General features: G+C 41.5%; 3 protein-coding genes across 6 annotated transcripts in view; 2 read left to right on the forward strand and 1 right to left on the reverse strand.

Moving 5' to 3' along the window:
• Window positions 1-3,325, reverse strand: part of LOC128972005 (tropomodulin-3) — a 26,158-nt gene extending 22,833 nt beyond the window's left edge. Inside the window, exon 1 of the mRNA XM_054387766.1 lies at window positions 3,285-3,325. The gene's annotated coding sequence lies outside the window, so the exon portion shown is untranslated. The remainder of the gene's footprint in view (window positions 1-3,284) is intronic.
• Window positions 3,326-21,536: 18,211 nt separating this feature from the next.
• LOC128972039 (tropomodulin-2) lies at window positions 21,537-44,325 on the forward strand. Of its 2 annotated transcripts, XM_054387828.1 has the most exons (9): window positions 21,537-21,662; window positions 23,377-23,533; window positions 34,771-34,893; window positions 37,098-37,184; window positions 39,867-39,997; window positions 40,618-40,725; window positions 40,976-41,119; window positions 41,616-41,760; window positions 44,291-44,325. In XM_054387828.1, the coding sequence occupies exons 1-9, from the start codon at window positions 21,537-21,539 to the stop codon at window positions 44,323-44,325; spliced, it is 1,056 nt and encodes a 351-aa protein (XP_054243803.1). The 2 variants fall into 2 exon arrangements, with proteins under 2 accessions (XP_054243803.1, XP_054243804.1); XM_054387829.1 differs by lacking the exon at window positions 40,618-40,725.
• Window positions 44,326-67,234: 22,909 nt separating this feature from the next.
• LYSMD2 (LysM domain containing 2) overlaps window positions 67,235-72,089 on the forward strand; it is a 12,340-nt gene continuing 7,485 nt past the window's right edge. For all 3 annotated transcript variants that reach the window (XM_054388030.1, XM_054388029.1, XM_054388031.1), the window contains exon 1: window positions 67,235-67,432. In XM_054388030.1, coding sequence (XP_054244005.1) covers window positions 67,235-67,432 — 198 coding nt within the window. The remainder of the gene's footprint in view (window positions 67,433-72,089) is intronic.

Here is a 72,089-nt window from a genome sequence, read left to right on the forward strand (position 1 = left end):
AAACCATCACTTCCAATCAATCAATTTTCAGTTCTCTCTTGGTTAAACAGAAGAGAATCTGAAAAAACAAACAAATAAAATCAGAAATAAAGACATTCCGAAGACATCAGAGACAAAAATCTTGCCATTATTCCTTCACCTGAGAAATCAGTGAACAGCTAAAGAAATTAGAAGATAGCAGCAACTTTACTTTAGGCCATTTTATGATATTTACCTGAATCATACCCTAGAAGACTGTGAAGCAGCTTTCACACACCTTTTATCTACAAGTTAAAATATCCCCCCCCCCCCTTTTTTTTTTTTTCCTTTTTCCTCCTCTCTGAGAGCATATTTTTAAACCCCAAAAGATTCTAAAAATAGCTAGCTTCCAACTTTCTTTCGAAAATTCACCCCTCGGAAATTTCCACTGTACTTAAGATGGTAGTTTCTTGGGACTCTAAGAGGCATAAGTCTTTAGAAATATCTTGCCCATAGGAAACAAGAGTCACATTAAAGACCACTGTAAGTGGTTTCAGTAACTTGGATTTTAAAATAGAAGTGACATCATGAAAAACAAACCAAGCCGGTTTTGGCCAGCACGTTCACAGAGTTCAATTTAATCTCATTCGTTCCTTCAGAGCCTCCTTCCACCCAGCCTCTGGGTGAACCCAACCCGGAGCAGGGGGGGTCTGGAGCAGAGGAGTCCAGAGGGCTGTCAACATTCCTGCACCAGTCAGGGCCCCTGACTGTCCCAGTTGCTTGGAGGAGCCTAATCTAGGCGTTTCCCCAGAGAACCCCTATGAAGGCAACAATTTTGTCTTCCAGCATGTGAGATTAAACAGAATTGCTTAATGAAGAATGTGCTGCGGTTGAAAGAGCTGTCCTTATTTTTTTTCCTAGTTTTGGTAAATGAGTAAATATAAACATTACCATAATCCCAACAGGCTCCTTAGGATGTTTTTATGATGCCTTGTAACAACCGCTGAACAGCCCCACGCCACCTTTCTTCACAGAAGGCTGTCAAAAACCCACTCAACCCTTCTGAATCTCCAGCCTGGAGTGGGGTACCTTAACCAGGTTCTGCCACCCAGGGAGCCAGCAGACATTCCTTGGTCCAAAGCCTTCCGAAGCCAGCAGGTGGCAGCTCGTCTTTGCCTACGCTTTTTGTCAGGGTAAAACTCTCTTTTCCAGGCAGTGAGGAACACCTATTCTGGGCCGTTTTCCTACAAAAGCAAGCCCAAAGCTTCATTCACTTCAAAGAAACAATACACTAAGCTTTATGCGTGGCAAACTGAGCTTCCCTATCTTCTCATTTGTCCATACAGTAACCTGGGAGGAGGAAGGGGACAGACAGCTACTACACAGGAATCACACAGACCATGAAGACTCTTCCATGATTAAGGAAATCAGAAGGCACATGTATTTTCATTTCCTGTCAGCTCCTCCTCTGTATCAGACAGCACCTGCAAGCAGACAAAGCCCACTTCGCTCTTTTATGTCCTGTGTGCAACTACACAGAACTAGGGGCACAGCTGTCTTGCCAGCAGAGCGTTCCAAGGGATGGCTAAAGCTACCAAGCTGACACTGTCCCATAAAAACTCCTGTAAGTGCATGTTCTTGAAAACCAGTCACACACACTGCAGGGCTGTATGGATGTAGCATCCAGCCTGGGCAAGAGGAGCCCCAAGGCGTGCATTCAGCAAGACGCAAAGGGCATGGAAGCAGCAGCCTTGACAGCACAAGAGGCAGTGTTCCAGCACACTTATCTCCAAAACACTTCCAGGCATGCTCATCAAACCAGCTTCAGGGCAGGTGTTATGATCTCAAATAAACACAACGTTGGGATAAGCTACAAATCCTAAGTACTACAGGTACTGCCCACCTTGAGAAGCTAGTCTGCAGAAATTGCCACTACAACTATCTGTTCCCTCTCCCAACACACAGGGCAGCACTGCTGTACTGGGACTTACTGATCAGATGAGATGAGGGATGTTTTGGTATCTGTTTTTTCCAGGCAATACCTGGATTTTCTTTAACAGAGATGCACTGCTCATGGCCAGTGATACACAGTATCTCCTCCTGGAGGAAATGTCTACAGGGTTTGAGTCATAAAGAAATATCAGCTGCAAACATAACTTTTCTGTAATAGATACAAACATCTGAATATTTATAGAAACATTCAGATATTTGTATTCATCACAGAAAAGTGGTGAAACGTACAAGCTTAGAATTAGACAGCATTAGAAATTAACTTTATTCCCATTATGTTGCTTGCAGAAAACTTCAGAGTACTATCCACTTTCACATCTGCCCTTACATCCCAGGCTGTCTTTCGAGCTCTGTACACTTGACACAGTAGCAAAGCATTCGTCTTGAGGATACATTCAATGTATTATAGCAAATTTGAAGCATACAGCAACCTCTCTAGAGCAGTATTTACTTTCAACACAACTTATGCCTACCTGCAAAGAAACAGGTGGATAGCTTTCAGAAGCTTATACTGAGACCTGATGTGCAAAATTCTCAGGAGGTACTAAAAGCTGGCTGTGTAGGGGGGGCAGGAGGACCTCTTTGGGCCCTGGCCAATCCTAAGGTCCGCTGCCTGCCCGGTACAGCCCCACCGGGAGCTCCAGCAGCCAGGGCCTGCTGCCGGGGCTGCAGGACAAACCCTCCACCGGCCCGGTGCACCGGGAAGCGTTCTTCCGGAATTAAGTGTCATTAACTTGTGCGCTTTAAACTTGTAGAAAACACACACAGCCAGTTGGAAGAATTGTGCTAAGCAGATCTACAGGCAGAGTTCATAAAGCAACAGTTTTCGGGTTTCACAGCAAAGTTTGGTGGTGGCTGAAAAATCAACCAACACCCTCTATCTCAGCGACCACCAGCAGACCTTCACCCGACCCCTCTCGGCCCCGAAGCCCACAGAACCCTTTCAGATGGCAGCGGCAGGCAAACCTCACCGCCAGAGAGCCCATTTCCCGGCGCCAACACGTAAACCCTGCCTTGCACTCTTCAGCTTCTAACAAAGACTTGATCTTCCCACTCAGGAAAACCAACAGAAGTTTTAGGCACCCCCCGCCCGGTAAACGCTGGGGTCCGAGGCGGGCGGGCCCGACCCAGCCCGTTCTTCTTCCTCCTCTCGCAGCAGCGGCCCCTCCCGCCGGGCTCCCTCAGCGCTATGGCAGCGGGCGGAGGAGTTAGTCCGCCGTTTAGCCCACCCATACCTTGCCTCGCACCCCCCACAAGGGCTGCGCAGCACAGCGCGCCCACCGTCCGGCCCCGGCCCGCTGCCGCTCCCCACTTACCCAGGCGGCAACAACGACCCAGCTCCTCAAGCCCAAGCAGCAGCCCCGCGCTTGCGCGCCACCCCCAAGCCTACCGGGAGCTGCAGTCCGGCCCTTTAGGCGTAGCGCCTGCGCCGTGAGGCCGGCTGGAGAGGAGTTGCTGGGCTGCGGGAGTTGGACGGGCTGGTTCCTGCCAGCTCCTGAAGCACAGCGCGGCCCTGAGGGACCCAAACGCAGCCCTGTAGGGGGTGAAGCGCGTCCCCAGGCAGCGGTCTGCATCTCTGCTTCCCGCCTGGCCCCGCTCCTCAGCTGCCACAGCCAGAGGTGGGCTTCGGGCTGGAATGCCTCAAAGGCTCCCGGCCTCATGGATCCTGCCCCTCAGAACCCCCGCAGTTGTGTCTAGTTGGTAGAGAGCTGGCACACGTTAACAGTGCCTCTTTAGGAGCCACGGTGGATGCTGGACAGGGTGGGGGAGTTGGCAGGTCCCAGCTGGTGTCGATTTCTACAATTACCTGAAAACAGGTTGTACTGAGGTGGGGGTCAGTCTGTTCTCCCAAGTAACAAATGATAGAACAAGAAGAAATGGCTTCAAATTGTAACAGGGAAGATTTAGGTTGGATATTGTGAGAACTTTCTTTGCAAAATGGTTGTCAAGCTTTGGAACAGGCTGCCCAGGGGAGCGGTGGAGTCACCATCCCTGAAGGGATTTGAAAGACCTGTAGATGCGCTGAGGGACATGGTTTAGTGATGACCTTACAGCGCTGAGTTAGCAGCTGGACTTGATGATCTTAAAGGTCTCTTTCAACCAAAACAATTCAGTGTAAGATATGAATGCAGTGAAAGAAGAGGATTTGCACTTAGGCTGAGAAGTGTGTGTGCTAGCTCCTCCTCAACAGGTATAGTGTCAGCAGGGTCAAAGTGGCTGGGTCATCTTGCTAGACCAGGAGTGTCCATGAAATTCCTCTGTGCCTTTACAGCTCTCCGTCTCCTTGCAGATCTCTCTGATAGCTTCTTCCTTCTTTCCAGGCTCCTCACCTTCACCTCTGCCTACATTGTGTTTCTTCTCTATTTGAAACATGCAGTTTCCTCCTCTGAGTTGTGGGACAGGGCGCTAGGGAGATGAGTCTTTTGTGGCTGAATTCGATGCTTCATCTCTCCCTGACTCTCTCCCTTTGGCATGAGGCAGTAGGAGTTCAAACACCAATGTGCCCTGTTAAGGGCTGGCTGGTGCTTCATGAGCATAAATTTTTTGGTTTTTCAACTACCAAATGTCATGTGCTAGTAAATGCTGTGTGTTAGTAAACATTAGCTATGTTTAGAAGCCCTATGCACATAGAGCTTCTAAAGCCTTATGTGAAAGCACTCTGGACAGATTGTTTTGAAAACAGAGAAAGATCTTAGCTGACTTAATCTATGCTCTATCCAATATCAGTGTACATGAAATCTGGGGCTGCTCAAAGACAGCAGTATTAAGAGATTTGTTTTTTTTTTTCATCCTGAGTTTACTTTGTTGTTGTCTTGATGCTGGAAACAAACTTCCTACACCTCAAAGTAAAAAATCAACAATTAAAGGTAAGGCAGTTGTCTGTCATGTGCCATTTGGATGGCAAAGTTCTTGCAGCACAGAATAATGGAAAATAGGGGTTTACAATGGAAACAACAGAGTAACCATTCCTACCTTCAGTGTAAGGCTTCTGTAGCATGAAAATAATAACCAATAATCATCAGTATAGCTCCAGCAGTTTGATCCTGCATTTGCCAGGTATCAAGGGCCCTACAATACTGCTGTGACCTGGAGAAATGATTCTCAGGCTTACACAGTAGATAATGCTGAGACACTGGTTTGTGCAGAGTCACTGAAATTCTTGGCAGATTTGGAAAAAGAAAATGGGGGTGAAATGTTTAACCCACTGGTGACAGTGTGAGTTCTGCCATCTGCTTTGGTAGTGACAAGATTTCATTTCCATATATACAGTGTAAAGTATCTTACATAATCCATTTTATTTAATATGGAGTTTATTTAAAATACCCTAGAACCTTATGACTGATACATTAAAGGTAATTTTTCAAAGTCCTGACTGTGTTGAAGTCATGAATGAGGCTCTTACTAAATTTATCAGATTAATTTCTATCTCTATTAAACTCTACTAAAATCACAGTTGTGCAAACTTAAAATGGAACAGTCCAAAATGTTGGGCTGAACCATCTCAGAACACTTTGCTTCAAAGAAAAAAGTTCCTAGTGCATGAAAAGGAGGAGGCTGGGAGCAGTCAGTGGGTGATGGAGCTGGGCTTTTGACTGTTGTGAGATCCTCCCTTGTGCAGCGCTAGAGACAAGAGACCTACAAAGCCGCACTGAGGGTGTGGGTGAACGAAGAAACACTTTTGTAACCACAAGAGCATTTCTGCAAACACTCAGCAATAGATTCATAATCTTTCAGGCTGGTGTTTTCCAACCTGACAGACCAATGCATGTGTCAGAAGGCAAATGTAATGTGCCAGAAGGATTAGTAGAGAGATTTTTTTTTTCAAAGGCTATGGTGTAGTTTAAGACAATAATACATGGGTGAGGGAAGTGTTGCAAATACAAAACCTCAAAGGACATAGAACACCTGGACAGCAGTGGAGCTTCCACTAGTGCTGAGGTGAAGCACGTACAAAGCAAGAGCATACACAGCATGATGCAATCTCAATGCTGTTCGCTGAGCTCACAAGGCAGGAAAGGAAGATCCAAAGCCTCAAACATAATCCTGACTTTATAAATCATAATCTGTTTACTTTCTACGATGCTGGTGTGGTACAAATGAAGAACATGGGTTCAAAGTATTTGGCCCAAGATGGAAATATCTTCTGGCCTGGGGAATTCACACAGGATCACAGAATCACAGAATAGTCAGGGTTGGAAGGGATCTCAAGGATCATCTAGTTCCAACCCCCCTGCCATGCGCATGTGGACAGGATGTAGACAGGAAGGATATTGTCAGTAAACTAAATGATAATAAAAAGTGATGCCTGGACTCCCTGTCCTCTATCCTTTTTTGTGATAGAGGTCAAACTCAGACTGAACAAATTATGAGTGAAGACATCATATTCCTTCCAGTGTCAGCAAAGAAGGACATGGTTCAGTCCTGGTTCTCTTGAGGCAAAACCCTAATGCTTCAGTATTTTTGTGGTCTGACACAAAGGGTTAAGATGAGCACAATCCCATGAGCAGGCTTGCATAGCCTTTGGTGGGAGGCCACAGGGGTGGTTACCTATAAATGTTTTGGAAATTTTCCCTCTTTTTGAAGATGGCTGCCTTGTGGCCAGCCCAGGGCCAGCCCGCCAAGGTGTGTCTGGAGACAAGCTCAAGCATCAACCATCAGACTCACAGCTTTCTAAGCCCTACCTGCAGAAGCCTACATGCTGTCTAACATGCTCTCTACCCAGGCATCTGGGAACACAACGCATGGGGTTTTGTTTCTTGAGTGCACCATTTAGACAGGTTAGGCATATCCAAAATGGTCCAATTCACTGTGATCCAGATGTGTAAAAGAAACACATATCAACAGAAACATCCCCAGTGCATACTGGTCAGCTGCAGAGAGCCTTGGTCTGACCTTGGGCCTCAGGCTTTTTAGGTAAAGGAAGAGATCCAACACTGAACAAGCTATCCTGCAGATCCATTCATGGAGAAAGAGGTGGAGTAGAAAGACCTTCACCATTACAACACTCTGTAAAGAGAAGAGGACAGTATCTTTAAGATCCTGCTCCCTTCTGAGGAGCAAATTACTTTAAATGGGACAGTTTAAAGCAGGAGGAAAGTACCTCCAAAGCCTGCTCCTTCTCATACCAACATAGACAGCTGAACTGGGGTGGGTGAAGAGTCAACTGTATCGCAGCGGATAGAGCAAAAGTCATGTTGCCTGTACTCAGGGGTGGCACCAGGGAAGTGTGAGTAAGTCCAGGTATGCTTTTGGACATCCTGCCCGGAGCAGAGTGGTGCCACCTGGCTCTGTAAGTGGGGTGTAGAAGATGGTGAGCTGACTGAGTATGGTCCCAGGGTCAGCAATGGTCTTATGTTCTTGTTCAGTTCCTTCCATCTTTTAGCCTTGTGGAGGCCTGCATTTCTGCCTCTGATGGCATGCCCACTGAGTGGGCTCCAGACCCATGTGTTCTGTGTCTTTTCCAAACCTGCAAAAGGTAAGTGGTGTTTCAGTTTGAGATCTACTGCTGCAAATTAGTAGGTACAGATAAGGTATTTATTATTGCTGTTACTGCCCTGGCAAGTGCAGTATCCAAATCTAAATGCATTTCTTCAGGATCTGGAGTTCTATGGATGTAGAAGATTTCACAGAATTCCAGTTTGGGTGAAATAAAACATGACTTAGGGTAGCCTTATTTAATCTATTACTGTACTCTGCCTCATAAAGCAGTCAAAAAAAGTCCTTTTAGCTGTCAAACCAATGCAATTTAAAAAATTCAATGTAAATATACTTGGGGTCTGACCACTTGAGATGCTGATGGCCAGCATTTTAAGGCTCGAACCATAAGGCTTTTATGCACTGGGGCTGACTACCTTGGTTCTCTTTCAAAAACTTTTCAGCAAATGTCACCAAACTCAGTAATACTACATGGGAACTAGAGTAAAATTTTATCTCTACTCCTGGTCTGAGATTTGCTGATCAGGCATTGAACCAAGAGGTTTTATATACAGGTCACTGAATTTGATCAACAGCTGGTCTTTAAGGGAACAGATCAAAACATGCACAACACAATAATCAAGACCAGATGTTTGTCTCAAAGACAATCTCCAGCTCAAGCAGGAATTAATTAAAGAGAGTCTTATAAGCTCTGCTCTAAGGAAAACAGATGAAAAGATCACAACAGCTCCTCTGCTTCTTTTATTAAATATATCTATATATAACAAACAATTTAAAACTACTGACTGTATTTTGGCTACAACTAGTTCAGTGAAAAAAACCCTTGCTTTTGGATGCGTCAGTTAAAGATTTACTGGTGCAGCCTGCTGACAGTAAGCTCTATTTGGGCAGTGCTGGAAAACTGCCAAACCTCTACTCTACTTTCACCAGGCAGTGGTTCCAAACCAAGCTCTCACTGGTGAGAGGGATGGCAGAGCCAGGAAATCCTTTGTTTTGGGATCCACAGAACCACTTGCTCTTGAAGTTGCCCCTCAGAGGTGAGCAACATTTCTTCTAGAGTAAATGTCCCCATGTATATTGTATCCTTAGGGCAGTAACTCCACCCCTGCACTTCTTTTGACAAGTCAGCTTAAATACATAAATACATCAAAAGCCTAGAGGGGCAAAATGTTCTGCAAGACTCCTGTCAGAGAAAAAGGGCTGGTTCGGAGCCTTACCCTACACCTTTAGTTCTGCACAGGTGTTGTCTGTGAAGTCTCCAACACTGGAAGAAAGAAACCTGAAAACATAACTCAAGAAGAGAAGAACCTTGACTTCTGTCAAAACCTGCTCTCCTGCAGAGGTCTCAGATTGCTCCATTTCTAGCAGAAACTAATATGAAGTGAGTTTATCACCAGATACAAGGCAACTGCAAATGGAAAAGTCAGCCTGGGAGGGGTACTTCCCATTCATATCAATTGAGAAAGAGTTTCAACTTAACAAATATATTTTAAGGTGTGACAGGAAAATCTGAATGAAAAACATGCAGAAGTTTATCAAAGACTAAACATGCCAGAGGTAACTTTCAGTCTTTGTTGACTTTGTACATTTCCCTTTCCCCAGTATTTGTACAATTATAATTTTAGCAGCTTGTTCAACCCCTGATTGTACAGACCGAGATAAAACACTAGTAGAGGGTTTAATCCATGTTAAGATTTAAATCCACATTTCTCCATTTTATGTCTGAATTAGCCCTGCTTGCAGTGAAGGTTCAACCCCAACCCCAAACCAACAGATTCATCTTCAGCCTGAGCTACCAAGTTGCTGAGCAACAGATTTCAAAGCAATTCAGTTTAGCTTCCTTGACACTTCAGGTACTGAACAAGCGAAGCCATGGATACAAACCCTGTTTTCTCTGAACATGTCAAGGCAGAGGGAGATATTGTGGAATAAACAGATCTATTTCTTTTCCGCTCCTATTGATCTGATAACATTTTGGATGTTTGGCAAAAGCTTTGTTAACTTATGGCTGAATATCCCATTTCATAATAAGTTTGAGGCATGGAGGCTTCAAGCAGATGACTGCAACTTTGGAGCATCTTTAGGCACTCTGCACATTCCTGTGGATACAGGTGTATTCCTGTGGATACAGGTGTTTTCCTGAGTAGCAGTGGCAAAGATTATATTGGTCTGAGTTTTCTGCTGTTAGTCTTGCTACCGAAATCTGAGCTGTTTGGCAGGGTATGGAGCGACGCTGAAGGCATTGTGTTTCCTAGCTGTACTTTTTTTTTTTCACCCCTATGAAAATTCATCTTTGGTGCAGCATCTGCTTCTTAACACAGCAGTATCTTGTTTTCCTGCCAACACGTCATGAAATATAAAGACATTTTAATCACAGGAATAGCTTTTCTGCTGCTAGTGACTCATCAGAGTTCAGAACCAAGGCCCTCAGTTCAGCTGAAACACAGTGAAGGCTATCTGAGAAACCCAGTTACAGACACACTTCATTACATGGGCATGTTCGAACCTTACTACATCTGACACACAATCTCAACCAGCAGTGAACTTCAGTGTAGAATAAAAACACAAATATAAATGGAATTGCTAAAACTAATCAAAAGAAGGGAGGAAAAACATTAAAACTATCTCAGAGGCCAGCACCCTCCACTCCAGACACATCTGGGTCCAGGGTGAGGGCTGTCAGTCTTCCACTGTGGGACATGCTTGGCTGGTTCTGTTTGCAGAGCTGGGTGAGAGGAGCAGACCATGTTCTTCAGGGTCAGCTGCCTACATGTGTGCACTCAACTGCTTGGACATGTGCATAGGGCAGGGGCAATGGCTGCAGGAACAGAGCATCGAGGGTACAGCAAGTCCACTTTCATGGCTTCCATATAGAAAAGCTATGCAGGGTACGGACAAGGCTGAGACTATTTCATGCCAAGTCAAAAGCGAGGGGAAATAAATGTGGTCTGAGTGTGGGTTAGGGTTAGGTGAGACTTCACCTGCAGGCATGGGACAGAAAGAAAAGGAAACGGGTGAAGAAGGTCAGAGGGACGCAGGGGTGGCCCGGTGGGGTGAGAGCGGGAGGGTTGCGGCTAGCGCTGGCTGGTGGCTGGCTGGTGACTGGCTGGTGGCTGGGTGGGTCTGACAGGGCGGCCGGCCGCTGATGCCGGTGCCCATGTCCCCAGCGTTGGCTGCTGGCGGCTGCAAGACTACGAGTCCCAGCGTGCCCGGCAGGACAGGGGCCGCGGTGCGCAGCCGCCGCGCCGGGCACCCACCTGCCGCTGCCGGCGCTGGGCTTGGGGCGCGGAGGGGCGCGCAGCCGGTGAGCAGCGCTGGGCTCGGGGCGCGGAGGCGGCTGGCGGCGAGGGCCAGCCCTACGGCGGGGTAAGGCGGCGGACCAGAGCCCGGGCTGTGGCTGTGGCTGGGCGGGCCGCTGGGGCGTCGCCCGCGGGCCCCGGGCGGGCGGCGGTTCCTCGGTGTTCCGCGCACTGCGGTGAGGTGCGGTGCGGAGCGGGGCGGGAGGCGCGGTGGAGTGTAGCAGAGCATCCCCGATAAGGGGCGCGGGCGCCGGCTAGCTCCCAGCCTATCACACCCCATCCATCACACCCCACCCATTGCATCTCACCCCGGGTGAGAGCCGCGACGAGCCGTCCTCGGCCTGTGAAGGCGGCGGGGCTCGCCCCAGCGGCCACGGGCGGTCCGAGGCTCCGCGGTGTGCGGAGCGCCTTGCCCCTCGCTGCCGCTCTCTTTGCAGTAGCGCGGCTTGCAAGGGAAGGCGCAGGTACTGGTTCCGATGTGCTCCGTCCTTGATGTCAGGCGTTAAATGACAAAAATTACATGGAGCCATTTATATATGTGACGGGAAGGTATTTTTGTACACGAAGATGAGCTGGCTCTCCTTACAGATCGCCTGCCTTTTGTACGGTAGAAAGACAGCAGGACTGATGGAAGGTGGTGTTGCTCCGCTATCGTGGAGCAGCTCGGAATAAGCGTACCAGTGACAGGTTCAGGAGCAGGATATAGTAACATTTAGTACCATTTCCAAGCTCTCAATGAGCAAAATGTGCCCTGGAAACCTGCCCATTTGCATTACGTATAACGCGTGCCCTTTTTTGTCACTTTCCACTTGCAAAATTGTCAGAGTGTCCCTCTGCTAATTCAAAGGATTTTGCTCTGATGGAAGCTTTGGGGGAATTTCTTTGACAGAGTAAAAATCCACAGTTGATGAATGAGAAACAAGTAGGGAAATCTGAGCATTGTAACACCAAAAATCAATAAAAACTGGGTAGATTCATGTGACCACATTGATCTTAAGAGTAACAGGAATTTAAGAAAGAAACATTGTAACATCAGTAATAAAACAAATTCAGAAATGTGTCAATATCGAACCAACAATTTAAAAATAACTGGAGGAAGGGATCACGTTTTACTATTGTGAATGATACACTGTGTAGTTTAGTAGACTCTTCACTAAGTTATTAAGTTGTGTATTTGTAGTAAATACGTGAAATTTTCAATTTCTCATATGAAAGCTTTTCTTAACTGATTATTCTCAGAAATTGTCCTTGGACTTCCTCTGTTCTGCCCTCCATTTCTGGAGATCAGAACATGTAATGGGAAAGAAACACCTGGGACCAACTGGCCTAATACTGCAGGCACTGCAACCTGCACAGGATACAGGTGTGAAAAAAATAAAGAACTCAAACTCAGGGGTGTGTGTAGGTGTCTCACTAAATTACACTAGTGATATTACCATCTTTTCAGCATTATTCTGCACCCATTTAATATTCAACAGACTCTTTGCTGTGCTCCTGTATGCTATGAAGCTATTAACTGGCTTTATATATATATAAAAATGTATGCGTGTGTATATATATATATATATATACATATATATATATATATTAAAATGTATGTATATATGCATTTAAATTTTTATAACTATGTAAAAATGAGGATGGTAAAGTCTGTCATTTTAGTAACTTGGCCAACCTAAATTTCATATGTATCTTTTCTTCCATTCTTCTAGCTTGGTTGGATTTGCCTGAACTTAGGCAGTAGCCTCTTTCATCTTGACAATCTATATTGTGTTCAGAATTGTGCACTTTGTTCTCCCATTGCATAACTTTTCTTCCTTCCCCACAGTATTATTTCCAGTATTTTACAACTTCTGGCAAGCAATGTTGATGCATTTCTCCTGCTCCTGGGTTTGGATTTTTTTTTTGTAGCATTCCTAAGTTATTGAATCTCAGAGTCTGATGTCTTCCTGTGGCAGAGTATCCTTCTGACCAAGACTGTGGTCACTCTGCTCTGCAGGGTTTTGCATTGCAAGGCACCAGGTAGCACTTGCACACGGTCAATTAATTCTGGGGTGAACGCATGTGTTCTGTTTCCTGACCACAGCACACAAGTGCAGCAGTGGCTTCTGTGAAACAGCGATGTTTGGTCATCATTGTTTGGTGCCATGAGCCAGAAGTGTGTTCTTGTGGTGTAAAAGTCCAATGATATCCTGGTCTACACTAAAAAGAGTGAGACCAGCATGCTGGTCAAGGGAGGTTATCTTCCTTTCTCTACTATGCCCTAGTGAGGCCACATCTGGAGTACTGGGTCCAGTTCTGTGCTCACCAGTTCAAGAGAAACCAGGAACTACTGGAGGGAGTCCAGTGGAGGCTATAAAGATGGTGAGGCAACTGGAACATCTCTCTAACAAGGAGAGACTGAGACACTTGGAGCTGTTTAGCCTGGAGAAGACTGAGAGGGGATCTTATCAATGCTTATCAATATCTAAAGGGTGGGGGTCAAGAGGATGTGGCCAGTCTCTTTTCAGTGGTTGGACCACTCTGTCCAGTGATTGGACAATGGGCAGTTGGCACAATCTGGAACCCAGGAAGTTCCACCTATACTTAGGGAAAAACATATTTCCTTTGAGGGTGCTGGAGCACTGGAACAGGCTTCCCAGAGAGGTTGAGGAGTCTCTTTCTCTGGAGAGAGTCAAAACTTGCCTGCGTGTGATCCTGTGCATCCTGCTCTAAATGAACTTGCTTTAGCACAGAGGGTGGACTAGGTGCTCTCCCGAGGTACCTTTCCAACCTGTATCAGTCTGTGATTTTGTGCCACAGAATTATGTACACTTATTTTAAAAATCTTTCTTTATTAGGATTATCTCAAGGAACAGCTGGGTCTGTGCTGTTCTGAAACAGAAATCTGAGAAGAGTAGTGACAAAAAGGTAGCACAGCATTTGCTATCTGTTGGCAACAGAGATGGAACAAAGCTTTTGTTAGTATTACCCAGTGTCCTTTTTCCTAGTGATGTTTTCAACATGTGAAAAACAAGCACTAGTGTTGTCTCTTCTGAGGCTAGTCTGATCTCTTTTTGTTGTAAAAATAAAAAGTCTGTTTCCTTCTCTTATTTATGATTTCATCTATTAGGATATGCATATCATGGATGGTTTCTAGCTTTGGTTTAGAGCTAAAATGCAGAAAACAGAGGTAGCTATGATATCTCTATACATTTTCAGGAGAAAAAAAAACACCTTAGGAAATATGCAAAAAGAAAGGGTATTTTTAGAAGTTATCTAACAACAATCACTATTAAGGATCATAGTTCCACAATCAGTAATGTGTGTTCTTAACTCGGCTTTTGGTTCTCTCTCTACTGTGGTTTCAATGGGAGTACATTGTTCATTTAAAATTCACTTAAATGAACGAGACTGTCCATGGAAGGAGGGACCCATAGCCAAAGGATGAGCTGTCCAACACTTGATACTTGGAAAAAATTCCTTGTGTTGCTACATACTTTTGCTTTGGCCTTAGACTAAGCATTTTTTTCCACTGACAAAACAGTGAAGTGGAGAGGTTCTTGTGTGGCTGATGGTCTTTAAGGCACCATGACAACTGGTTCTGTGTAAATGTGATCGATGGATGCGAATATCAGAATCTGACCGTCGGCTTTCTGGGGATAGTCTTTTGCAAAGCTGCAGATAATCCATACCTCAATGTATGCTTTGATTTGCATTCATGGTAGATGTGCTGATGACAAGACCTACAATCCTTTACAAAGCACAAAATCTGGGAGACTGACCTGGACAAAGATATCATCTTGTAAATGTCACAGCTATTATTGTAATGTGCACCATATAGGAACTGGTTCATCCATGTTCATCTGAGGACCATGGAGCTGCTGTGTACCTATCTACTCCAGAATCAAACCTGCAGTGTCTGCTAGCTATCAAACAAGGTCAAAATACCATTGGTGCCCCACAGAATGTAGTGAGGCTGTTTTCTCCCATTTGCTATCAAACGGGCACTTACACTGTCGCTTGTAACACTGCTCAGCACTGTTACTGATAGCCTCAGTCAGTCTTACTGCAAGGACTGTCAGCCAGCCACCACTGGTACAGCTCAGCAGCAGGGTGTTTCTGCTGAGGGAGCTGAGGCTTACAGATGACGAATTGTGGGTGGAGTTGCCATTTCATAGTCTATTTTGTCTGTATAAAAAGACTTTGCACTCCAAGATTTCTAGCCTAGCACTTCACACCTCCTTCAGCTTTAGACAGTAACTAGGTTATGTTTTTATTTTAGAAAAGCTAATTAACCTTGCATGGATTTGCAAATAATCACTGAAGTTCTAAAAATGGAAGAAGTATACTTCCCAGTTCCACAAGGTTTCTAGTCGCAGTGAGCAGAAATATGGTTGCTTCATTATTTGATAACTAAACTTTACCCCTCTGAAAGCAAAGGGGAATCTCTCCCTGTGGGAGGCAGACGGACAGCTCTTTCTGGTCTTTTCCATTTCCCATACTTGACACATCACTGGAGTGTCAGAGCACCATACACAATCCCATTAATATCTGTATCACTTAGGTTTGTTCTGTCATCCTTTTCCTGTAGGATTTATTTAAAGGTTGTTTCTTGAAAGTAAAAATCATCATATAGTCACTGTATTTTTGTATGGGATGTCATAATTTTTGTATGGAAACAATTGTAGTGGTTGTGATCTAAAAATATGGTGATACCCAGAAACAGGCTGTATTTTCATCAGGCATTGTAAAGAAATCTACTTCTTTCCAAGAACTTAGTTTCATGTTTTGAATGGTTATGAATATACCACTAATGTTATTTTAGAAACCACCAGAAATTAGTTATATAATACCTTTATTCTGCATCTGTGCAAGCAGCATTAGTTTCATCTTTCTTTAATCACCAGCAAAAACCTTTCATGTTATCTGAATCAAAGGGATTACATCCCTTTATATCTTCTATAAATAATGGTACATTCATATGGATAATTTTGCAATGTACATGATAGTTATTTTCTTATAAAGGGCATGATTGAAATCCCATTAAAGTGAATTGATGTCTTGCATTTTATTTGCATAGGAGTTGTCAATTCCTCAGTAAATAAGCCAAATGTAATGTAAATTACAGAGTGGCATAAATATTATCAAGGTTCAGTAAGGCTCATCTAATTATGGAGTGGAGTTTCTGATCACTGGATGATTGTCCTAAAGGTCTAATATTAGGACAACATAATTGTTAATTATTTACCAGTTTCTGTGTGGGACCAAGCCAGTTGATAGGAACAGAACATGAAATAACTCTACATTAGCCCTGGGGAAAAACAGCATTTTAAATATACAAGGATCTTTAGGGTTTGTTTGCTACAGTATGATAAAAGATGGCAGACTGGGCGGGGAATAGATGAGGTTCCATTACTTGCCCACAGCCAGCCCTGAGCCCAGTGCCATGTGCAGCTTGATTGGGCTCCCCTGCCAGCCCCAGAGATGTGCTCACATGGGACCCACTTCTGCAAATCCTTAAACTTTGATCCACCAAGTGATCATGGTGTGTCCTGGATGGGAAGGGTTAGAAAAGATGACTAAACTGGAGTGGTTCAATGCTCCATATGTCCTGAATTCTTCAGAATATTTTTTTGGGGATGAGGTTCCATTACTTGCCCACAGCCAGCCCTGAGCCCAGTGCCATGTGCAGCTTGATTGGGCTCCCCTGCCAGCCCCAGAGATGTGCTCACATGGGACCCACTTCTGCAAATCCTTAAACTTTGATCCACCAAGTGATCATGGTGTGTCCTGGATGGGAAGGGTTAGAAAAGATGACTAAACTGGAGTGGTTCAATGCTCCATATGTCCTGAATTCTTCAGAATATTTTTTTGGGGGGAAACAGGCAGAAAGGTTGGGGGATTCTAGAAGACCAAATCCTTTTCTACACGTCTTCCATTTTCTGCTTGTGTGAGTTTCTTTCACATCTACTGTCTCTGCCTGCATCAGAACCTGTAGCTAATGCCACTATCATCATACACACACAAAAATTAAGTTTCCTAATGCTTCACTCTATGTTCCTGTCATACTTCTGTGCTGCCCCTAATCCATCCTTTCTAGTTTTTCTGAGATTTATGAACCTTCTAGTTCAAAACCAGAAGAAATTTTGTACTGGAAAGCATGATCTCTGAGTACATTCATGGTTAGAAAGTACACAACTGGTCTTTGTTTTTAAGTAGAAAAAGAATAATAAAAAGGAAACCCTATTTAAATTTCTTTTTTTTTTTTTTTTCCCACATGTTGAGCTTTCAACAGCCCAGTGTTATTTTTCATATCAATTCCTGGACAGTGCAGAGGTCTCCTTTCTGTCATTAGATTAAATATATTGGTGGGAGTGCTCCTTTGCTTGGACGGTGTGGGACAATCACCCTCCTACTGAGCATCTGCTTGTGTTGCACAAACACTGCTCTTAATCATAATGGCCCCAATCCTATTTATTTGGTCCAGTATCAATTTAACTTGGTATTTATTCCTCCTGATTTTTACTTTTATGTTTAGCTACTGAGACTACTTAAAGAAAGGGATAAACATTTCACATTTATAGATCAGTTTCACAACTTTTTCAAAACACCAGTGTTTTCAAATACCCACCGCTGTGGATATGGAGATAGTTTAAAACAGATGGTGCATCAAGATTTCCTTTCTAAATACCAGTTGCCATGATTTGGAAAAGTGAGAACAATGTCTCAAATCTGATGGTAAAAAAAAAAAATATCTGCCCCCCTCCCCCTTATAAAAATGCAAAGAACTCCATTGGAGTATTTCCCATTCAGCACTTTTTTTTTTTTTTTAATAACATAAACACACATTGTTATACAGCTTCATTCTTAGCTTGTGCACCCTATCAGAAGATAGAAATTCACAGTATTCTCATCTTTACAGGACTTCAGAGTTTCTCTAGGTTTCCAGTCGATGTTTCACACAGTATGAGTGACCTGATGTGCCTTTGCAGCTGCTGGTCCATAGAAGGTTCCATAGTTCAGGTTATTTCAGCAAGCAAATGGATCCAAGCAAATGGATCCTCTGACATCTAATGTTAACTCATCAGAGGACTGATTCCATCTCAAAAAGAGATATCTCTATCAGCAGTAGAAAATTACAACAGTACTATGGTATTAGGAATAACTACAGCCTGTCTACTCTAGGAAATGCTTTCTCAGTAGTGTATAAGGATTGTAACCAAAAAGCAAATACAGCAAAGTACAGAGGAGTTAAATCACAGCAGATATTGACTGCATAGAGCAATAATGATTTTATGCAGGCTGACTAATGATGTCTTTTTTGTCTTTGAAAACATATTTTCAATCCTCATGTTGACAGGCACGGGTGAAAAAGCTGCCCCAAATACAACAGAAGCATGTATTTCTTTCTTTAGAAGGAATCTAAGAGAAAAATATAGCAATGGAGTCTTTGAGGTGCACTGCAAAAAATTTGAGCTCCACAAAGATTTAAAAGTAGCATGTGGTTAGCAGAAATGCTGTTTCTTACAGTTCTGCACTGCCCTGAATCAGCACTCATGTCACCTGTTGGGCTTCTAAACGCACACTTTGGTATTTAACAGTGCGCATTGGAGCCTTTGGTAAACTGTCATGCCCTGTATTAAACTAAATGGAAAACAACAAATGGGATTTGTGTTCCTCCATTCCTGACTTGCCTTGCTCACTCTTACCAGTAAGTTTGAAGGGAAACTCCATTGTCTTACCCATGGTCTCCCATTCTGCTTACCTCAGCATCCTTAATTCAGTGTAATGTTCAGCAGCATAAGGCCTCTGCAATTAGATTGAACACCTCCTTTCTACTGTGTGGTAACTGATCTGCTTTTGTACCCTCAGAGCAACAGTAGCTAGGAGCTGTTGGTTAGTTAGGATTGTTTTTATAACTGATTAAAGTTTTCATACAGTAATCATAACAAAGAAAACCCAGTGGATACATTCTGTAAAACGTAAAGAGTGTGCACACTCAGACAAGTCAAACCACAAGAAGCAGCAACACTAACAGCATATGGCCGTGTTTACATACACAAAATTAACAGTACAAAATCCAATTAGGAAGGTGGAGATCGTAATCATCACATTAGACAGCAGTTTCCAGAGTATATGAACTCAAGACTTGAACATTTCCTTCCCAGATTGAATGACACTGAATCGTTATGTTAGGCTTATTGTGTTCCCCTGGTTTCTAATTATCTGATTGTGGTGAAAGGTCAATAGAGAGTATAAAGCTGGGACACGAATGACAGGCATTTCAGTAGCCTGTACAGCAGGGTAAAAGCTCCAGAAAAGCCTTACTACTTACAGGGATTGCAGACAAAGAAATCCCTAAGTGGTGTCTTCTGCTTTTCGTCAGTCACAGAAGAGCGTGATTCAGTCGTGAAAGGGAAAATAGCAAGGGAACAAGGGAATTTCTGTGGCAAATGTATACATGCAAGAAGAGCATGATTTCAAGCTTCACCATGCACCACCAACTTTATAAGGGTTAGTCAATATAGTGCTTCACACCACGAGGGAAGTTAGACTGATACATCTGTAGTATCAGGGTTTATATTTCTCTTTGGATATCTGGACAGTATACGGTCAAAGCCCTTCTCTTCCCAATAATGAAAAGGAAACAGTTATATTACTGAAAACTGTGACTGAAAAGTGTCTCCTGGCATGTCCTCCCTTTCTGGGTAAGCACTTTGGTAATGCACAGAAAAATCAGAAGTGTCTGGTCCACTCGGGTTGTAATCTGCAGTACCAATTATCCATTGGCACCTCGATTCAACTGTGCAAACCTTTTCACAGAAGCCATTGCATATATGGTCTTGCTGACAGGAGTAAAACGACTCTTAGCTGTGTTCCTTGATGGGAGTCGTGCAGTGCCATACAACCAAGGGACAAGTACTGGCACCAGGTGTCCTGCACAACAGAAGTGCTGAACCTCAGCCATGGTATTCTTACTGGTTACTTTAACCTAACCTTGGGATTACATTTCTGTCTTTTCCAGGGATACAATTAAAGTCTAGTAAAATAACTGTTAAATAGTTTTAAAAAGCTCTAATCCTCTCAAATACCTGTTTCAATCCAGTTAATGACTGCTAGCTGAAATGTTACATTTTTAATGAGTTTATCCAAAGAAACTTAGAGAAGGCACCTGATGCCTCCATACAGAAAAGCATGAAAACAGCATGAAAAACATCTATAGCATTCAAAGCATGCAGTGCAACAGTACTTAAGCTGAATTTGTTTTTATAGTATAAACAAGTGTACTTCTAAATAACATGCTTTGATCATGTAAGAAATAGTTTTGGTAACAAATTGTAGCAGCTAAACACATACAGAACTCATGTTTTCTTTTAGCACCAAGTACACAAAAACATTCGCTTGCTTAGGCTTTTGTTTTGGCCACAACATTTCTCACACTCATTGCATATGATAAAATTTGGAATATATAATAATTTTTCACAACTACTGTAACTTTGTGAACCATCAGATGGTGACTAACTTCCTAAGAGAAACTCTTAGTTTAAAGAAAGTTATCCTGCCTTCCAGTATACAGAGAATACCTGATTTTTCAGATTTGTAATTGTAGTAATTATTCTCTTCCCTTTCCATAGGTTGCTGATTTCAAGTATTTTTTGATAAATGAAAAATGAGATACATTTTAATATTTAGTATTTTAATAATGAAGCTCTGTGTAAATGCAACATTTTCATTTTTGTTTTGAATAAAAGAAAGATCAAGCTTCCAGCTGCAGAACCTGCATGGATTTTGTTAGCATATGACAACTAAGGACCTGGCCAAAGGCAATCAGAGTTTGGGTTGCTATATAAGCCAGATGTAGAGGACAGTTGGCTGGTTTCCATATCAAACATAACTTCAAAATCTGTGAATGCAAAAACTGAGCTGTAAAACTGCACAGCTAGCTGTGTAATTTGAAGAGCTCTTGTGCTGGGGTAGGGAACTGGGCAGAACTGGGAGGGCCTGGAGCACAGTTGCAATCCCCAGCTAATGCTGTTTCTGAGCATAGATTTATTCTCTTTCACTCCATCCATTTACAGGCAGATTCTAGCTCTAGAATTGGTTCTGGACAGGAAAAAAAAAAGACAGAGTACTTTGTCATTTGACAAATTATATGACAATTACTATTGTGGCCATGTAAATGACACTTTCTTCTTCCTGATCAGTTGGGGTCATCTCACATTTCGAAATATGTATGGACTATCAACCAGCATAATTTAAAGCTGCTTAGGTAACCAGAATGTACCAGAAAGCCAGCCAAGAAGATGTGGCTAAGCTTTCAACCATCAGCAAATCTGAGATAAGATAGAATACCTCAAGGCAAAACATTTTGTTTCTTGTTAGCATTGGACTGTTTTCTGTGATTGTACCACTTTCCTCTGCCTTTAGCCAAAAGAACAAGAAGATGCTGCTGTTTCTAAGCAAATTACATAAAACAGATGTACCTCTATGGAAAAGGATAAGTTCTCAATGTTTTTTCTTATCTCTGTCTCAAAGCTTCTCTTTGCTGCTGCACCCACGAGGTCTTCAAGTGTATCATACTCCTCCTTACTGTTCCTTGGCTACAGCTGCACAGGCAGCCCCAGGCTTTCCACATCCACTCTGCTGAGCCAGGACATGTTGCTGCTTTGTTTTCATTAATCAAGTGTAAAATGTGACTCTCAGCATGTGGGTTTTCAAGTACTGTATCAGCTAAATGGAGATACTCATAATGCTTTACTGTTTACAGTGAGTGAAGCCTCAAGGAGCTTAGTGCTCCTGGATGGTTGAAACCTTGAGGAACAGCATCAGTCAAGCAGTGCAGCAGGAGCCATGTCTCTGCCCTTCCGAAAAGAGCTGGAGAAATACAAGAATATCAATGAAGATGAAATACTCAGCAAACTCTCAGAGGATGAACTGAAACAGCTAGAGCATGTTCTTGATGACCTTGATCCTGAGGTTAGTGATGGGGGCCAGAGGAATCATTGTTCAAAAGCTGCCTAATAGAAATGCCAGCACCGCAGCATTTTATATGTGTATTCTGTTACAGCATGCCCTGGAGTACAAGCAGCTTGGCTAGGGACAGTTTGGTTTTATTCCTGTTGTGGTGTGCTACTTGCTTTTGTACCAGTCACTGTGTCCTTTCTCTATCCCTTGTCTAGTTAGACATGAGCTTGTCTGCAGCTAAATCTTTAATCATGTTTGCACACTGCAGCACAAAAAAACCCTTTTTATGGCTGCTATTTCTGAGCACAGTGATAAACAAACAAACAGAAGGTATGCTTGTGAAGATCAGATCTTTTGAACTTGTGAAATCTGTCGACTTTGTCATTCAGCACATATATTTAGCTGAAGAGAATATATTTAGGCATGATTAAGAAAATAAGATTCAGCTACAAGTGTCATTTTCTAGCAAGCAAAGTAATTTGGGTATTTGAAGACACTTTCACAAAGAATCTAAAGATCTCTAGCCTGTGAAGTACTTGGTCTTACAATAATGAGGTTACAGTCACAAGTGTGCTGGATGATTGTACCTACCCCCAGACCTTTCAAACTGATGTAGGAGTTTAAAAACTGGCAAATAAATTAGCAGGTAAAATCTGTTCCCTCTGGAGACAAAATACATCTGGAAAAAACCACAATAGTTTCATAGCTTCTAGTTTTATAGCACAAATTTACAGGGAAATTAAGGGTGTCCTTTACTGTTCTCTCCCTCCGTGTTGCTACTTCCTCCACTACTGCCATTCCTACAGTGCATTTTCTGGTGTTTTCAAGTATCCAGAACATAAAAACCCAACACCCTGTAAACTATACAAAACTGGCTATGGTGCTTCTGTAGTGAGGCTACATGTGCAGCAAATTTGTAGCACTCCGGGCACATTTCTGGTGGCTTGAATTTGCTGGACATGCTCCAAATTCACTGGAATTTGCCATGGATGAGATTTACTGTGGATGGTCTGGCCAGTGGCAAAGTGTTTCTCCAGTACTCTGGGGCATTTTCAACATGTTGGTTTTGCTGCACATGAACTGCAAAGTCTGTGTACCTATATTCCTTTCTGAGATTTCCTGGACTGAAATGTGGGAGCCTTATGCATCTTCCCATGTTGTGGGATGCAGAAACAGTCAGATGGTCACAAAGCTACATGTTTAATGTGAGGCTGCATCTGCCTGCTTCCTGCATGCCCTAAATAGCTGAAGTCCACGTAGTTCACTAATTACTTTCTGTGCATGCCATTCATTTCTGGATCCAAGAGACATCTGCATTAGAATGAAAGGAATTTCTGAAAAAAAAAATAAAAGGCACAGAGATAAAAGGGGAGGAAACAGAATAAGTGAAGAGAAGAAAATGCACAGAAAAGTTATAGTGGTCTGTTTACCTGGACTGCAAACTCTATGCTTATAATATTCATAACACAAAGGACTTTGATCTTGCTCAGTTCTTTGGTGCTATGATTCTAAACATGGTTAATAACAATATTAATTGGTTGTACAATCGAGAAGCTTGAAAGATATACTGCTTTTAATGGTTGCATTTAGGTACCGTGTGTTGTTGCTGTCACTAAAGAGCATTACATGAAGTAACATGCAGAGAATGGTTTCATTTGAAAAAAAACATCCAAACTGAAATGAAATTTGGAACACTATGTGAACATTCCTCATCTCCCTCTCACAGAACGCCTTGCTGCCGGCCGGATTTCGGCAAAAGGACCAGACCACTAAACCAGCCACGGGGCCGTTCGACAGAGAACGCCTGCTCTCCTACTTGGAGAAGCAAGCACTTGAGCACAAGGACAGAGAAGACTTTGTACCATTTACAGGAGAAAAGAAAGGTACTGTCTGACTTCATGTTGGTGTTGAGTAAGGAGCTGCCTGGTCACAGGCATCCACTGCTGCCTGGCCATTTTGTGGAACACGCTGGGACCAAAGAGGTGGGAAGCTGTCACTGTGCAGGGTGCAGCTCAGGAGTCAGATCTAGAGGTGCTGTAGCAGGAGATGAAGTGGTGGTTCTATCTGCCTTGTAACTGCAGAGTTAGTAGTGGCAGGTTTGATCAGGCCTGTTGGTGGATATCGGAACACACAAACACCAGTCCAGCAAAGGGCTCAATCAGCAGCTCCCGGATCAGCAAATGCCTCTTTGCAGTCAAGGATGGACAGAGGTGACCTTCCTACCCTCACTGGGACTGTTCCCATGTTAAGCATGAGGTCGATGCAAGGGTACTGTAGTGGGGGAGGTGTTTAGGAGGAAACATATGAATGCTTTTCTGAGTAAGTATTGCCTGCAATTGCTGTAAGTAATAGGGAATACACTTAAAAAAGTAAGTATTTTTCCACTTGTTTACTAACACATCTGGTTATGCTATTCATGCAGACAGTTCCTCTGCTTCCCTTTGTCCTACAGCTACAGGAAAAAAAAGGGAAAAACAGGAAAACCTAATTCTAATCATTCAGACATTGGTAGGATAACCTTAGGGCAGGAACAGTCATATTTTTAAGCAAACAATTTTCCTTTGGCACCATTATCTCCTTTTCCTCAGTTATATAGAGTGGATAGAAACGTCTACCTCAGGCTACTCCTTCATTCAAGAAGGAACTTACATTGTCTGGATTCATTTCTGGCCATCTAATGAATTTACCATTATCTCAATGGGGCCTGTTTAAGGGAAAGTAGATATTTCAAGAAAGACAGAGGTAGCACTTCTTGCTTTATGTATAATTTAAAAAGATATAAAATGTTATTTGCAGGCCAAGAGTTTGTTCTCAGCCTTTGAAACAAAGGTTTTAGCCAAATGAGACATTTTTCAGCTAGATGTGATTGATGTGTTATTTTATCATGCAGCATATTCTTTAACCTACTTTTTCCCCTGTTGCAACTTGTGCTTGCTGCTATGCACAGGCTTGATTTTGAGCCCACTGAGATACAGCACAAGGAGCCTACTGGTATCAGGAGTGCTCAAGCACATACTACACAGAAAGGAAAATCATATGGATTTATTACCAATCGTTTCCAGTCTCCTGAGCAGTACCAGTTACCAGGTCTCTGCATATTTATACCAACAACTTCAGTAATGTCTCATCTTACTGATATCTACTGAAGACTTTTCATTTTGCACTCTAGTCATGTCTTAGATCTCCAAATATGCCTGAAATGTAAGTACACAAAAAAACAGTGACACATGGACCCACAGACAGCCATAGGACTGGCTCTTGATCTGTACAAAACTAATCCTTGTATTGTTCTGGCAGTGTTACTGCATGTACTGGCCTGTTTATTCTGTTTCAGTTTTCTTTTGATGAGGCTAAAGCAGTATTATTCCTATGTTTGCTTCCAGATGCCCTTAAAGTGGTTATTAGTGCTGCTGATTAATCCCTGGTGCCTATGGTGTGACAATACCACTGCTTTACAAACGTTAATAACCACCCATTTCTCTTTTCCCTCAGCACAGGCTGAATTCAGTCATGCTAGTAAAGCTATTCTTATTTTGGCTTTTGATTCACATTTAGTTGAAATGACAGTTTTAAATATTATCACAATTATGGGGTTATGACAGCAGTTTAGGCTAAAGGAATGATTCCCTTAATTTCTCCTGCTCCTTGTACGCCAGTTCCTGACAAAATCCTCAGTGTCTGCTTTAGTGCATTGAGTCAAATGAAAACAACCACATTCTGTGATTTCTGCAGTCATTTTACAATTAATCTAAACTTAAAGAATCCTCCTAATTTTTCATTGAAGTCAAAGGCCAAATGCCATGCCAATACTCTTTGTTTCTTCATTAATATTAGAAATAACATAATTAATCTGAGATCTGATGAGGTGTGGTACCTTGACAGCTGAGAACAGGATGAACTGCACAGTGTCATTTTTGTGCTGCTTTAAGGGAACTGGCTTTGAAGAAGAATCTCTTTATTTTGAACTTGGCATATCCCAAGCCAAGGAACTCAAGTATCTCTTCTGCTGTCCCCATATTGCTTGGCAGGAAGTGTCCTCCAGAAAGACCACCAGAACACTGGGCTCTGCTGCCTGCTTTTCTTGTTCTCCTTCCACCTTGCTCTGAACTGCAAAGATTTCAGGCAGAATCTGAGCTTTATAAAACATATGACTGAAATCTCCATCTGCCAAATGTACTGAAATCTTCCCATGACTTGTACAGCAATCCTGCTAATTGGGTGAATCTGGTGAAACGTGATGAATGTTGCACAAAGGCCACACGTGTCTGGCTCTTAGAATCCATGATTGGAACTGCAGCACTACTTATTTTGACACTCTCAGTTGAAAAAATGATAACAGAATGAATGTAATAAAATATTACTTAATTTGTATTTATAAGAATATATTTTCTGTGAAAGGAAATAAAGCAATTTTGCAAAGACATTTCCAAGATAGGATACTACAAGCTAGATTTAAAGTCACTTTAATTAGATAATAATTAGTATTCTTCCTATGCTTAGTAACTAGTTCAGGACAAATAATTTACATTAATAAAGTGTGTCCCCAAAGGAAATGAAAGAAGGATAGGGGCTGCCCTGCTGGAAAGCAGCTCCACAGAGAAAGACCTTGGAGTGCTGGTGGACAGCAAGTTCTCCATGGAACAACAATGTGCTCTTGTGGCCAAGAGAGCCAATGGGATCCTGGGATGTATCAAGAAAGGTGTCCCCAGCAGGGCTAGGGAAGTTCTTCTGCCTGTCTACTCTGCCCTGGTGAGACCACACCTGGAATCCTGTGTCCAGTTTTGGGCTCCCCAGTTCAAGAGAGACAGAGACCTGCTGGAGAGAATCCAACAGAGAGCCACGAGGATGATTAGGGGATTTGAGCATCTCCCCTATGAAGACAGACTGAGATCCCTGGGGCTGTTTAGTCTTGAGAAGAGAAGACTGAGAGGGGATCTGATCAATGTCTATCAATATGTGAGGGGTGGGTTTCAAGTGGAGGGGGCCAGGCTCTTTTTGGTGGTTCACAGTGATAAGACAACAATGGGTTCAAACTTGAACATAGAAGATTTCACCTCAACATGAGGAGAAACTTCTTTACAGTGAGGGTGATGGAGCACTGGAACAGGCTCCCCAGGGGGGTTGTGGAGTCTTCTTCTCTGGAGAGTTTCAAAACCCACCTGGATGTGTTCCTGTGCAGACTGTCCTAGGTGATCCTGCTCTGGCAAGTGGGTTGGACCTGATGATCTCTTGAGGTCCCTTCCAACCTTTGATATACTGTGATACTGTGATATCTCTTGAGGAAAAGCTTATTCGTCTCCTTCTGCATGTTCCTGGTCTCTAAGATGCAGTTACAGATTTGGAAATATTTATATGATTATATTATATAGATATCTGTTAAATGATTTCTTTACGTTATAGCAGTACGAGAATGTAGCCATACTGTAAATAGCCCCAGACTGATTTTACATTAATCCTGCTACTTAAAAAATAAGTGCTGGGGCAGATCTAAAATATCTCCAGTTGTGTATAATTAGAAGTGGGAGGTGTTGATGCTGGTGTACCATTTGGCACTGTTTACCACCTGAGAGTATTTATTTGCCAGTGGGATTAGAATATGCCGAGCATTGTTTAAGCTTTTCTGATGTTTTTTACTTTGATGCCTGTCTGTCACTGGGAAACCATTTTTTAAATTTAGGAAGTGGGATGCTTCTACCAATTGTTAAGTGACATTTCTACTAGTTTCTGCCTTTATCATGCAAAGCTGATACTGACTTGAAAATTCAGCTGAAAAGAACGGAGCGTTTAAAATAGTCTCCTTCCAGAAGACTCTGTGATACATCAGGGTTTTTTTTTAAATCTACTGTCTCTACCTCTCTCTCTCTTTTTTTTTCTTGTTAATGTTTTATTAGAGAGTTCTTGATCAAAACCAATACCAGGCAGCTGCTGAAGGACAAAATTCAGTTGCCTATGTTGGTCTCTATGCTGAACACAACCATAAGGTTTTGAGTGTACTAGAAAGCAAGCCAAAACAAAATCCACAGCTGCTGGTTAAAACACAGGAAGTGTTAAATATGAGCTCAAGGTGGGGGCTGATCATGCAGGGAATTCCCTTGGTTTTGATTCTAATTGTGGTTTCAAGAGGTTGCAAACATGTAGCAAAACCCAGCAGACGTATGGCATGCATTAAGGTTTTGGCCCTCTGCCATATTTCAGCTTGGTGATGTACTACATTAATTATTGTACAACAAGAAGGTTTTCAGCCTGTATGGCATAGCTCTCAAATATCCTTGAAAACCCAAGTTTTGAACTGAACCAGGGCTAGAAGTGTCCAGGCTGATGGGCACACACCTAAACTGGCCACCATGCCATTTTTTCAGAACACTGTACCCCACATCCTTCATAACACAAGTCAGGGGAGGGTATTTCATTTGAATGTCCCCATGGTAAGTGTTTGCTTCCACTGTGGTATGCATCAGTACAGGTTAGGGACTGACTTGCTGGAAAGGAATTTCATGGAGAAGAACCTGGGAGTTCTGGTGGACGAGTTAACCATGAGCCAGCAGTGTGCTGTTGAGGCCAAGAATGCTAGTGATATCTTGGGGTATATTAAGTGAAGTGTGACCAACGGGTCAAGGGAAATTCTTCTCCCCCTCTACTCTGCCCTACTGAGGCCACTTCTGGAGTACTGGGTCCATTTCTGGGCTCACCAGTTCAAGAGAGGCAGGGAACTACTGGAGAGAGTCCAACAGAGGCTATGAAGTAGGAACTAAAGAGCCATATCAGTGCTGCAGTGGAAGCACAAAGTACTGCACAAAATACCAAAGAGCCATGTCAGTGCTGCATGTTTTCTCCTACTGAATGTGGTACATCTCATACCAGTGAAGATCTGTGTTGCTATAATACAGACATAAGCTATTAGCAACATTTCTCCTTCTGCTTTGCTGCAGTGGTTCTCTTAACTACATGATACTAATGAAATATAATTGAAAAAAGTTCTGTTGTTGTGAAATATCATTAGATATGATAAGTTGGGCATGCCATTTTTAATTGCTGTAAGGATTGCTGTTTCAACCCTTCATCACTATCCCACTTTCCTACAAGGTCTTCTGCTTCTTGCCAAACCATTTAATTTTGGATCCAATCCAGTTCTCATCAAAGTCAGCGGATTTGGCTGTTATTATTTGTGGCTGGAAAGAGAAGGGGAACACACTTGTATGTGATTAAACACTAATATTTTTAGCCAACTGATAAAATGGAAAAGAAAGAAAATAAGGATAATTAAACCAGAGAACTTTTGGCCAAATCCCTGTTTTCAGTTTCTGTCAGAGACCGTCTATCTTACATGTTGTGCTGTGCCAAGCAGAGTATCAATACACCACACTAGTAGTAATGACAGTCATCTTCAGAAGGTCAGACTATTAGAGTAGATGCTAATGAGTTTTAATTCCAGTTCCTCTGATAGACTCCATATAAAAAAAGTTAGGGGTCAGTTTAGAGGCATGGTATCCTTCATGGAATGACAAAGGCAGTCTTTTAACCCCAGTGCTGAAATGGTCTGTGTAAAGTTTTGACACTTTCTTCCTCTTATTTAAGACTTGAATGTAGAACTGATGTTTGTCTCTTAAAGCACTGAAAGTGCTGCAGTTGCCAACAGTAGTGCCTCTAGCTTGTGTCTTTCACTGAAGACCCTGCTTTAGTTGCTCATGACTTTGCCAAACTCACAGAGTTCACACTGAAATTTCGCATGCTGAGATTCTGCCTCAGGCTGAATTTTTGGAAAGTGTCAGCAAAAAGGACTTAGCTGTTTCCAAGAACAAGATTAGGAGAAAACATATTGTTTTAGCTATCTAAGTAAATTTTTCCAGCTGTTTTTTTATGAGCTGCAGTGCCTCCATGCTTTGAAGAGGGGACTTGAAATGTATGCCCTTTGCCATCCCCAGGGATATACACTTGAATTTGGCATCTTCAGAATATTGTACTTTCTTGTACCTCCAGCTTGTTACAGTGTTCTCCAAATAATCCCCCTGCAGTGAATCTTAGTCATGGCCTCAGAGCTCCTGCCTGCGTGTGTAGACAGCAGAGTAATACCTGGAGAGATCTGGCATGGGCTTGCACAGGATACTCTGTGAAACTGCTCATGTGAGAGGTCACTGTCACATCAGAACTAAGGGTAGGGAGGCTCTCTCCTGCTCTGATAGTTCTCTGCTCATTTTGTAAGGGCAGTCTAAAGGAGGAAAAAAGCCATCAAAGAGGCTAGTGCAGAGATGTGGAGAGATTGGGTTATGAGCAGCTGTGCAGGATCAAGGAATAGATGTAGAAGTTCTGGGGAAAGGAGCTGCAAAACAAAGCAGTGGTAAAGAGAGGGCAGAGGGAAAAGAGGTGGTGTGAAGGGTCAGGATTCAAAGATGTGCAAAACCAGGAGTCAAGGGATGGGAGAGGTACAGGAGCCAAAGAGGAAAGGAACAGAGGAGAAGAATATATGGGAGAAAAGAGGCAGGAGAGGAACACAACTAGTGTGGTGTCTAGCCCTGGCCAAATTTTAAGGTTGATGTCCCTGGGAACCTGAAGCTTCACTCTCTTCCTTGTCTGCTGCCACTCTACATCAGATATAAGACCTTTCTGCTGTGTGGTGAGGCAAATTAATCCAGGTGGTAATTCAGAGGACTGCTGTAGGACTACAGGGATCCTAACTGTTGTGATAATCCATGTAAGGGTCTGATGAAATTCTGGGCTTCTTTCCGTTTTAAAGACCATATGCTGTCTTTGTAAAAAAATTTATCTGAGAAAGAAGGAATTTTCAGGAGAATTGTTTAATGGATATGACTAAGGTAGTGGAATCACAGCACAGTGATTAAAGTCAGAGCTGCTGGTGCAGTTTAATTTCACTCTGTGTATATGCACAATAGATACAATAACTTTGGAAGGCCTAATTTTGCAACCTACCCATTGCATTATCATCATTTTTAAGACAGAATACACAGACACTAACCCAAGAGCAACAGTACAGCAGCAATTATGATACTGCAGTTTTAGTTACTATTAGCTTTCAGCTTCACACTTACTAGAACTTGGCATGTTTCCTTCTTAGTACACATTTATTCTTATTGAGGACTAATTTAGCTCTGTTTTCATGAAATATTTGTAGGGAGGAGTTTAACTAAGCCTGAAAAGTAAAGAATAGTGCAAAATGGAAAAAGTGAATCACGTGCCTGTGATTTATTCAAGGCAGATTTCCAAGATTATTGGGTTTCACTTCTAAGGTCAGCATAGCATTTTGTAGTTGAGAATAAACAGGCACCCACTGGAGTCAGTTACTCACTGAAAAATAAGAAGTAATAAGTGTAACCAGATCTTTTCTTGAAAATACAATCATCTGAACTACAGTATATAGGAAAAGAAAGCACATTATTGTTTTAGACTTATAGCCAAAAATGCATTTGTATCATGAAATAAAGTCACTAACCTCAATAAAACTGAGGTAAAATCAAAGGACATTTTTACAGCTAAGATAAATGGATTTATTTCCCATTGCTCTGTGCTTTGTTGAGTTTTGGCTTGTAAAAGTTGGGAATAAGTACTAAGAATTTATACCAAATAAGAGCGGTAGCAATTTACATTTGTTCACAAGAGCCTAATGACATAAGAAGGAAAGACAGAGAGAAGACATACCAGAAGGGATGTTCCAAGTGCTGTGAACTATGAATGCAGGTGAAATCTTCAAAATGTGTTTTAGATGGGGGACACAAGTAAAACCCTGCCAATTATGCTATTCAAATTCCTTTTTCTTTCTTCCCTTATATAACAATAAACAGGCTTCAGTAAAATACACTTGAGGTAATTCCCTGCTCAACTAAAAGATTTTCTATCTATAGGACGTGCCTATGTGGTTGTGTAGTTATAAGGAGATGAAGTTAGGGATACATCTCATTTCCTTGTTTGACATTGCTTTAATGGGGGCATGTGCATAATGCAGGAAATCAGATCTTGCTGAAGCTGAGTGGCAGAAAGATGTGTGTGGTCTCATGACTGTACCCAGTGTATTTCTTTTTCTTTCTTCTTAGAATTTGATTTCCTTTTATCTCTCTCCACATTTCTGTGTATCTCTGTAGTCTCTTTTACTGGTTCTCTCTGGTTTTCAGTGGATTTTTCTCTCCAAGCCTCTTTTGTGTAAAACACAAACCATATCGTATTTCAATTTGAATAGAAGTTCTGAGGCGAGTGAAAAGGAATAGGTCTGCTGTTAGACTGAGCTAGGACAAATCTCTAGTCACTGTGCTCATAGTCAGAAAGTCCCTAGGTTATAATGAGCTGCCTCCATCCTCATCCAGGTCACCCCAGACACTTATCCCTGTTTGACAGAAAGAAGCGGACAACTGCATTGATTTACACTTAAAATTTCATGTTGAAAAAAACCACTTTGGATTCCTGACGTTTGGAGTTTCTATGCATGTATAAAAACAAAATGATGTTTTAATGTGTACTGTTTTTTTTTTTTACTGGAATTGAATTTTGTTTTGCAGTTACATACAAGATTTTTTTTTTGTATGTAAATGCAGTTGTCTGTGTGCTGCTAACACCGATGTGGCTCAAGTGTGATATGTATAGACATAACTCCTGTCACTGTGGTTTTCATTGGTAGAAAGATAAACTATTACTATTAAGACTTAGCACAGAACTTTAGCATATTATGGAAGCAAAATGTAACAGAGCCAGCATCAATTACACCACATGGAACTTTATAATAAAGTGCTTTCTAAAATACAGGGTGGATATAAAAAGCACAAAGAGCAGCAGCTTTTCTTCATAATGATAATAAAATGTCACAATTCTTCCAAGGCTTTTTAAAGAATAAATTTGGCTTTAAATAAATAATAAAGCTGGACCATTGAACCAAGTAAGCCACAATCTGTATTTTATTTTGTCAGTGAATTCCATAATGGCACTGTATAATGAATTTACAATGTACGGATGTGGGACTAGCAGGGACCTCCTGAATCTTTAAACTTTGTCTTTAAAATAATGAAGGAAAACTAGTTGACAGCAATCTGTAAACACAGACACAATTTTACTGTTGGTGGAAAGAGAATGAATTTCTAATAATGTGCTAAATGCTTAAGCTTTTCTAACTTCTCTCTGCTGCAGCATCTCTTCACAGTGGGGTAATGCAAAAGATAGTTCTTATCTAGATAGCAGGAAAAAGAATATTTTTAAACCACCACTGGAAGCCAGCAAGGCTCACATATATTAAAGATATATATTACCATCTTTGACATGACCTTGCCCCTTTAAATATTTCATATAACCAGTAATAGACTTTTTCTAAAACATTTGCCAAGAATGCTTTAAATGAAACTATCACTGGGAGTCATATACACATTTAAAAGGATTTGGGCTGCCATCCAAGAATTACGTATGCCTGAAACAAATGCTTAAAAATTGTATTCCTGCATATGTGAACTGCACAGAGAAAGTAAGAGCCTCTACTGGTTTCCATTACCCCTGGATTTCTTGTTACACAAAATACTTGGCCTACCCACATCCGAAATCCATACAGAGGGACCAGCTGTGTTACCTATTATGTCCAGTTTACATCAGACTCAAGGTCCTGTGTCCCCTTCCAATGTTAGGTGTGAAAGTAGAGACTGCCATCAGTATTTGTTCATGGTGTGGCTAGGGTTTGTGTCTGTGAAGAATCTATTGCCTGATGGAGTTGTTTCCTGCAAGCTATGGCTCTGTGGAGTTCAGCACTTAAGGGAGAGTATTATTACTCAGGTAATCTCAAGATCTCCAAACTCAAGTATTACTTGAAACTCAGGTGGAACCACCAGTGCTGTGAAAGAAAAATATTTTATGGAAAGTACTCCTCACTATTGATTGTTTAGTCAGGTATTATGAATAATTTTGGTATTTTAGCTTCCAACATAGAAACAAATTTTTTCCCTTGCGTGCTATTCTTACCAGACAAGCTGGCATTAAGTGTTAGTCAGTGTGTCTGGAAGCTGCCATCCAACACTTTGGATTGGGTGGTAATACAGAGGGAGTCTGAAATCTTAGCACCTGTGCTGTTATGAAGTCTGGAAATCGTGACTAATCTGTCTTTACAGAGTATTTCTCTCCCCTGATTTCCACTTAACTTTTCTCTGAGGTTGCTGGTATGGCTGTCTCCAGTTCAGTCCAGTGCACAGTGAAAGTTAAATTCTTACCTTTGGCTCACAAAGACTGATATATCCTATACACCTCTTCTTTAAAAATTACTTACTTTAAATATTGCATAAGAAATTAATCATGATATGATAACACATTGTCTCTCTACATAACCTTTTGTCCAATTTTGTACTCAGAAATTATTTAGCCTCAGTACAAATATCTCTAGGGTAAATAATTTGAATCCTGCATCAGTGAACCTTGCCAGAGTTTAAGAAATTTCCATTAAATATTTTTTCCTGAGCTTATTCAGTGACATTAGTCATGGATGCCGACAGTATGGAAATTGCTGTAGACAAACTAGTATGAAAGAGATAAATGAATTTGGTATCATTTACATGAAAGTGATACTTTGGACCACAATGGGGGAAAAAAAGAGGATGACAGAGCTGAAAAACCCAGAGAGAAGCAAAGCCTCTATAACTGAATACTAAATATCAGAACTGCATTTATGAATGGTAACAAAATAATACCACAAATCTGTTACAGTTAAACTGGTTTAGAAAGAACAGGTTTACTGAGATTTCAGGTTCTGGTATGGAATTTGGGAAATTGAAAGTAGGATGGTTTTAACTACTTCTAGTGCCATACTTAAATATAAGGATGAAAATTCTGCAAGCTTTTTGTGTAGACCCGATTCTGCCTATTTAAGGTCACAGAAACTTCAGAAATAACCCAGCTATGACTGCTCCTGGGGATTTATTTTAGGAGATTTGCTTCCACATTAACAATCATCAGCACAGAGCAAGTATGCACTTTTAACTTTTTGAGTGTTATTAAGATCCTGATGCAGAGAACAGCATCAAGAAAGAGGAAAACACAAAACTGATCGTATTTCAAAGCAGTTCCACTGTCCCAGACCTGTTCCTCAAGCTGCCAGGAGGCAGAGGAGTTGTTCCACTAATTACTCATGCTGGCTCTTTTCTTTTCTTAGGAAAAATATTTATCCCTAAAGAAAAGCCCATAGAAACCCGTACAGAAGAGAAAGTGACCCTGGATCCGGAACTAGAAGAAGCCCTGGCCAGTGCTTCAGATACTGAGCTGTATGACCTTGCAGGTTAGATAATATATAGGTATGATCCCCCTGCATGCCCAGTTCTTCTCTGCCTAGACCTGCTGTCAGGAGTGTCTCATGATCATCTCTCAAGAATCTGCAGTTTCAGTACACAGACTAGTGGCCAACCTGTGGGACACATGTGACTTCAAGCATGACTTGAGAGCTGCTGCAATTTAGACTTCTCTCATATAACTGACGTGTCATGCAAGGAGAGAAGATGAACCAGATAACACTAAGGGCAGGTGGCAGTCTGCAGGCTAGGGTACTTGCACTGTAGTGGAGGCCATTGATCTTATTGCATCTGCATTGTTATAGCCTAGTACTGCTACCTCCTCTCAAGTCTGACATCCCAAATGGCAGGATGAACTTGTTAGGTGATGCAATGAATGATGATCCTGCACCCATGAGGAAACCTGGAATCTAACCCTCTGAGTCAGAAAATTGGTAGTCAGCTGATTAGATCTGGTATCCTCACCACTTTTAATTCTTCTCCTTTAATCCAGAGTATAACCTCTAGACTGTGCACAAAGGAAATAATTTGGAAGCATACCAACTTGCATAAATAACATTTGAACCTACAGTATAACAGAGGCCAATCTGTAATTATTAAGCCATCTGTGACTTTCAAGCAGTTTGCATCATGGCTATGTCATATGTTTATGCTAGCAGAAGAGAATCATCTGAATCCATAGTTTGGGAAGAAGCAAACTAGCAAGGGCTGGTGTCAATGGGTCATCCTAAAACTTGGCTCAGCCCAGGCTGGGCCCTCCCTATGGAACTATTGACTTCTCTTGCCTTGTCCACCCAGTTCAGAGTGGATCCAAACCTTCTCTGAGCTCTCTGAGGTCTATGGCCTACTTTTCTGGGGCCCTAGTCTGTACAAAAATACTGGTGGGAGAATTGCAAGTCTATTGTATTTTTTTGTTGTTTTTCATTAGGAAAATCTAATTAAATATTTCAGGATATTAAATTAACCTGAATCTGGGTTTGATCAAGATTAAACTAAAAAATGTTGTAGCTACTATATTGTCCTATTGAAGTATGTGATCCTGCCATTATCTCTGTGATTCTTGGCTACACCACCCATTTCTGGATGCATTAGCCCTGGCTCTTGAGTGAAATGTGGAGTATCGCAGGAATCACAGGATTAAAGTGCAGCTGGCACTTCTCAGGAATTCTGAAGCTCTTGGAACAAACTTTCAAGTTCTGCTCAGCTCTGGTCAGTATCCAGCCATTCACAACAGAATTGTGGGTATTGAAGCCTAAAGAAAAAGAATGAGTAGCACATCAACTGCCAAGAGTTCTGAAAACAGAGTCTTAACAGCAACTAAAGAGTCGCTTGCTGACAGAACAGAGTATTTTCCATAAGAAAAAATTAATGATGAAAGTAAAAATCTACACTAGTTAATAACTTTTAATTAATATATGATCCTGTAGAATAAAGTCTAGTTAGGTTATTGATGGGAGAATTGTAAGAAAACAGAGTACAATTTAGTCTCTAACACTGTGGAAGTTCAGTCACATGAAAGATAACTTTGCAGCTTTGTTTATGGAGGTTTGGTTTCTCTTGTTATTTCTCTCATAAGTTTATATCCTAACTATCTTTAAGTCCTGGAATGCTAATGTGCTTTTTCCCAAGCACACTGGCATCCATATGCTTCTATAAGAAACCACAGTGTGAATGCCTATTTATTAAGCTAACTACATGTACAGTCAGATTCTTTTCTTGATATGCCAAACAACACAACAAAGAGCAGTAAGAGGTTCAGGTTGTATACTAGGGGAAAAAAAAAAAAAAGATTAGGAGTTTAGCACTACAATGAGTTACCCAAAGAGACTGTGAGATTTCTATCCCTGACGTTTTCAGCATCCAGCTAGACAAAGCCATGGTTTGACCTGGTTAATGCTGGCAACACTCCTGCTTGAGGGAGAGGCTGGACAAGACGACCCGTAGCCTTTCCTTCCAGCTGGCATTTCTGAGATATGCATACTACACTGATTCTGTTGTTCAAAAATCTATATTAAAAATGCCTGTATCTCCAGGATTTAGACCCCTAGAGATTCTCACTACAAGCAAGCATGACTCAGAGTTAATGTTTTATAAAGGGGGTTTTGTTTGGGGAACTAATCTAAAATTTGTAGGAGATATTTTTTCTGCAGTCATTGTTCCTGCCATTAACATTGTGTCCTGTTACACATTCTAGCTGTTCTTGGAGTGCACAACATGGTCAACAACCCAAAATTTGATGAAGGAGGAGCACGCAGTAAAGATGGGAAAGGAACTGTGAGAAGTAAGCAAGCACGTTTCTCTTACAGGCTGTATGTAGTCTTTAATGACTCATACACCTATAGGGTGGATATATTGGCCTAATTTAGTGTAGTGCAACTGGGTTTTACCTTGATTGATCTAATTAATATTGAGGGGTGCTTCTTTAAAGTAAATACAATCTTAAAATTCATAATCTATAAGGACAGCAGTACTATGCAGATCATTCGTAAGGATCTTTGTTTTCCTGGACAACAATATCTGGCTCTGCAGAGGTGCTTGAAAGGATGGGAGTACTGAAGAAGCCAAGACATATATTTTCATTCCACTTCAGTTTAAGCAGGAGTCAGAAAACATGGTGAGCCATAGCCAAGAGGTTGCCACAGTGTAGGCCAGACAATCTTACCCCAAGTGCTTACATTTACACAATTGAAAAATGATGTGTACTCACGGGGCTCAAATGTGGCAGAATCCCTGGCAGGTCACTCTGTGACCAAAGGCACATCAAACTGCTTTCACAGGCAGGCAAAGGCTGCATGGATGTGCTTCTACACCTTCACCTTAGTCCTGTGGCAGAGTGTTTCAGCACTGCCTGGGCTCACATTTAAATGCTATATGGATCCTTAGGTGCCCAGGAAGTGTAATCATTCAGGAAATCCCCCAGTAGAAACAGCTGTAGTTACTGAAAACAAATCCAGAGATGCTTGCACTAAACAGACATTTGGTGAATCAGGCCTTAGCTCAGCAACTAACTGGAGGCTGGACAGAAGGAGAAATGGGCACAAGTTTTTCTTGAGAGCTACCAAACCTTGATCCAGAGCCCGTCACCAACAAGCTCTGGGATATCAATTGGGCTAAATTTTGCTTTTTAAGACAAAATTGTGGAATGCCCTTTTCTAGGGAAAGAGTACACAAAAATTGTTTTCTTCTTCTAAGGCTATGAGAACAGAAGCTATCTTTACTTTCATTTCCATCCCACATTACTAAAGGGGAGATGGGAAAATAGACAGAACACTATTTCAGTTCATTTTTCTCAGGATTAAGACTAATCTGCGAGCCTCCCCAGCAGGGCCCTGTGAGCTGCCATCTATCTCACAAGTGCATGCATTACTAATTCACATAGATTTCATAATACTTTTGTTGTACTGAGTCAAAATGTCAGCTATGTGAGTCAGCCAAACTATGCTCCAATCACACACTTAAGAACCAAAAAATCACCATCCCATCACTGTATTCTGTCCAAAAGCAACGCCTCTCCTTAGCCAAGTGATATGCTTCAGTAGAAGAGACATCTCAAAAGTTGCTTGTCAGTGTGGCAAAACACCACCATGATTAAAGAAAGATAAAACTCATGGGAAGCAAAGTAGAAAACTTAGCAGAAACTACTGCTAAACTCTAGACTGTATCTAGTTGGAGGTGTCCCTGCTCACTGCAGGGAGGTTGGACAAGACGACCTTTGAGGATGCCTTCCAACTCAATGCAATCTGTAAATCTGTTATATACTGTGATATCTAATTTGAGGACTGAGTGCAAGTCCCCAGTTTGAGAAGATGTTGCCACAAGAGCAAAAAAAATGCTTTTCTGTTTTTCATTTATGCATTTAACCAGTAGCTTTCAATTCCCTACTCCCTAGGAAGGCTGGATTGTTATTCAGGAATATGTGAGGTCTCTCAGGGAACTGGTGCAAAAAAAAAAAAAAAGAAATGGGGTGAAAGGGAGCAGAGTGGAAACCAGTTCAAGGCATTTGTATAACTTCACCTCTACTATAAGTATGGGTTCTAAAAAAATATTTGGTTTTGTTTAGGCCCATGCTATGGCATGAACTTTACTCATTGCACTGAACAGCAATGTGTAGTGCATTGAAACTTGAGCACCAGTCTTCAAAATAACTCACTGTCTACAACAGAAGATAAATGTGTTTAAACATTCTTGTGTTTAGTAACATAGTCCTTTCTTGCCCCTAGTGGCTTGGGTGGTCAGGACTGATAAATTAATCTCCACAAACATGTGTGGGAATTAGAAGTACTAATTGTGTTCTAAGCTATGATTTTTATGCATCTCTAAGAATATTTATAGCTCATAGCTTCCAGCATTAAAACTGGATCTCTTTGGAGCATGAACACTTAAAAACTTCATAAATCTTAGTGCTGGCAGACAGTCTTGGTTTTCATGCTTTGATAGTTTTATTATTTAGAAAGTGCAGATGTTGTAATTTTACAAGAGCTAATTGAATTGATAGCATCAGCTGAAAGAAGGAAACTGAGTGGCCTCCTTTATGCTAGTACAGATTATTCATAGTGGCAGGACATTTTCTCACTAATGTAATGGTAAATTCTGAGCACACCTTCCTTTGCAGGCATTAGACAAAGAACAAAGCAGCCCTTGCAGTATATTACACCCTATACAATAGCCTTTAAAGCTGCTTTGGCTCAAGATAGTTGTACTGGGACTTCTGTACATAAAGGAGGAATTTGCCTGTGTCAATACTGCCCAGGGTCTGTGACCACAGCCACCTGTGACACACTTCAGGATGTGCAGAAGGTGCCAAGGGCGTGGCAGGGCTAATACTCCTGTTTCCAGGTTCTGTAGTTCATACAAATCCTTTCTTGAATGCTACAGCATAAGCTTAAAAGGGAATTGAAAAGCAAGATAGTTACTGATGATGCCTGTTCCTCATGTCAATATTTAATGAGATCTTGTGTTGCAGATGTGGTGAAAGGCGAAAAGGTCAAGCCCATCTTTGAGGAGCCACCTAACCCAACCAACGTGGAAGCAAGTTTACAAAGGATAAAAGCAAATGATCCTAGTCTTGTGGAAATTAATCTCAACAACATAAAGGTAGATGCTGTGGTTTCATTTATGTCGTCACAGGAATGTTTATTAAAAAATTTCCAAAGCCCTTGCCTTTTATCTTCAGATTTTGTCTGTCTTTAGTGTTCAGAAAACACAGGACACACAGGAAAGGGATGTGGAGGGAACTGTTGTAGAGGCTCCAAGGTCATCAGTGCCTGATATTGAATTAGATGCCAATTAAAAGCCCAAGGGGTGACTCCCTCTGACTGCCTTTCTTTAGCAGATTGTAAAGCAAGATATCTCATGGGCACTATATAATCATCACCAGCCAAATTCAATTATCCCATACATGCAAGCAGAGGAGGAGCTGGCACATGGAGACTGAACAAGCAGCAACAGAATAGGAAAGCAGCTCAGAGAGTGATCATGTGCTTGAGTTGGCCTGACCCAGTTAAAGGCAGTGCTGACATCGCATACTAGGACAGGCCTCCACGGGTCTCTGGAGGCCACTATAAGCAGAGGATGCTTTGTCCATTCTGAGATACTCTTAAAAGCATCAAGGATGTGGAATGTGACTATAAATCGATCAATCTGATAATAATTTAAATCAGTGTCTAGATATGTGACTGGCTTTCCTAATCACTGCATTTATCTTCTTAATGTAGAATATTCCTATTCCGACACTGAAAGAATTTGCAAAAGCTTTGGAAAGCAACACGCATGTGAAGACATTCAGCCTAGCAGCTACTCGAAGCAATGACCCTGTGGCTATTGTAAGTTTAAACACTGCTTGGGAAAAAACAACAGATTTTAAGGAGATCTATGTCTGCTTTAGGATGCATTCTTCATTTTCCCTTGCAGACTTTCCCAGTGACTATACTAAACAGAAGTGTAATCTCTTTTGATCTACCTCAATGTTGTTCTAAGCCTATTTGTGTTTTATTTCTTTGTAGCTACTAAGTTTTGTGGACTCCCCAAAACTCTCAAGTTGTTATCTCATATTCCCCCTTTTTGGCCCTTCAGGCATTTGCAGACATGTTGAAAGTGAACAAAACACTGAAGAGTCTGAATGTAGAATCCAACTTCATCACTGGGACGGGTATTTTGGCACTGATCAATGCACTGAAAGAGAATGAATCCCTGACAGAGATTAAAATTGACAACCAGGTAAAGGGAGAGCATTGAGTGAGCCTGCTTTTGTTTCCCTTCTATATGGATTCCCAGAGGGTTCTCCTAGAGGACTCTGGCAAAGTCAAGGCAGCCTCTGTGGCTTGGGCATTTTGCAGCACATGTCCCACACCCATGCAACCAAACAGTGAAAAACTTCTAAATTAAAATGGTCAAAGCCAAATATAAAAGCGGAGTGAACAGGCTGCGCAGGAAGGTTGTGGAGTCTTATCTGGAGATATTCAAAACCTGCCTGGATGAGTTCCTGTGTGATCTAATCTATGGGATCCTGCTCTGGCAGAGGGGTTGGACTGGATGATCTTTTGAGGTCACTTCCAATCCCTAACATTCTGTGATTCTGTGATTCTGTCAAATCTCCATGGACAGGATTTTCTTTGTAGTTTGCAGCACAGTACTGACATGTAGCCACTTGCTTCTCTCATATGAAACAAATACTTTCTTTTCTTTTGGGTACATTTCACCACATTGCCAACAGAGGCAGCAGCTGGGGACAGCTGTAGAAATGGAGATTGCTAAAATGCTGGAAGAGAACTCCAAGATTCTCAAGTTTGGATATCAGTTCACAAAACAAGGTCCACGAACCAGGGTAGCAGCAGCTATCACTAAAAACAATGATCTGGGTAAGATGATACTATATCTACTTATCATGAGCCAAGCTTTGACCTTCTTAAACACAACTCTTCCTGTCTGTACATAAGCTTGAATTTTAACTCTGTAACAATCTGCTATGTGAGAGGGGTTATGCATAGCTCCACAGATTCTAGAATAAACAACAGCAAAGATCCTGTGATTAGGAGCCACCATTCTTCTCTTTCTCCCACTCCTTCAGCTTTTCTATAGAATCATCAAACCATTTTGGTTTGAAGAGACTTTAAGATGATCAAGTCCAACTGTTAATCCAGCACTGCCTGGACACAACTTGAGGCTGTTTCCTCTTGTCCCATCACTTGTTACCTGGAAGAACAGACTGGCTCCCACCTTGCTACAGCCTCCTTTCAGGTAGTTGAAAAGAATGATAAGGTCTCCTCTAAAGCTGATAAGGTGCTTCCAGTGGAGCACTCTGGACTCCCAACTGCCCTGTCAGCTCTTCTGGCCAGTAAGTAGAGAGCCAAACCCATTATGTTTTTTCAGCAAACACGGAAGTCCTCACTTCTTTGCCCTGCCCATAACAGACCAAGCCTGTGCAACCAAGGGAGCAAAAAAATTACTTTCCTGCCTGCATGACCAAATATAGGCAACAACAACAAAGCTTTGAACATTTTACCTGAGTATGACTTGCTCTGCCTTGTATGCTCAGTATACAGAGTAAGGAGGAGAGGAATAGGCAGGAGTAGTTTAGAGCAAGAAGGAAAAAAAATATTTTAATCAATCCTACTTCAAAGTGGGGTGTCAAACCAGGAGGCTTTTCCTGGTTTCAGCTCAGGTTTCTCTCAGTGAGAACAGAGATAAAAGATGAGCTTGAACCTACTTCTTTCATACATCCTTTTATTTTCTTTCAGTTTTGATTTTTAGCAGTACCTAAGCATGTCAGTGATACAATATTGGTCCTGAAACTTAGTGTCCCATAAGGGTATTTGAAACATTCTACTAACAAAGGGAGAAAGACCTTTTTGTCCCCCTATTTAGCTAGTCACCATTAGACATATGCCCTGTACCTAATCTTCATTTTCATGGTTTTGTATGTATAGTTTTGTTCCAGATTTAGTAGGACAGAATACTTAAAAGAATTCCATAGAATACAACAAATGAAGCAACAAAACGCTGAAAGCAGAGGCAAATGACTGATGTTACCCTGCATGCTTTGGAATAATGCAGACTGTTTGCCAAGAAAGCACTATGAAGTAAACCTCCTGATAGTGAAGTAATGGGATGTTTGGGGCAATGTAGTTATTTACTCTCTGTAGTGAAAAGCTTTCATTCATCCAATTTTACTGCTTTTGTTCCGTACTTCAGCAGTTCAGTATCAGAAACAGGAAATGATAGTCTGATGTAATACCAAATTTTGTATCCCATGAACAGGAGAACTTCACTAATCTTACCTGGCAAAGTTAGAGATGACTCAACACATTTTTATTAGGACATGAAGTAGCAAAGGCAGCCCAACTAGACCTGCTCTATACCAGCTGTAATGTGTCCTAAGTGGTGTAAAATTCACATGGGGCTGCCTGTCAAAATAATTCTGCCCGTAACAGAAAGCTCATCACTGAGCTTTGCTAAATGGCAGATTCAGCCTACTTGGATTCTAATGAGAATCCAGAGTCAATTAATTTACTAACAGATGGTTGACAATTCAAGGTCCAATACGATGTCTTCCTTGTTGCCAATAGTCACTGATATCAGTACCTAAGAGTACTTAAAATTATTTTCTTTAGAAATATGTATATTTCTAATAATTAGAAATATGTATATTTCTAATTTTAGTATATGATTATTGTTTACCTATAGTATACACTTGTACAATTACAAAAGTTGTCAATTTTTGATGCCTAATACTTAAATAATCCAGAGGACTGCCAGGAACGGACCAATATCAACCAGGAACAACCAATATCAACAAAAATAAAGATTATTTTATATATATACCTTAAAATTATTTTCTTTAGAAATATGTATATTTCTAATATGTAGAAATATGTATATTTATAATTTTAGTATATGATTATTGTTTACCTATAGTATACACTTGTACAATTACAAAAGTTGTCAATTTTTGATGCCTAATACTTAAATAATCCAGAGGACTGCCAGGAACGGACCAATATCAACTTAGCTGGAAGAGTGCAGATTTGAAAAGAACTATAAAACTGTAACAGAAATCTAAATAGAGCTAGTGGGAGGAAGCACTAGAAATGGCGATTTCTTATTCTAAAACCCTGAGTTCAGAAATGGATTTGTATAGAAAACGTATTGATACAAACACTTGGTGAAACTCTAGTCGGGGCTGGAGAAAAGTGCAGCTTAGATACAACGGGTTTGTTTAGCATTAAGGCCTATTAACAACAGCGTTTATGGACGTAATCCTGCTGAGTATTTCTTAGACACTCCTTCCTTCCTATTCACATTACTGGGAAGGGAGTGTGTCAGTGAGACAAGTCTTTAGGCTCTCAAGAAAGCCACACTGACTGCTCTTTTCTTGTTTGTCTGGTCTAGTTCGTAAAAAGCGTGTGGAGGGAGAGCGGCAGTAGCAGAGCCACAGATGACGCAAAGCAAGACTGGAGGCACCCAACAACAGCAATCTCAGAGTGCTCGCTGCTCAGGAGGGAAGGCACCAGAAAACCATTGCAATGGGAGTTGATTGTTTCTGTTCATGTCTCCTTACAACCTTGAAAACGCAGCCTGTTCATTTTTAACTTCCACAGTTAATTTTTATGAGAAAGATTCATAGTTGGGTTTGATTAACAAAAAAAAATGTTTTGCAATATCTGAAGCCAAGATGTAGAATCTTAACCATGTTACTGAGCATAACATATAGCAACTCTGACCCTTATTTTAGACACCTTTTGATTTCTTAAAACATGATCTCATGTCTGGATAAGGGATTCTCTGCTGAAAATAGATATTTTAGGGCCAAGTTCTGCAATGCCTTATGTTTGTGAATAATCCTTACTTACGCATGATTAATCCTGCCCAAACTGAATCCTGCCATGGGATGCTCCCAGGAAAAGAACTAGTAATGCCAGTATAGGTTTGCAGGATCACACCCTTGAGCCTCTCTCCTGCAGCAGGATCTGGGCAGCTGGAACCTCACTGGAACAGCACCCTTCTGTCTTCTTGGGTCTCCACCCAAGTGCAGGATCATGCCTAGCCACATAAACACTGTCAAAGCCTACTTGTTTACATAAACTTAGGTTAGGTGGATAATTTTTGCAATGTTACGCTGATATTTGTTATCCCAACTCCACATTGTAAAGTAATATCAGTGCTGCCAATCCTATAGACTCTGAATGTTTTGATTTTTTCCTAGGCCAACAGGTTTTTATTTGCTACTAGAATGCAAAGTTTACAGCTATTAATCTAAACAAGTATTCTGAGCAATATTTGTTTTGCTTTGAGCCAAGTGTTTGACTTTTTTTTTAGTTCTGGTATTTATGTATATTTGATAGTATTATAGAACTGTTCTCAGGACCTTTTAGATGAAGATTAATGAAATAGTTCACCTAAAAGAGCGGCTGTGCTGCTGGGAAAAAACATTAAAAAGGGTACTTGTGACAGCTGCATAACTTAAGTTTATAGCTTCCAGTTCAGGTTTGTCCCTGTATCACGAGGCACTTTGGTATTTGCATCAATGCTGAGCTTAATAAGGGTAGATTTAAGCATGTGCACAAATGCTTTGCTAAATCAGGGCCTTAAAACTCAGCTGCTGGACATAATCTGAACCCAGTGAAAACCACTCATGAAGCAGCAGCAAACCCCAAGGCTCAACAGCATCAAAAATTTAGTAAGAATTCAGCCTGATGATTCATTTTGTTTTAGTCTAAATCTATTCTCTGTCACTATTTTACTACTGCCAATAGTTGTCTCTAACAGCCAGAGGTTTATTTTGGTTACCCAGACACATGCTGTAAGAGCTAATGGAGACTGGGGTTATGTGTGCCACACATACAAGTGCTTTCAGAATGCTGCAGAAGCACACCAGGGACTAGTGCTGCTACCCAGGAAGCACCAGCCTCTCTTCCAAGAGCTCCAAGAGACAACAGAGATGAAGCACTGCTTCCTTCCTTCACCCAGGGGATGGGACAGTGCTGGAGGTCATGATCACTGCAGCATACTCCTGACCCTGTGGGGGAAAGCCTCTGTGCAACTGAGCATTCAGCAATTGGAAGCCAGGGGAGCCCCAAAGGCAGTCAGAACAAGTTTGATGTACTTTCCTGAGTGGTGTTTTCGTGACCAGGGCCAGGGTACAAGGATGAACCCTCCCTTTGTGCCTTTTATAATGAAAAGTAGTAGGTCAAGGCAACACTCTTACTGTTAGATACTGGGGTCCAAACTGCATACTATGCACTTAAATCCCACTTAACGTAGTTTGCTAAAGCAGTCTGCTGAGCTAGCATGTGAGTGCAGCATCCACAGTTTACTTCCCTGGAGACCTCTTTGACAGTTTCCACCTCTCCTTTCCTTCCCCAGGATAAGGCTAAAACTTTTGCTTTGCAAGTAAAAAACATAACACATGGGGGAGCCTTGCTGAAATTTTACCTGCATTCATGCAGGATACTCTGTTAAAAATATTTTATATCCCATTTAAAAAAAAAAGTAAAAAAAAAGTTTGTAACACTGTCATAACTCTGCATGGGCTTAAATAAATAGTCCTTAAAAAGCAGGCAGGTTACCAGGGGAATCCTGGGCTTTGCAGCATGAAATCCTCATCCCCAAAACCAAAAGATTATGGTTACTGATAAACTTCAGTGATGAGAATCACAGTCTGTATTTTCTTGCCCTTTGATCCAACCAAGGGAATCCCAACTATCAATCAGGGTTGTTTTTTTTTTTCCAATAGGTTTTTTTGTTTGGATTTGCTTTGTTGTTTCTTTCCCCCCTAAAGGTTGGTACATGTATGTGTTGAAGGGAAACAAGTGCAATCCATTTCTAGTCTTAATTGCCATTTAAAGTGTTGGTATTTGCATGCAGCAGTTTTACAAGGGTGGATTGGTTTGACTGCTTCATGATGTCTGCAACATGCCATCCTGTATAGCTTTGCTCAGAGCCACACAAGTGGTTACATAGTCAGATGGCTCCATCCATGTCAGCTACGGTTTGCAGTGTGGACCAACAAGGTACCTGGCTGCAGAAAGCCCTGTGAGCTCTCCGTCCCTTCTTCATCTGCCATGCTTTTTGCACAGGCATGTTTCCTCTGAAGGGAGAATTCCTCAGGCACTCGAAAGTATCATCTCAAACACCAGCCCCACCATGGACTAGCAGGCAGTGGCTGAAGCTGCACACCCCATGGCGAGTGACCTGAGAGATTTGGCTCCTTCCCTCACATGAGGAGAATTCCTAAACCCTGGCCATTTTCTCCAGGCAGCTGCAGCCAGCCCCAGTCAGGAGACTCAATGACCAGGGAAATCTCTATTCTGCCTCTTCTATGTTCTCCATACAGGGGCTTAGTGTCACCTGGCTTGAGCATCACAAGGAAAACATTGCAACAATGTAAAGATGTGTTCGTTGCAACAGGAGCACACGATGGTGATGCTTGGAGGCAGATTTTCATATTAATACAGAATTATTTAGCTGGTTAAAAATCTCTGCAACTAACATGAAGGGGGTCAGGATGTGACTAGCTATTTTACTTCTTTCTACTTTCAAGAGACACCTGGCCTTCTCAATGCTGAATGAAGAACACAGACAGAAGAGTCCTCTTTTCTTAAGCAAACATTCAGGAGTAACTATCTATTTTTGCACATTGCTTCTTGTGTTGACAGCTTCACTTTGGTTTCTATTTTTTATACAGGTTCTTTTTCATGGAAAAGCTGAACTTTGTGCGTGTCCTAACATATGTGTGAGCTGTAGTGTGCACTAAGGGCTGTATGTGTACATGTGTAACTCTAGATGAAGATGTTATCTCTGGAACAAAAGTAATTGCATGCGCACGGTGTGGTGCATATTACTCAAGAGGAAGATAATTACCACACTCTGTAACAGTGACTCCCCAGCACTGTGGTTTTTCTAAATAAATCTTGATAAAGGATTTGGCTTTTGAAATTTCTTATATCTTTGTGACTTGAATCAAGCCTCCCTTGACAATCTGACATCAGATTAAGCATCTTTCTCCATTGGCTCTTGTAGCTTTCACTCATCTAGGTTATCTGCTAGGGTTCACTTCCTCTTCCTCCCACATTACATGCGCTGGTATGGAGCTTTTATTCAGAATGAATATTTTGTGTATAAACAGTTGAAAAATAACTTATTTACAAAAAAAAGATTGATACTATTCTTATGGTCTCTAAGCATGGATCTTTATGCCTTTCCTATTCCAATCTGTTCACTCTCCTCAGCCTGAGCAACAGCAGTGCAGACTCCAGGGGCTTCCTTTTCTACAGGAAACGCTGGGTCAATCTGCTCATGAATGTGGTACAGAGCAACAGCTTGAACTGCAGCAAGATGCACTGCCCTCACTTCTGCTGCTAGCATGCAGAAGGTACCTTGCTTGTGTCCTTTTGATACACCTACCCCAAAATAAAAAACTTTTCCATTTTGATGTGATACAGACTCTAGGGAGCTTTAATACAGCCTCAAAGAAGAGGTTCAGGCTGACTAAATCTGCCATATTACAGTAGCTTTGATCTATCTGTTTCTATAGCTGCAGCCAGGAGCTCTGCACTCTGTGCCCAATGTCAGCCTGCTGCCAAACCTGTAGAAGGTTGGCATCCAGATGCAGCATGTAGAGAGCACTGACTGCTAGGGAGAGAAACAACAGGGCAAGAACTCTGCTGGCTGTGAGGATGTTAGACAGAAACCACTAAGCCATGCAGCTCTCAAATCAACTTTTTAAATTAATACCACCAAGGAATCTTTGACATTCTGATCCGTTTCAGCTATAACAAATATTTGTCTATGTTGAACGGAACAGAATGGTCAATGGCATTTGAGTTTTTCTTTTGGAGGAAGAGGAGGAAGAGAAAAAGCCAGCAGAACTGTGTTCAGCTGGTTCCCAGCCACAGCAAAGTGCTTTAAATATTCATGCTTTTTTTGTCCATTCCAGTAAAGCAGATGAGCACAAACAAAAGCAGCATGAGGGGCCTCCCTTAATGAGGGTCTGTTTGTTTCTTAGAGCCAGCTGCCTGACTTTATTGAGTCTGACATTAGGTAGACTTGTTCATTGAGCAAGGGAGGAGAGAACAAGGCTGTCAGATAATGCAATTGCATGCACTGTTTCGCTCTTGATCACTTGTGATAATGACTGTGTTGATAATATATTGAACAGAATCTGGGAGCAACATGTCATACTTGCAAGCTATTTCCCAGCTGTCATCACAGGTCCAGGTCACTTAAAAGCTGCCTGAACTCTCAATCTATGTTAGTGAACACTATATAGAAAGAATTCTTCAAATTTGAGAATCTTGCGTTAATTCTGCCACTTGTTTTCTTGTCATTATGAGAGTTCCTGCTTTCAGGAAAAGACAGAGGAGACCTGGGAGGAACTGGAAGCAAGACTCCCCCCTGCCTCTCCCTGGCTTCTTCATCTGCCTGACAACATGAGAAAGCACAGTTGCTCTATTCCATCACTTTATTTTTTCCTGCATGCTTTTAGGCTGCCTTAGGGGGAAAAAAAGGTGTCATTATTAAATATGTCAAGTCTACTAGAAAATAAGGATAGCCCCCCAAAATAATCTCCTTTAAATTTTGGTCTTCAGAACTGATTGCTCTGTGCCTGGTGATTACAGCTCCAGTTAAGCTCTCTCTGCCTCTACACTCCAAACGCACTGGTTGAGCCAGGGTAACTACTATGACATCTTCTTAAATGCCCCACAGGGAAGTTTATGTGATCTCTTCTGAGCCTGGAATAAGGTCAAGAGCACTTCTTAGGAAGCTGGACCTGGTAACCTCACATTTAAGTTGCTCACCCTACCATGCTTTTTTTGCAGAGTTCTGATCTCATATTCATTTGTGGAAAAAAACAGAGTGCCCAACAGAAGGGAAATGGAAGTTTGATTGTCATAAGTGGACAGAAGCACTCAGCAGCTGTGACAAAGCCAGCCAGTGGGGACATAAGTGGTTATGCCACCTGCCAAGAGCTGGAGTCCCTTCCAGCATTAGAGATTCATAGAATTTGAAAGAGTATTTCCATGATGACTGAAGGTTTAAACAAAGATATGTGATGACATTCAAATAAAAATGCATTTGCTTCCAGTTGGTATACATTTTTCATTAAAATGAGACAGTTGTACTTAATATCTTCTAGTTATTTCCTAATCTATTTTTGTACCATTGAGAAAATCCAATTACAAAGATTACTTCCCTTCACTCTTCTAAAGCTTTCCAACTGACTCCATAATTAAATGAGCAAGCCAGAACAAGCTACTTTTAATACTTTTACAATGGAAAAACACTGTTTCCAAGGAGAAGGGGCATGATCCTGCATGCCCTGAAGTCAGCTGGAACTCAAACCTACAGACAGCACTGAGAAGAGCAGCAATCCCCAGAGTACCTGCTGCTCTTGCAAAGGACTGGGCTGTCTTCCTAGTCTGCAGTCAGAGAATTACTGCAACAACAGCCAGGGAGATCTGGATGCTGAGGTGGAGATTTGCAAAGGCTTTTGCTCACTGTTTTTCCACTGAAGCACAGAGTCATTGCAGCATCATACCAATGTAAGATAGGCTGTTGCAAAGGCCAACTGTGTACTTAATCACCCCATTCATAGCTTTGCCCCGAGTTACTGTTGGCAACTGCTTCTTTAAACTGCTTGTTACTTTATGCTAATGATCCTATTTGGTCTCATTTTTCCATTAGAGGGACTAGGAGGCCACCTAGCCTGTCCTCTCAAGTGTCTGATATCCTTAAAATGCATGCCAGTACCCAGCCTATATTTTAATCAAGCCAAATACTTGCATCACTTTGAATAAAAGAATCTGCATTCCAGAGAGTAAGTGATGCAATGGCAGGAATGATTTGGGTATGGCATATGCACATATTTCCATGTGCTGAACATAAAATTCACCTGCTACGGAGGAAGTGAAAAGCCTAAGGTCTCTGACAGCCCAGCTGGGGTGGGAAGATATCAGCTCAGAGATGGTGATTTAATTTACCCCTGGACACATGAGGAATTTGGCACACAAAATGTATCAGAGATACTGAAAAAGCATTGGCATCAGCCCTCTGCATCCTTTTCTGGATGTTCACATTGAGCATGATCATTCGCCCCGCCTGAAGCTTAACAAGGAAGACCTCAGCAGGCTAATTTGTTTGAAAATGTTTAAAGCAGTGCCAATCTAATTACCCCTCTGGATGACTCTTTGCATCCCCTCCCCTGAATAAAGCTGCCTCGGACCGGAAGAGAAGATTTACCTCCAAAAGAATTTAGATAGCACAAAGGGTACCTACAGTAAAACTCTCATCCTGATTCTGAGGAAGTCAGCACTGCACAAGTAGATTTTAACCTCATTGTTATTGAAGTTAGCAAGCACCTCTGAACTACTTTGGCTCAGGCTATGCCCAGCAGTAATCAGCAGGGTGCTGATGGTTGCCTAAGCAGGCTGCTTCTACCTTGTAGGACTTTAGAATAAATACAGCTGCTAGGCTGAGCTATATTTGGAAATCCGCTCTTATCTGCTGCACAGGACACAAACAATGTTCCTAGACTGCAAAAGAAAACCTGAGCAAGCAGCAAATTACTGCTCTTCCTTGCCTGCTCATTGCCACAAAATAGAGCATAGCTCACTGGGTTTTAACACAAAATGCACATGTTCAGTGTTGGAAACACCACAGTCACCTACTATTAATTAACATCAATTCATTGCAAAGGCAAATGATGACATCACCCTCAGAAAGTTTTATAAGCAGCAGGAATGAGAAAGCAAGCTCTGAAGCAAGTGTTGGTACTCAATGGGGTGCCCTGCATGGTGCAACTTCCTGCTCTCCTGGTGTGGCTTTGGGTAGAGTTGCACTGGCAGCTCCTAAAATTTTTGCAAAGCTGAGGAACACATAACGCACATGAAAATAAAATACTTTAAGTGATGCATCTTTACATGTTTCTCTAAACTGGGCATTAATGAATCCTTCTCAGAATCCTTTGTATTCTGATCCTCAGAACATCCCTTCCAATGTCAATTTCACACTTAAAAGCTAAGCCCTTTTTAATACCTGCTTTAGAAGAATTGGCTATCAAGGGCACTCCCCCTCTGACTGCTACAGATGACATTTCAATCTCTGGAAAATCTCCAGAGCAGTAATACATCATCATTTGCTGCGTTTTGCCAAACAGTTTTGGTGCAAACCTTTACAAGTACTCGAATAATGAGCACTGTACTTACTCTTCACACACTGCAGAGGTGCAAATGGGGGCATAAGTACGTTCAATACTTTTTTTCCCATTCACTCAAAAAAACTGTTAAGAATAGAAGCCCTCTTGATATTTCCTGTAGCAGCTCCTGCAGAGCCTGATGCACTGCCCTGTCACTGAAGATTTGTCTACCAGTCATGCATTTGTTTTCCAGTGGAGCTCATTGGGGCTGCAGTAATACTTCTTCCCCTCTGATCTCTGCTGTGAGTCATGGAGGCTTTGCTCACTGTCTGGGTAGTGGTGAGAGCAGCGTCACTCTCTGCACACACGCAATCAGGCTCCCTGGAGCTGCAGAGGGGAGCAGGAGGAGCGTGACTCAGGTTGGGGCATCCAGGGGCAGTGCTGTCATGGCGACTGTGCTTTAACCATTGGATTACTCAGACTAGGCAGTCTTTAATTAATGGCTTGATTCTTGTTCCTTCCTTTCTTTCACAGTCATAATATTTTCCGAGCACCCAAGGCAAACCACTGAAAGACTTCAAACTGCAAACAGCAGAGACTACAGATGGTCCAAACAGCACACAGGAGAAAGCCCTCAGCTTCAAGGAGCACTGGTGAAGCAAGGCTGGATATAGCTGCTGGTGTGATCACTGCCTCAAGGAAGGGCAGTGATAAGGTGATGGACATCAGACAGATGAGCTGAGAGCCCGTGTGCTCATCAATAAAAGACCTGAGATTCACTGCCCATACCTGTCAGCCTCTAACCTTCAGAAAGTTTCTTCAGTATCAGAGCAAAGAAGGAAAAGATATACCTGGAGTCAGAAGCTCCCAAGCATCCCCTTGGTTCTATCATCAAGGAAAAGAGGTCAGGGTTCATCCGTTCTCCTCCCTGTAGGATCTCTGCTTTACATGTATAAAATAGATTTAAAAATAAATGATACTGCTAGTACATTGGTGATGAAGAAACAGAACTACAGGATGTTAACAAATGGACCTAGGGATATAGTCCAAGTGAGAATGGAACCTACTTATTAGGATGTGTCTCAAAACCAACCATCATTAAGAAGTTTGGACTTTTAATTTTGAAATCTAACAGCATTGCAAATCAAGTTATTCAAGGACAGAAAGAGTTATGATTCATAAAGAGGCTTTTAATATGATGAGTCCAAGCCCTGCACTAGAACAGCTCAGGTGGTGCTCTCACTATAGCTTACATAATCACTCAGGTCAATTAAAAGCTACAAAACTAGCTCTAAAAATTGCACATGCATTTGTAAAAGCTGTTTATATTTTACAGAGCCTAGCAGCCTCAGCTGAACAGGAGACCCCAGTGTGCCATGCAGAGTCCAAGTATTGAGCAAAGCATAGTTACCAATTCAAAAATATGAGAAACTAAACCAGCACGTTTATTATTTCTGCCTTAGAGTTCAAAATTGCAGAGATATGTCTGACTTCATTGCACCTAATGTACATTTACACTTCGTGTGCAAAGATGCCCTTCATGTATTCTGCTTTCTTTGGTGACCTCAAGCACAGGTACCTGTTAAAGTATCTACAGTCAGACAGGACCAGCCTAGGCATGACTGACTGCTCAGGGACCTTAGCCTCCACAGCAGAACAAAGCCTTGTCACCTCCCTGTCCTCACCCACTGCTCTCCACAGAAGCCCTTCTTCTTCATTTGCAGGTGCTTTCCCCACAGAAATCCTGTATAGGTGATCAGTGCTGTCACAGCTACTGAACTGTAACTCATAAGCAGCTGCAGACTGACTGAAGAGAAAGACCTGCCTGAAAGAACTTGGGTTTCTTCTTTCCACTTTCAAAGTTAATATAAATACCAAGCCAAAACATTGAGCCCTTTCAAACAAGGAAAAAAGGAAAAGAAATTTACAAAGTTTATAATCAAAAGTTGAAAACAGCTGGACATTTTTCAGGACATTCAAGCACTGGAGAACATCATGCATATTCATGGTGTGGATTATACAAAGAATTCAATAATCAGTAACTGGAAATTAGCATTTCTTTAATTCAATTGCTATTTTTTTGGACAGAAATATTTAAACTATTTCCAAAAGGTCCACTACTGAAAGTGCTTTCCCACTCGTACTTTGAAGCAAGTGTTAAATCTCCACACACCATGGATTTAAAAGGTCACTGCATAATCTAATCTCAGTTATTAACATTTTCCTTTGTAGTTATGACTATACTAAAATAATGATCCCAATTCACAGGATGATTAAACACATCTATTAATTTTACTTCAGTAAACCAGGCTTTGTATAACCAGCCTAGCTGAAGCACAGTTTGCAACACCTTTTCCTTCAAGGAAGTATATTTTACCAGTTAAAACAAAAAACCTAGTTCTTGTTCAAACCTAGCTTTTTTCCTATTAAAAGCTGTAAAACAAGATCCCAATTTTAGTATCTAATTCAGTGCAAACATTTCAGAACTACTGCTGAACATTAGCCTTCTGCCTGCTAATCTCAAGGCACTCATGATTGCCTTGATTGCTTTCCATAAATTCCCATACTGTTCAAGCCATTTGTACAAATACTCACTGAGATGAGTAAGTGCACTTGACAGGAGGTTGAAGCCTCTGCAACTTCATAAAAATTATGCCCGCAGAGCCACTTGATATCCACAGTCACATCTTCCTGTGACAAACTTGACTTTAGCAGACTTCTCTTGATTTTTCTTAGATTTCATATATTTCTCAGGACTGTCTTGGACTGATGACATGAACAAACCTCTCCCTCAGCCAGAGGAACAACCAGTATGTAATATTCTACTTTTTTAAAGTTCCCTCTTTCTTGCATATTTTGTACTCAATTTACGTTTCATATGAATCAGTCAAGAATGAGCAGAAATATAGCATGATATGCTTTCTGTACTTCTTGTTTCTGAATTCATGCATTAAATCCTGGCAGTCAGTTTGCTGAGTTTAATCTGTGAGTAAATACTTTGAAGTGGGGTGAGGATAAAAAAAGTTTATTCGGCTCTTTTTGCAGAGTCACATTATCTCACATTATGCTGCAGAAGAGGACTGAGGCAATGAAAGGGTCTGAATATCCATCCCACAGTGTCATCCTAATCCCTCAGCATCCACAAATCATGACAATAACCACTTTCAAATTATTTTTTTTTCCCTGTACACAAAATCATTGTAAAGGCACAAACACAGCTTTATAGAGGCTCTGGCTCCAGAGAGCTGCTCTGACTCTACTCCTCACGTGTTCATGAGCTTTATTTCAAACTATGGAACTGTGGAAATGAGTTCCATGTTTTGTATATATGAGGTTAAGACACAGCTCCTGACCCATTTGCTCTTCTGATTGATTCCTTTAGCCATTTGCTATGTCTTCTTCACCTTCTTTTTTCATTTGGCATGCTCTTCTAGAAGCAAAGTACTGAGCAATACATAATAAACAAAGGCATCACTTAGTGGTGCCATGCATTTTTTGATGGAGAAATTCATCCTGGAAGCCATAACCAGTGTAACAAACAGGTATGCCTAGAGGGTTTTGTATAATTTTACAAGAAAGTCAACCTTGATAGTCAGTGCTAATTAATTACATGATTACTTCCTAATGAAATAAACCTGCTAGGGATGCTCACCAGGAAGCAGCAGAAGACTGATTCTGAGAAACTGAAGGTAACTTTTTAAGTTCTCCACATGACATGGAGTCAGGAAATGATTCAGAGCAGCTTAATTGCTTAACAGAGAAGAAGATGTGAAGCAAGCTCCAGCAAATTCATATGACTAAGAGCAGCACAGGTGTTTGAACAAAATGTTTGGGCTCTTTGAGCTAATTCCTGCCATTGGCTCACTTACCATCTTGCAAATATTTGTTTTGCTGCTGCAAATGATAGGACAGTCAGAGGACAAGGTAGGTCTCACACACTGCTCTGTTCAGGTGAACTAGCTGATGGCAGTTTGTTCTGCAGTTCTTCCACTCCGTCAGGCGGACACCCAGCAGTGGAGTTCATCTCAGAAAAATGAAAATCCCTGGTGCCAAAGAATAAAGCGACAGATTGGAACGTTCTCTTTTAGAAAAGAGCTGCCACATCTCGTTAGTATCAAACACACATTTGCTGCACAGTAACAAATGGATGTTGGACTGAGCTTGGAAACTAAAGCCAAAAGTATATAGAGGATTTCAGCCAGGAAAGGGAAGGAAAAATGCTTTTCTGCACTGAATTGCAGGGAGCAGGCATATCTATTTTAATAATGTTCTCCATTTTGCTCCCTTCATTTCCTTTCAAGTTATCTTTTTAAGGACACAGGACACAAGCATAGATGATGCTATGCATGACCAAATTTGAAATTTAAGTGAAGCAGCAATGTAAGCAGCAGGAAAATCAATGGGTCCACCTCATATAATTATCTGCCACCAAACCCAGTAATCACTACAGAAAGCTTTCATATAAAAATCCCCAATTCACCCCACCCACCAAACAAAACATTTTTTTTCCTTTGATGTCATTTCTTTTACAGAGGAACCAGGTAATTTAAACAGGAACCCTAACAACTAAGACACTAATAATCTGTTTCTTTCCAACTGATCATATTATTTTTCCTATTTATTATTCTGTGCTACTGTATATTTTATTGCTTATGTTTGCACTCATTGTTTCAGTGCAAAACCCCCACATTTGATATACTCATGGGTTTTTAGGCATAAACCCAGTGTCATTACACTGTAAGGTTATCACGGTGTTATATAGACTACCTGCCCACCAAAACACATTTGTGAGCAGGTATAACTAAAATCTGTAGGGTGATAGTATGCTATTACAGCTTACAATAGAAAGAAGCTAGAGTGATTTTCATTTTCGCATAGTGACAGTAAATTATTGTCTTTGATTTCTTCTTTTCATACATTGGCTTTCCATTTTTAGACATTTAATTATTCACATTTATTGTCAGCTGTTAATATATCCAAATTAAATGCATAATATTAATAGATTAAACATACTAAAATGTATTAACATTTAGTATAAATAAATATGAAATCTAGTGTAACTACTACAGTGCAGCTGAAAGAATCTGCCTCCTCTCATTGCAGCTCTGGCCAGCTAACTAATTTCATTTGCAAGTCCAGTGAAAATTGTTTCCATCAACTAGCATTGTCCAAACCTCCCTATTGAAACAGCCTAATCACTAACATTTAGCATATCACCTCTCACTGGTTTAATATTAGAGAGAACCACTACTCCAAGCACTCCATCTTACTGACTTCTGGTCTAGAATTAGCTGTCCATAATATCTGCTTGCAAATTCAGAGCATAAACTAGTATGTACCTGGTTTACTGCTGCAATATTCCAAGCATTTCCTTTCTGTGTTCTTGCCTGTGGTGATAAAGCCCCAGACAGCCTTTTCACACTTTGTTTGGATGGGATTTCAGATAGTGCTGGGTAAAAGCACAGGAAGCGCCAACATGATAATTTGAAAAACCACATTCTGTGGCCAGTCTTAATTATGGAGCTCTCAGCAAGGAAAGAGATGCAAAGCACTTCTGAGGGAGGTCTTCAGTACAGGCAATCTTCAGCTGAGCCAAACCATCAAGATTATTTTACAGGCAATATTTGACACAGATTGTTCATATAGAGTCCCTCAAAGGCCTTCTTTTGCATGCCATACACACATACTTACATAGGCACAAGTATTGCAAAGACCCCAAGGATGGTGAGCAAGAATAAGCTCACTGCAGCAAGTACTTTATGGGATAAGTGTTGAGCAGTGATGGGGAAAGACTAAATTATCAAGCTGTCACCTAACAGAGGAACAGTGAAGTAGGAAAAACTTAGCCAGTTAAGTAACCAGTCTTGTGGACACCTTAGAAGGGACTCTGGAGATGAAATTCTTTGAGAAGGGAGATGTTATTCCAATTATGGTGACCTTATATACTCACTTATATCTGACTTCATAAGACTACAGAGGATTGAACAAACAAGCTTATCCCTAACCAGATATGTTAATGCAGAGAGTGCATAGACATTTACAATATATAGGACAAGCACTACCCTCTGTCTTTTCATAAAGACAAGAGCATGAGAATATTCCCAATAGGACACAATTGCTACTTGCAAAAAGAGTTAGCAACATACACGTAGGATTAGATATACCTTTGGGCAGCTGCTCTACAATGAAGGATGGGAACATGGATTATTCTTCAAATACCCTGGCAATGACAAAAACAAAGTACTCCGAGAAGACATTGCTCCCTTCACATAAAAACTTTTCTTCATTTGTGCTTTTTAATTTGCAGGCAAAACAAGTCACTCACTGACACACTTTTCAGTGGCCCAGAAAAACAAGCATCTGAGAGTTAAACCAGTACACTAAGCTATGACTTACTGAGAGCCAGTATCCTCATGCTTCTAGCAACACTGCTGTACAGACTGTAACCTCTGGCACAGTAGCATAAGTATAAAACATGAAAGCAGTAATACCTCAAGTTGCTTTCCCACAAGCAACTTTTATCCTTTTATTAACTCTTTATCTTGTATTCTGTCTTAACTGTCAGCATGCTCTGAAGCTTGTTCAGAGGCTGCCTTTATAAAGGACCTTTCTACATGACATTTCCTCTGTAAGTGTCATATTGTCAGAGACTAACTTGAGCCTTCTCAGAGTTTAACAGAAAGGAAGTTATAAAATGAAGGGAGACCCAGAGAGCACAATGGAAATCCTGCTCATCACATAAAACCACTGCTACAAAGTTACCATTTCTAATTAAAACCATGAAGTACAGTCCAACAGAACAGAGTTATTGTAAGAAACATTCATATAAGTTAAATTTAGAGGGCTTGTGGTCAGACTAGCTTCTCAAATCACTACATTTCCTTTGGAATTAGAGTTCTCCATTCTCTGGTAAAAAGCTGAGAATGCTGTTGCTGCCACAGAGTTCAAGCTGCTGTGCTGTAACATCACTTGGAAACTTTGGATCTGTTACTGCAGGCTGACCAGCTGGCTTCAGCTAAACACTGACTCTAGAGCCTTGCTATGCTTGGAGGGCTACCTGGGCACCAGAAACACTTAGTCCTCAAAGGAGCACCCAGGGCACTGGCCAGGCAGGAGTAAGAGCTCGGAGATCTCCAGCTAGGATCAATCAGCTGATCGCCACTCGAGGGCAGCATTTCAATAAAAAAAAACAACCATGGGAACAAAAATGGAGGCTATCAAACTGCTGCACACTTTTAGCTCACTGTGAAGATTTTGTTGCAGGTTGATCTCAAACAGGGTGGCAATATGACAAGAGAACTGAAGTGTAAGAGTGAAGTAATAAAAGGAATACCAGATGAATAAAAGCAGAGAATAAGAGCTTTAGTTTGTGTGTCTTAGCTACCAGAAGGAAAGGCAGATGCACCCGTACCCTGGTCTCTCACCCTTTTCCCCAGAACAAACCATTTACCTGAGAAATGTAAAAAGTTAGTTTTCACTCAGACCAGACAACTGTCTTCTACCAGATCATGTAGTTATTGACAATTGTGACTTTAAAAACTAAAGGACACCACCTAGAAACTGTCAGGACAAAAAACAAGGACCCACTTGGTCCATCATCATGCTCTCACTTCCAGTAATGCCAATGTAATACTTCTGAGACAAACTGCCCAAAGTGAGGAGCCTGCAATAAAAAGCATGAACATTGCCAGTTTAGTGTCCTACTTACACCAGCTAAAAATAGTCACAAGCCACAAACATACTCCAGTTTTGGACACTGAATGACAACATGAGCCGCAAGGCCAATTAGACCAAATTAAAATATTCCCATAGGAAGAAAATATACACTAGTAAACATCCCAGAAGGCATGCAGCTCTTGGAATAGAAACTTGCTACACAGCTTCAAATGTACCCTTGTCACTGTTTTGTCTTCTTATTCAAAGACAACAAAATTATTTCCTTCTTACCAGCGACAGGTGGCTCACAGAGGAGCATAACAATGACCACTACCTTCAAGCCTGGGGAAACTGTAATCTGAGGCACCCTCTGCTCTGAGTGAAGACGAGTCGTTTCAGAAGTGACTCACAGGGGAAAAAAAAACCCACAAAGTAAAAGTAGTTTAAGTTGCCCTTTCCAAAGCAAGAGTTAAACTTGCTTCTTCCTTGAAGGAAAACACTCACAAGCAGAAACACCCCACATGCCCTTCATTTTCAACTGCTGCTCTTTGTAAGCACATTTTCCTCCAGACACATGCATACCCTGCAAGGATACATTGCAAGAGCAAGCACCTGCATGATTTTCCTGGCTCTTCTTTCAGGTGAGCAGGGGACTATCTGCAGGAAACTGAAGATTTACAGCTTGAATTTCAAAGTTACACTCTTAATCATCTGAGTGACTCTACAGATTGAAGCAAACTAGAATCTAGAAGACAGAACAAGACTACTGGCAGTTTGGATTCTGTCTTGAATCAGAAGAAAGGACAACAAAAAGATAGAAACATAGGAGAAGATAGGATGAAGATAGATGGTTAAGAGATACTGTGTCAATGAGCAGGCATAATGAAGAATAAGATAGTTCAGTAGGTAGTGCATGAAGGTGGAAAGTTTGATATTCTGATCGGGATTTTTGCATATCTGCTGTCTTCATTCATGTCCTTGGAGAATTACTGGACAGCTTTTTTCAACTCCCTGATGAAGTAGTTTGAGGTACACTTTGATAAAGCACAGGCCTCTTTGAAATAACTAGTTGACTGCTATTGTACTGAACCCTAAGATTGAGGGAAGGGTTAAAATGACTGTTTGACTAATTTTTAAGTCTTCTTAAGCTAAAATAAATCTAAAGACACTTATAAAGTAAACAAGTTATTCTTGTTCCTGTTACAACAGGTAATTCAAAACTGCTGCTAAAAACAAGCTTAAAAAATAATTTTAATAACTTATATAGGTTCTTCACTTAAGAATGTTCCCTTTGGGTCTGGACAGAGCTGTAACTGAAACTCCTTTGGCAAAGTGAGGTGCACAGCAAACCCTTCAAGAAAAAACAACCACTGAAAGATGAATATTGAACTTTATTTAATATCTGTTTAAATAAACTATTTCTAATGGCAAACCAACTGTTTACAGATTTTTCCAACAATATATTCTCCAACCAAAAAATACTGAGTAAGAAAGCCACTAACAGAGTAGTAATGGGGTGAAGACAAGACACTTCCTTATTACAATCCCTCTGGCTATTTTGCACAGCTCTCCCACATGACAGAGTTGTCTTTCTTATGCCTACTGCTGGGATTACATATCGGTGGAGGTGTCATTAACTATCATATTACATCTAGATTTATTGTATTCATTGCTTTCAATTAAAATGAGGCTAAAGCAGGAGTTAATTGCATTGAGTTTGAATTCAGCACAGAAAGTAGACATCTTTGTTAACCTGGCACCAGAAAGCTCACCAGTGATGGCAGAGTGAGATAATGGTAAGGATCCTGCATACAGAGGCCTTATTTAGACTGCAGGTGCATGTGAACAGACGAAGCCTATGGAAGAAGCAGGTAGTACAGACAGGTGAGTCAGTGTGAATAGAAACACATGGAAGCTAAATTAAAAACCTGTTAAACTCAGAAGTATTCTGCAATGATTAATATTCCAATGCAATGTGCAAGAAGCAATTTTGTCATTAACGTCACTCTGGAAATTGAAATCAAATTCAGTATAATGAGGTCCCTTAATAAAGAAATCACCCAAAATTTGTCTGTTCTTCACTCATTCACCTCCATGTTTTCAGCAAATTCTCTTTGGTGTCCCTCTTGGCGCTCCTCCCTTTCCAAACAGAGAATGATGTGCTGCCATTGTCTAGCAGCAGGGCTTACATGGACAACAACAGGTAAGCAACATATGGCATCACCACCTGCACATCTATAAACCGTTCTGAGAGGTAAAAGTTATGTGCCCAGCATATTGTCAATAATCTGCTGGTTAAACAACGGAAAAGGGACCATGCTATTGACACATTATGAAGTCAGTCAACATGTATCCATCTGCTACACGCAATTTGAGGTTGCATGTATCATCAGCAAGGCATGAATCAAAGGAAGGCTACAGCCTGACATTTGAGCTGTAAACTGAAAACGTTTCACCCAGATGTCGTTGAAGGACAGCGGCAAGGTCCCAGAGCACCTTTCTAACAACTGCTTCTTAATATAAAAGTCTTTTATGTAGTTTTTGATGTTAATGTATATATATGCTGATGCTCCAAGTGTTTTCTTCTTCTGTAAACTTCACTGCCTGATAACCAGACAGAGCTGTAAGATGCTTATTTCAAGGATCTTATGACCGAAAAGATGACAAACAATTAAAATGCTAAAATAAGACCTGATCAAAAAGAGAGTCTGAAGGCCAGAGGCTGTTCCTGAAGAGCCACTGGATAGCTTGTCTCACACTCCTCCAAAGCAGCTTCAGCAGCAGCTCCCTGACTGCCAAGTTCCTTGTGATGTGCTAGGTACTGCCTGCTGGCCCCATAGCCCAAGGTCTAACACAGTCATGAGTAACTCCCTTTCAGATGCAGATATGCAAAATATGGTGATCCCATCTTGCATGTTCAGCCCACCTATTTCAGTGGAAGTAACTGAATTCCACAAGACTGCCTGCATGCAGAGGTAGAAAACAAGTATCAGTCAGGAGATGTAGTTAGAAAAAAGACACCGACTGGTATTATCATTCTCCAGTAGATCACCCCAAAAACTCACATGGTTGGAGGAAACACACCTGTGATAGCACAAGTAGGCCTTCACAATGGGACCCATGCCACTTGCATCCTTTCCTACACAACACTGCTCCTACCAGCATGACACTTGCATCACTCCATAGCAGACAATGTATAAGTAAAGCCTGAGGCAACGAAGAATGCACTACAATGCAGCTTAGAAAGATAGTCATGCTCTGCAAATGGTAGGGAACAGGAAGAAATAAAACTTCACTGGCACTTTATAGAATGCTAAAAAAATCTCTGAGAATGCAAACCCCCAGCACAGGATATTGCAACACTATCTTTTAACCTTATTACAGAAACCCCTGGTAATGCCTGCTAAAAGCGTTAAATATTAATAATGTCTCACAGCTGCCACTGCCACATAATGGCCTTATTTTGATGAGGAATATGTGCACAGCTTCAGTAATGTGCTTCGCTTTGGATAAGTCTGCTTTGCTTTTAAAATTCACACAAGACCCTCTCTCCTTGCTGCAATTAATTGTGGGACCCAGGGCTATTATTCGTAAAAGGCAGGATTTGTCTCTGATCTTTGTTCTACATCACATCTTTTTTTGTCCAGCATTTGCAACATGAGCAGAGGTGGACAGCATAGCCTGATACACCACTCACTGCCAAGGGGTAGCTTTCTTTTTGTCTGTTCTGTCCTAGTTATTCTGAATCTGCCCACACATATAGCCCACAAGGATAGTGTTTTATTACTCCTGAAATTAAAACGTCCCTGTCCTACATCAGTATAACTATTATAAATGCTAATGTCTCTGGCTTGCATCATCATAATCAAAATTAGGAAATGTTCTCTGCTTCATTCAATCCTTTACTAAGCAAATTTGTGTTTCTTTACTGACAAACTAGCTGATGAGTATCTGATCATTAGCAGGATGATTATCTAGCTAGAAGGCATTCTCTTCTCTACTTACATTGCCATTTAATCTACAAGACTCAGTCGATACTGATCTCTCTTTTAGAAGATTGCTGACTTTTTAATATAATATTTAAAATAAATCAGGACTACTGTGCACTTAGTGATCTAGATAGGGATGATTTTCAATGATAAAATGACAGCTAAGTATCTAGTAGTAACTGGAAGTCAATGAACTGCATAGACGTAAATACTGTTGGTTATTTAGAAAATTCATCAGGAAGACAGGAGAGGCAGTGAGAGTTCCAAAATTGAATGATTCATTAGAATTACCTTTAACTACTGCTACATGAGTAAATATTGTAATATTAGCTCTTACACATCTTTTCTGTCCTTATCCAGTTCCTGTACAAGGACTTTATGTAAAAATGCAAAGTCAGCATTGCCTAGGTCTGAACATGTCCCTGAGGAAAAACAAAAAATGCGAAAGGGCTTTCCCTGACTCTAGACTCAGCTCTAAGGAACCCTCAGGTTGGGCAGTTGAGGTGTCTGAAATTAATGCTTTCATTTTAAAAAGTATGTTTCTAGCTCCTATAGCTAGGGCAATAACCTCTCAAACGTTAAATGAATAATAGATGTAACAACATATGCAGCCAGTCTTGGAACAATGACTCGGGGGAGTGAACTCCATCCCATGTAAGGCTGAATAAAGTATCAACTCCAATCCCCAGTTATGTGAATTCAGTGCTAGCATAATCTCAACAATTACTGACTGTAATGCAGGAAACAGGTTTGGGCAAGTACAGCTTCTTTCAGCTGAAAACACAGAAGCAGTAACAGGGAAACAGGAAAGCCAGAGGAGAGCAGAGAAGAAGGCAGTCAGTACAGCCAAAAAACTACCTTGCTGAACAGAGAACATCATCATCAGGCAGTAAACCATCAGATTAAAACTAATTGCTATGCAGCCCCTGCCCATCAGGAAATACCCATGTATGTCAATAAACTGCTGATTCAGAGATCAGGAAGGAGAATATTGCTATGGAGAAACAAGAATCCCAGAGCATAGCAGGGACTCTTTCCAATATGGCAAATTTGACATCCTTTCACTGAATGCCTGCATCTTTAGAGGTGGGCAACCTTCCTGCAGCTCACCAGAGGAGCTTGTTCTCATCTGGAGTCATCCAGGGCAATCCAACAAGCAGGCAGTGGCAGGCAAGATGCTAAATTTGCACTACAGTGACACTATGAAGCAAGTCAGTTCATGCTTCTACCAAGGTCAGACAGGGGTCTGACAACTAACAGCCTGTCAGGGCCTCTTGTCTTAAACTTAAAGGCAAGAAACTCTAGACAAGCTAGCATTTCCCTTAGCTTTCACAAGATCACAGTCCACTCCACGAACGTATTTCAGTAGCAAGGACACTACATTCACTACTAACAAGATTTTCTTCCCTAAAAATGAAGTATCATTAGCAATATACTTCCAGTTTCTTCTGTAACTCTTTTCTGTAGTTCTTTTGAACACATATTAAAATACAGGTAGAAATGGGTTAGCTAATTTAAGCTCCAGTTCAATTTTTTAAGTTAGCTTCTGGTTTAGAGGGTATTCATTTTATGAAGAGAAAATCAGACTGCTAATCAGATAAAGTACCCTTACAACGTCCCAGATACAAACATTCCTCTGGCTATAATATGGGTTTTGGGGTGAGAAACAAACATCTCCACAAATTGCTGGTGCAAAGAAAAGACAATCCAACAGCTCTAGAAGCAAAAACCCCCAACCTTATAGGTATCCTCAGAAAGGTTTATTACTAAAATAAAGGTTTCAGCATTAAAATATCTGTGGCATCTTTTTACCAATGCAAGGGACGCTTCTGCTGTTCTGAGTGGATTGAAAGTGTGTTGCACACACTCCACATATAGAGGGTATAAGAAAACATTAAAGGGAATAATACTATATAATAGCAATGCACCTGTCAAAAAACATTTTCAAACTGATTGATAGTGCATGTTCAGTTTATTGCATCAATAAGGTTAAACATTTCCATTTTATTGAACTCCAACTTCTGTTTACTAAAAGCCATTTTAGTAAAGTAGAGAAGTAACTGGTCTGAGTAATTCCAGGTCTAGGCAGCCATCCAGATACTTGGAACTTCCTCTGATCAGCCTCAATAGGCTTAACCTGAGCCATGACTCCACACTGCACACACAGTAGACATTTCTAATAAACACTGACCTGCAGTTCAGCTCTTCTGCTAGGAAGGTCACAGCTGAATTGCTGGTGCAGATCAGCAGATCAAGTTGTTTCACAAGGAACTGAAAGTATGCAGATGTCACAATTAGGAGCTCACTTTCTGTAGCTGTTATAAACTCCACTGGACATCCCCAGGGGAGCCTCCATATATTGCAGATGGCAGGAAAATGAAAGTGAACCTTTTGTTTTGCACTGCCTTGATCTGTCTATGCATTGCCTACAGTTCCTCTTGGACTGTCACGTTGGCTTCTCTCATGTAATGTTGAGGTGTTGATGTGTCATTCTGTATCAGCAACTTGTGCATCTTACACAGCAGTTTTCATGTTTTCCTAATTTATGCAGGGAAATTTGTAGTCAGATTATCAACATTTGTCAGATCTGCCTTGATTTTTATACCGTATTCCTTAGGGAGAATCCAGGAGCGATTGAACGAACAATGGAACTAGGTATTATGTCAGTTAATATTATCAAATAATGATGTGAAAGCATACTGTGCTGAGGTAGAGGCCTAGCTTTCTAGGCCTTTCCAGAAAAAAAATAAAGAAATACTGCACTAGGTGTTTGTTATACACGCACCAGTTCCCAGAGTCCTAACATGGTTGAGGTTGGGAGTGACCTTTGAGGTGTACCTTGTCCGATACCCCTGCTCAAGAGGAGCCACCTAGATACTTCTTCTTGTTTTGGTACATACTGTGCCAGTACACAATACATACATGCACTATCTATAGGTATCAGAGTTCTCGGTAAAAAGCTCTCGTTCAGTAATGGTTCCGTTTCCAAAGAAGTCCTAGAGCATGTCCAAAGAAAAGCAACGAAGCTGGTAAAGCATCTAGAGCACAAGTCTTCTGAGGAGTGGCTAAGTGCTGGTTTAGTCTGGAGAAAAAGAAGGCTGAGGGGAAACCTCACTGCTCTCTACAACTCTCTTAAAGGAGGTTGTAGTGAGCTGCACTTGTGCTCTGCGATTTTGAGATCCAGCATGACGACATGCATCCCTTTTCTATGGCAAGTGACTCGTAAGTCCCCACGGGCAGACACTTTCCTTAGTGAAGTATCAATTTTCAGCCCGCCTGCGCATGACCAAAGTGTGTCAAGGCCCACCCGGGCCTGCCGGCCATCCTCGAGCCGCGCAGCCACTGTAGGCAGCCTCAGTGTGCGGGCACCTCCCTCCCGCGCATGCGCCTGTGTGCTGCCGGGGGCCGCGCATGCGCGCTGGGCTTGCGCCGGGCCAGCCCCAAGCCCAGCCCGAGCTACTGCCGTTGCCGCCGCCGGGGGTGGTGCGCCATGCCCGGGGGGGCGGCGGCTGCGGAGCCGGCGCGGAGCCGCAGTTGCTGAGGTGCGGCGGGAGCATGGCTGAGTCGCTGCGGGAGGAGCCGCCAGGTGGGCCGGAGTCGGAGGCCGAGCTGTCGCAGCGGCTGGCCCACACGAAGGCCCGCTCGTACGGCAGCACGGCGAGCGTGGCGGCGCCGTTGGCCGAGCGTTACGTGGAGCACCGGCTCAGCGCCGGGGATACGCTACAGGGCATCGCCCTCAAGTACGGTGTCACGGTAAGGCAAGCGCCGCCAGGGCGGCCTGCCGGCCCGGGCAACCAGAAGGGTGGCGGGGCGAGCCGGGGCTTCAGGGCGGATGCTGGCGAAGGCGACTGGCTCCCGTAACAGCGTCGCGCTGTTATTTAGGCACAGAAGGTAACGGAGCCAAAGGAGAAGAGGCACTGGAAACAGAAAACAGCCGAGAGGTGACAGGATGAAATTGCCCCACAGAGCATTTCTGATGGGCAGAAGATTCAGTTCTTACTGTGGTCGTGGTGTGAGTTTTAGTTTTTGCAGTGCTGGCATCTGACGTTGGAGGGGCCAGTGCCGAGGTCTGATGGTAAACAGGTGAAGCTTGCATTGCCCAAGACAGGGCCCAGGCATGGAACTGGCAGGAGCTGGGTTCAGAGGCCTGGTACTTGGCCTCTGGGATGGGAGATGCACCTACTCCCACAGAGTTAAACCTGTGCTCACATGACAGTTCACCACTACACTCACTTCAGATTAAAAGAAAAGCAATGAAATTAAACTTATCTTGAAAGTAATAATTTCAAAGTTGGCACATAGGCTGTGACAAGATCCCCTAGGGTCCCCCTAGTCCTATAAAGAATCATTTCTCCTGTACTTGGCAGTGGTGAAGTTACACCCCAAATACTGGATTCAGATTTGTGTCCCTCACTACAAGCAGCACGTTTAGTGAGGGGTCTAGAGCACAAGTTTTGTGAGGAGTGACTGAGAAAATGAGCTGTTTAGCCTGGAGAAATGGAGGTTCAGGGGAGACTTTACCACTCTCTACAGCTACCTGAAAGGAGGTTGTGGCAAGGTTAAGGTCTGTCTCTTCTCCCAGGTAATAGGCGACTACAACAAAAGCAAATGGTGCAGGTTTCTTCAGTTGTGGTTGGATATTTGGAAAAAGAATGACCAACAAGGTTGTCAAGCATTGGAACAGGAATCACCATCACTGGGAGATTCAGAAGACTTGTAGATGTGATGATGCTGAGGAGCATGGTTTAGTGGTGACCTGGCAGTGCTGGTTAATGGTTGGTTAATGGTTGGACTTGATGATGTGAAATGGTCTCTTCCAACCAAAACGATTCTGTGATTCCATGAAGAAGGAATTTCTTCAAATAGCTTCAGGGCTAAGCTCTGTTGGCATCTACCTACCAGTCTAGCAGTTACTTAAAACTGATTTGAAAATTTTGCTGCTTCTCTGCTCTCTTTCTTGTAGAGAAGAATGTTTACTTCTATGCAAAATGTTGAAAGGCTTGTGCCAGCCTAAGACATGCAGAGTCCAGTAGGGTCTGCCAGCAGGCCTTGACACACTAGCATTTCTCAGAGTGGAGGTCACCCACCCTACAATCATTCTGTCTTGTCTAGGGCTCAATGAGTTACCAACTGACATATCTTTATGCAGCTTCAGTAGTTCCAATGTGCAACAATTGCTTCGGGCCAAGCAGCTGGTGTGCATAGCTAGCAGCATGGTACTAGAACACAGTAGCGTGTTTGTATCACCTTTGAAGGTGCTTCATAGAGCACCTTCCAGTTGTCTCCTCCTGGCAGGGCTCCAATGCAGTCCCAAATTAATAGGGTCTGACTAGAACGGGTTTCCTTTCCTTCTCTGATTCCAAATTTTCTGCTAAAGCCTTCCAACAACTTCAACAGCATTCAGACTTTGTTGTGGAAATGGTTGAAAGTATTTCTTTTCCCTTAGGAAAGGTTAAGCCACTTTTTATCAAATCTTGTTTGCAACAGGATTAATGGTATTTTGGATTTACATTCATCCACATTAACACAGATTTTTACTCGCTGTAAGGGCAAAGCTGCTCTTTCAAGTTTTGACAGCGCTTTCCATAATGGATAAAGTCTCTGGCTGTTACTCTTTATTCGGAAGTTTTTGCCCACTACCATAACTGAACAATATACACAGATTACGAAAATAGTATTTGATAGGAAAAAAAAGCATTTCTGAACACAACTCTCAGCTAAAGTGAAGTTGTGGATCAAACCTGGACACTCTGAAACACCGCCCCAAAACCAACTTAAGAATCATAAACTTCATCCACAGCATGTTTAATAAGCTTTTGCTGTGCTAATGATCTATTTGAAATATAAATACTGGGGATTTAAACATCTCATTTGCTACTTGATTTAAATTTGGTAGTATTCTGCCTAAGAAACCAGAGCTGCATCATTATGGATTTCAATTGAGAAAGGTTAAGTTGACATGAAGTGTCCCTGAGAGCAGTGCCAAGTTAGGTGAAACCAGGCATTGTGTTTCTGCTTTAGTGTGTTTCAGCCCAGAGCAGGAATGTTATGCAAACATATTTGCTTTTATCAGAATGAAGAATCTTACGTGTTTACACAAAAACAAGGACTGACTTTCTCTAAAGAGTCATTACATTCGCTTCCTGCGTCCTGTATACTTGACTAGAAGTGAGAGGTTTCTGTATTGGGAACATGAGAATTATCTTTGGCTCCCACTGCCTCTGGTGTTACTGTTTTTAGAAGTTTTACCCTGTGGTTTTCCTCACTGGGAGTTACATTGCAGCAAAAGGCATCCTGTCTGGTGCCTGCCTTGGCATGACACAGCATAGGCGATTTAAAATGGATGAAAATGGGTGAAGAGAGTGATCAGTGTGCTTTGTTTGGCCTCATCCTCTGCCCTTCACCCCTCTCCCTAAGTAATCTCTATTAATATTGTATGGTTATGTTCCTTCCTTTGAACACTGTTGGGTAAATGAACAGTGGGAATTAGTATTTAGTGTCATGGTTATTGTTTAGTTACAGTACTGTTTCCCATCATACAAAGGTATCCCTTTCGAGGGGAGAAGAGAGAGGACTGTTTGGTTCACTGTCAGTTCATCAGTTTTGATGGATTAGTTCACTAGTTTGTGTCAGTGCAGCTGCAGTTAAAAGTATGTAGAGCAAAAGCTTTATCACGTGCTTTCCCTGTTAAAAGTCTGTAGCTAACAGAAATTGGTTTGGTTATCCTAGCACTAAGAAAACGAGCCTCAGTTCTCTCTGTATGAATGTAACCAGGCATACTGAGTTGTAGGAGCAGCAATATATATTAGGTATATTAAGTAACCTAATCAAGGCAAGGGATGGTATTTTTAGAAACCAGGTATTTCCCATTGTCACTCAGTGTAGAGGTGCCTGGTATTGCAGATGCCACAGGCTGGTATTTCAAAGGTATCTTAGAAAGAAATTACTAGAGGTACAGTTACAGCGAAGCAAGACAGAGCAGCAGTACAGTGCATTATTTGCTACTGAAGCATCAACTTCTAACTCCCCCATACTAGAGATCTCAATTTTCAGCTTTTTATTGTATTTTTAGAGAAAAGCTCCATCTAGTATTTTAAACATTTTTTAATACTCATCAAAACAGACAGCTTACAGGCATTTTGACAATTGACATTTAAACTAGCATCTGATGACTCTTAAGTCAGGTGAAGCTTCCTTTATGCCCTTCAGATGATACTAAGCTTGGGAGAGATATACCACATACTCTGTAAGGCTAAGTAAAAATAGTTCTCAGGTTTCAAGAACTGAAAGATTAATGAGCTTCTCTTACTTGAAGTAGTAGCTTACTACCTGACACTGGATATTAGTTACTCAGCTTTTGAAAGTGATGATTACATCCAGTCATTCCATCATCTTAGCCACCTGTAGCCACAGGTTGTCTTTAAGTAGAGAATGCCATTTTTGTATGTCTAGTAGAGAGAAATAACTTTCTGCAGGGTTTTACTGCACAATTTCCAGTGTTCTAATTCTCTCAGACAGCTAATCTGTCTAGAGGGAATCTCCTGTTTATTTTTGTGGAGAAAGAATTCATCAAGCTTCCAGGACCCAAGCAAATGCATCTGTACATATCACCAGATCTTTAATGGCATTGCAGCAGATACCCTTACGACATAGTACATGCAGGAATTCATTGCAGTTTTGCAAGTGGCCACAGTCTCATATCTGCCCAGAGAAGGCAGACTAACATCACTACTATTTTGCCTTGGTTTTAGACAGCTTCCCCTGCTAGTATGTTCAGTGTAAGAAAGGAACAGGCATGATAACACAGTTATTTGCAATTAGGAAGGACTCCAAGTTGTCAGAGCAAAGTTTAAAGAGTTTAAGGCATGAGTGCTGACCTGAAGATACTTCAGGTTTTGAAGCAGTGAGTGGCTAGAGCTTGGAGTGCTCAGCTTTTTCTGGGCAATTATGCTAGCAGTAAGACTCCTATTACTACAAGGCTTACAGTCTTCATTACTCAGTTTAGCTCTACCTAGTTTAATAAAAGTGACTAATGATTCTAATGCAGGCAAAAGGTATTTCCAGTTCTCTTTGTACTTGTTTTCAAGCAGGTTATATTTCAGTAAATTTTTCATTGCAGTGCTGTAGTGATGAGGGATTTCTGCTTATTACAATCACCAGAATGGTTGTTTTTCTTTCTTTCGCTTAGAACTTTTCCTAATGAAAGCATGAGTTCAGGTTATAACTAAGCTTCAAGTCACTGTCATGGATACTGATTTCTGTGCTTTGTTTAAAGCCTGCAGTTGAGAAATAGGAAGTTACTTTAACTGTTACTGACTTGGAGGGGATATTTTGATGAGTAAGAACTTAAACAACATCCTTAGTAGGGAGATAGTATAAACATTTACTGGCAGCGGGGGTTTTTTTGGCC

This window comes from Indicator indicator, chromosome 16 (genome assembly GCF_027791375.1).
Source record: "Indicator indicator isolate 239-I01 chromosome 16, UM_Iind_1.1, whole genome shotgun sequence".
NCBI classification, from domain to species: Eukaryota; Metazoa; Chordata; class Aves; order Piciformes; family Indicatoridae; genus Indicator; species Indicator indicator.

Coding starts and splice junctions, on each gene's coding strand:
- LOC128972039 (XM_054387828.1), top strand. CDS start 21,537: ATGTCTCTGCCCTTCCGAAAAGAGCTGGAGAAATACAAGAATATCAAT. Junction 21,663..23,376: donor TTGATGACCTTGATCCTGAG/GTTAGTGATGGG, acceptor TCCCTCTCACAG/AACGCCTTGCTGCCGGCCGG. Junction 34,894..37,097: donor TGAGCTGTATGACCTTGCAG/GTTAGATAATAT, acceptor TACACATTCTAG/CTGTTCTTGGAGTGCACAAC.